This window comes from Pinus tabuliformis, chromosome 8, assembly GCF_031772625.1.
Source record: "Pinus tabuliformis cultivar Carrire ecotype Pingquan chromosome 8, CPIR1, whole genome shotgun sequence".
In the NCBI taxonomy this organism is placed as follows: Eukaryota; Viridiplantae; Streptophyta; class Pinopsida; order Pinales; family Pinaceae; genus Pinus; species Pinus tabuliformis.
In genome coordinates, this window is record NC_142294.1 from 1520672825 (window position 1) to 1520744913 (window position 72089).

General features: G+C 34.8%; 2 protein-coding genes and 1 pseudogene across 2 annotated transcripts; all 3 read left to right on the top strand.

Moving 5' to 3' along the window:
- Nucleotides 1-25525: 25525 nt before the first annotated feature.
- LOC149241677 (cysteine-rich receptor-like protein kinase 2) lies at nt 25526-27347 on the top strand. The gene is made up of 4 exons (XM_089370619.1): nt 25526-26363; nt 26544-26645; nt 26795-26934; nt 27057-27347. The coding sequence occupies exons 1-4, from the start codon at nt 25526-25528 to the stop codon at nt 27345-27347; spliced, it is 1371 nt and encodes a 456-aa protein (XP_089226745.1).
- Nucleotides 27132-28618, top strand: LOC149241678 (cold-responsive protein kinase 1-like). Its single transcript, XM_089370620.1, has 4 exons — nt 27132-27680; nt 27817-27997; nt 28083-28307; nt 28466-28618. The coding sequence occupies exons 1-4, from the start codon at nt 27400-27402 to the stop codon at nt 28616-28618; spliced, it is 840 nt and encodes a 279-aa protein (XP_089226746.1). The 5' UTR covers nt 27132-27399.
- A 7134-nt stretch (nt 28619-35752) lies between these two features.
- LOC149241679 (dynamin-related protein 5A-like) lies at nt 35753-48750 on the top strand (annotated as a pseudogene).
- Nucleotides 48751-72089: the final 23339 nt, after the last annotated feature.

Consider the following 72089-nt stretch of genomic DNA (forward strand, 5'->3'; position numbering starts at 1 on the left):
CAGAAACTTCTCCTATGACACTTGCCTCTCTGAATTCGACCAAGGATGAGTAAGAGATCATCAATATCCAAGTGGAAGCAAGAACTATCAGAGGGAAGACACTAATCAAATCACAAGCTGACTCATCTCCCTTACAGATATCTATATATGGATCCCTCATCCTAGAGATCCAGAGGCTGGAATTTTGCATATTGTAAGGAATTGTTGTTGGTTTCTTGAGACAAACATCAGATTGTTGGGTGATCTAAGCTTTGTATGAGGTGAAGAGGGGCTTCCTTGCTGAGAGGTTGATGCTGGGTCAGAACAACTAGTTGTAACTCCTCTTGGCTCTTTCTTGTTTATCAATAAAAGCTATTCAAGTTTTCCTCCATACTCTTGTGTCATTTATGTTTGCTGCATTTGTATGGTCAATTTACATTTGATCCTAGATTGTTTATAATTATAGATCCATGTTCTTGTATATTGCTATGCTACTGTGATCTTACAGGTACTCTATGAAGCTGGGCATGCAAGGGAACAAGTAGCGAAAGACTATCAAGGAAGAGAGGAATCGAACCAGGAGATTAGCGCTAGACAGAGGTTGGTCTTCTTTGTTCCTCTCTATCTATACTTCATAAAGGAAAAACGAAAGTAGCTTTACTTTGTTTGTTTCTAAGGCAGCTATCACACCTTAGTGGGATAAGCAGTTCTGAGTAGACACTTTTCCCTGTAACAGTTACACACAAAACTAGCTCAGATCCGAACAAGTCACAGGTTCAAATCTCCTCCGCTGCTTTGCCTGCCTCCACTGCACAACCCTGCAAGAGAATGAATGAGAATGGCTGATCCAAACTCCTATTTACCTTGGCTGATCCAAAATCACGTGAGCACAAGTTATAATTCCTTGGTATTGGCCCACACTGCGCATTCCTCATTGGCATAACCCAATCCATGCATGTGCAAAATCCCATGCACAACTGATAGTCACAACTCACCCTTTCACTTACCTCTAACACCTGTCTCTGCTGAACTGTCCATGCACTGAGTTAACTGATGTATTCTTTAGTTTCTTTATGATTTAATAATTAGTGAATTAATTAATATTTAATTCACACAACTCATCACTAGTGTATTCTTTAGTTAGACTAAATACAACTAGTTCAACTAAGTCAAACTAAACACAACTCTATCAACTCCACATCCAACTCCACAGAACTCACATGCATGAGTTCTAACTGAAGTCCTCCACACAATAGCTCAAATAACACATAAGAAACCACGTGATTCCTTTTTTCAGCTGCATGTGCCACATCCGTAGCTCGAACTGAAGTGCTCCAAGAGAATAAGATAATGTTTAGAGTCCAAATATTACTAAGGGCTAATAATATTTGACTGTTTCTATTTTTAGCCTGGAAGTCTAAAATTAGACTATGATCACTCCGCTGTGAACCAAAAATAGAAGTCCATCTATTTTTTCCCAACATGGCCAATCATCCACAAACAACATCCTGCAACTCATAGACCATGATCCATATGTCTAAAAATAGACATAGTCTAAAAATAGACTTTGCGCCAAAAATACCCTTTGGGCCCACTTAGTGAAGGCGACTCCTTTCCACTAAGCTCCATCATCTTGTTGCATTTTCAACACTCCCTCTCAACAAGATATGGATTATCTGCAACCCCTATCCTGCAACTCTGGAATGTTCTACATGCAACACATTTGCCCGGTCCACTTGCTCCAACAACACTTGGAACAAAAACACTCCCAACTAACCACTCTATTGGGCTAGGAACATACTCTGATGTTGAAGCTCTACCTGTTTCTGAAAAGTGCTCCCTCTCTGACATCTACGCTATTGCAATATCTCCATGCATATCGCACCATTGCACACTTCTCTGTGCCACCTAGCACTGTGCAAAACACTTGTGCCTCTCGCATTGCTACAGCCTGCTAGCTATGCGCCGTCCTGGGATTCCCTGCACTGTCGCTCACTTTGCCGCTCCATCCGCATCTATCTCTACCCAATCTGCCAGTTCCTGCTACTCCACATCGGGGCTCCTGTAGCAAGGTCTCATCCAAGAGGTTGGGTACCTCAAGGATCCTGCCCCTCCTCCTTGGGACGATCAATCCACATCACCCCACCTCCTACCTAGAGGTATGGCTGCATGTGATCCCTCAGCCCACCTGTCTCGAAGTTTCCCCTACTATAGGTCTTTGCATGAGTAGATGTCTCTACTCGATCTCGTCTCAGCTTCCCTTGTTGTGGCTGCTCCACAACCTCCTGAAGCTGCTGCACCAATCGTGGCTCCTCCACAATTGTATGAGACTTCTTCTAGCTTTGCATATTGAGAGGTAATATACGGTCCCTCTCAACCACCAAGTCTCCATCAGTTGCCTCGCTTCTCAAGGCTTTGCATGCATCTTGAACCTCAAGAGCATACAGGTTCTTGACTCGTGAACCAATCTGCTTCACCTGTCTAGTGATGATGTGTCTAAGGAAAACCTTTCCCTTACTGAAGACTACATCGTAGCCTTTGTCTTCTAGCATCGCGATTGACACCAAGTTTCTCTTCAGTCCTGGTACATACTTGAGATCGGTCAAGGTAAGGCGAGCTCCATGCTCCCTCTGAAAAATAATCGTGCCTACACCTGAGACACTATACTTCTCATCATTACCCATCCCTATGAGTATCTGGAGATCTTTCTCCTCCAAAGTACTGAACACACTCTTGTCACCAGTCATGTGGAAAGAAGCTCCACTGTCAAGAAACCAACCACTTCCCACCATGGATGAAACCATGTATGCGAAGAGTGTGAAGTCCAACTCAAACTATGAAGTAAGTGAGGCTGCCTCACCTTCAGATCCTTCCCTGGATCCCTTCTTGGACTTCTTCTTTGGGCAATTAGTAGCATAATGGCCCAACTCATGACAACGAAAGCATTGCACCTTCGACTTGTCAACCTTCTTCCCATCATTGGAAGAACTGGATTCGGAAAGAGAAACATTTCCCTTCCCCTTCTTCGCCTTACTCGCTAAGGCACAGTTCTCCTCATCATGCATAGATGAAGAACTGTCTCTGGTGCACCGTCTAATCTCCTCTTGCACAAGATATGACCAAAGTCTCTCCCATCCTAGCAATTTCTCCCTTCCAATCACCGAGTCCTGGTAGCTATGCCAACTCTTAGGAAGGCCAAGGAGTGCTAGACTCACCATATCCTCATCCTCAACAGTTACCCCCACACTTCCTAGCTCATCCCGGCATTGGGTGAACTTCGTGAGATACTGGGGCATACTGTCTCCATTCTCACACTTAGATGTTTCTGAGTTTATCCTTGAGCGCCATTGCACCAGCTCAAAACTCAACCACTTCTGATCTAAAATTCGTGAGAACAAAGTATTTCTTGTACAGAGATCGACTGTATGGGCATTCACCGGATATCTCACCTTCCAAAAGAAGGATGAATCCAGAAGCTACCTGGCCCAATTACAGACTCTGCCTGAAGAAAAAAAATGTAACACTTTCTGAATAATAGATCTGATGATCAATCCTGCTTTGATATCCTATAGAACTTTTTCTACAAATCAACCAGCTCTGATACCATGTAGAAATTTCCTACAAATTATCTACAAATCTAGCTCCGATACCATATAGAAATTTTGAATAATATGACACTTATTCACAGAGATTATCCTGATTATACACTATTGTGGAATACATACATAATACATAACCTCCTCTACGTTGATCATCAATTTTGCGGAATTAAAAACAATGAAACATCAATCGCATGTGCACATTAACACAGTATGTAACCCGGGGAAAGCTTACAGCTGAAAACCCCACACTATCTGTATATTAATCATTGAGAACATGTAACAATACATAGTACAATACTCCTCACAAATACTCAGTACTATCTCCACCTGTTACACACAAAACTAGCTCAGATCCGAACAAGTCACAGGTTCAAATCTCCTCTGCTGTTTTGCCTGCTTCCACTGCACAACCCTGCAAGAAAATGAATGAGAATGGCTAATCCAAACTCCTATTTACCTTGGCTGATTCAAAATCACGTGAGCACAAGTTATAATTCCTTGGTATTGGCCCACACTACGCAGTCCTCATTGGCATAACCCAATCCATGCATGTGCAAAATCCCATGCACAACTGATAGTCACAACTCACCCTTTCACTTACCTCTAACACCTATCTCTGTTGAACTATCCATGCACTGAGTTAACTGATATATTCTTTAGTTTCTTTATGATTTAATAATTAGTGAATTAATTAATATTTAATTCACACAACTCATCACTAGTGTATTCTTTAGTTAGACTAAATACAACTAGTTCAACTAAGTCAAACTCAACACAACTCCATCAACTCCACATCCAACTCCACAGAACTCACATGCATGAGTTCTAACTGAAGTCCTCCACGCAATAGCTCAACTAACACATAAGAAACCACGTGATTCCTTTTGTCAGCTGCATGTGCCACATCCATAGCTCGAACTGAAGTGCTCCAAGAGAATAAGATAATGTTTAGAGTCCAAATATTACTAAGGGCTAATAATATTTGATTGTTTCTATTTTTAGCCTGGCAGCCTAAAAATAGATTCTAATCACTTCGCTGTGAACCAAAAATAGAAGTCCATCTATTTTTCCCAACATGACCAATCATCCATAAACAACATCCTGCAACTCATAGACCATGATCCATATGTCTAAAAATAGACATAGTCTAAAAATAGACTTTGCGCCAAAAATACCCTACGGGCCCACTTAGTGAAGGCGACTCCTTTCCACTAAGCTCCATCATCTTGTTGCATTTTCAACAACATTTTCACTAAGCCCCTTGGAAAGGTAAAATTTCAAATGTGTAATGTTGATGAACAATGTAGAGCGTTCTGCAGAGCCAGACTCTCCTCGTTTAGACTCTCCTTCGTAGAGATGAATGGGTTTTATTTTCATTAATACAAACATTTCGATTTTTATCAAAAACGAAGCTCTTTATTTGGTGATGGAAGTTGCATATATCTAGGGATGGCATAAAATTAGGCTAAAAGACCATTATTTAATTATGCTTTTGAAAGGTGGAAATGAGATCTTCACAATATGAATTAAGAAAACGATTAAATATTATTTTTTTTAATAATGTTAAAATTTATATAAAATTGAATATTAGAGAATGTATTAGTTAAAATTTAACTAATAAATAATTAAAAGTAAATTTGTGTCAAATTTAAAACATTATCAATGGCAAAAAGTCACTTTATTATTGATAAAAAATATTAGAAATTTAAAATATGTGTACTTTTTGTAGAAATAAAATGATATAGTAAATACAAAAGGTAGATTAACATTATGTAGTGAAAGTTTCATATCTTCAGTCCAGTATTCCAACAAGTGTATTTTATGCATTCAATGTGTTTTAGAATCAATGAAATGTATTGCAAACATTTTTTGGTTGAACCCAAACTATATAGTGGAAAATGAGCTTTGACAATTTAAAATGGTAGTGTTAGATAACTTCTCTTCTTTCAAGTTTTATCAATGACTCATGTTGATCTGTGTTTTCCTTTTGACCTCTTAGAAAATTAGGGATATATTTAGTGACATTGAATTAAGGATGATGTTTGGCTTGAAATTCTTAATAAGAAATCTCCCTCATGTTGATCTGTGTTTTCCTTTTGAACCCTTCGCAAATTAGGGATATATTTAGTGGCATTGTATTAAGGATGACATTGGCTTGAAATTCTTAATAATAAATCTCTTCCCCAAGGCCTCTACTTTTTATTAGTGTATTTTTTCAATCAATTTCTTTTCCAATTCCATTTCTTACCCATATATCAAAATGTCAAAAGCATATTTTTCAATGGAAGTTCATTAATCATAGTGTATATCATTGTATCCTAGCTTGAATGTATAAGGAATATGGATTTTTATTATAATTTTTTTTTTATTTTTTTTACGATATTATTGGTTTATTATGATTGAAGATGATTTTTTTATTTTGAATAAATTATTATATTATTTATTTTCTAATATTTCAGAAGGTGCTAACTAAAATGGAAGAACACTTGCCTTATAAGCATGATGCAATTGGTTTGATTTTTTTCCCTAATAATATTAGTTACTATGCCAACAATTAAAAATGTAAAAATAACTAACGCAATTTTATATATGATGTTAAATAAGTTTATAGCTCACTCCTAGATAGTATAGTAAATACAAACTCCTAATAATTTAGTAACTCTTAAGAGTTAAAATGACTCTTAATATGGATAATAATAAATATTGGACACAATATTAACATTATCATTAAACATATAGGTAGGTAAAAAATTTATTGCACATTGAGTTATTGGTCATAAATTAAACATTTGTAACACCCCTCCATTGTATGTAACATTTTGTTGCTATCATGTTGGACCTAAGCTAAGACTGAGTTGTCACAGAAAAGCTAGGTCTGAGGTGTAACAATGAAAGTAAATATTTTATTATAAATAAATAAAAATAAATTAATCACTTGCAAAATGAGACACCAAGAGATGACATTCTTGCCAAATGAAACCCCATTTGTGAATGAGAATGGATAATTCTTTCATGATAAGACTTTTAGATCAAATTCTAAATAAGCTTAATGGAATGTGAGAGAAATATCCATTAAGTTTATTAGTTGGAGAAAGATTCTAAGTTTAAGAAAAAAATAAAAGGCTTACATGAGAGAAAGACAAACTTTTATGGGAAAATCCTCGTGGGAGAGAAAGGTGAGAAAAAAAACGTAAAAGCCTTGCGGGAGAGAAGAACAAGATTTTATGGGAAAAGCCTCTCGGGAGAGAAAGATGAGCTTCTCTGGGAAAATCCTAGGAAAATAGATAAAAAGATCGATAAAAGCAAGATTCCGCTAAAGGAAACCATATCGTGAAAGAGGGTATTGAATACCCATTGAGGAGATCAACAAGAGGCAATTGATCCATGGCAAGAACTCTTGACAAGGGGTTGATCTAGAGGAAGTGAGTTCTAGGTTGGGTGGCGATGCTCGATTTTCTAAGTGACATTCTTTCATCTACTCTTGTCTCATTCAATTGCATGGGATTTTTTGTATCTTGGCTCCTTACTCATTATTTTGGCGAATCTCTAAGCATATGAGTATAATTTCATGTCTTATCTTTGTTTATGAGATGATTGAATATGATGCAAGTGACAGCTATTGAATAGGAATTTAATTGAAGTTAAATTTAGAGATGGGAGCATAGTAGGTGGTTATTAACATTGGGTTAAAGAGGTATGTGAAAAATGGTATCAAATCTCTAAGTTCAAATATTGCAGCCTATGGGCCAACCCACCTCTGTAAAATATGAATAGGTTCTAGGTCCTACACACATAAGAGGTTTCAATGAAGGGTTCAGTGAAGTCTCATATATTTCTTGACAATCATGTAACTATTTGTGTTTCCAATTGCATAAAGGAATCAACTAAAAATACAAGTAGTTCGAAACCCTGATTCAGATCACTAGATATTGAAGGAAGAACAATAGAATCAGTTTCGAAGTTTACACACCTATATTGAGGCTTTTGAAGCAATATTTATATATATTCTGATGACAATTTATTCTTATAATTGCTAAATATTTTGGTAGTTGTAGATAAGGATTATGGCTTATTTGAATGATGTCTACAAGATCATGTCATTGGTGCAATTGTATTCACTTCGAATAAATAGTAAATTCTAAGAATTCCTTCACTCAGATCATAGTCATTTCCTTATGATGCCCATGAAGAAGAATGATGAAGAAACTATCACTAGCAGTAATTCATTATTGACAAAACTAAGAAATAAGGTAGAAATCCAAGCTAACACTAGAGAGACCATATGGTGTATTTTTGGATAAATATGCCTTATGAATAAAGTAGTTATGTTCGTGCTTCAAAGTAATCGAGGGTTCGTGGACCCAAGTTGAAATATGAATAAAATAAAATTAGGAGCAACGCCCAAGGGATTAATGTTGGTTGCAAGGGTTATTGTGGAAGAATTCAATATCTCTTTCTCACGCATAGTGGTTAGCTGAGTGGTGGAACCTTCATAGATTGTTTCCATGTGAAAAATACAGCTCCTGATAAAATGCATGCAAGCTTATGGCCACAAAATTTCGCAACGTACATTCATCCATCGTTCGGTGGAAGTTAATATATTTCTCTGCTCATATCAATAAATGTAATGAACATTGAACTTTCCCTAGGTAGGTACCTTACCCAACACTTTTCATCTTAGGTTTTGTTTTAATGCCAATATTTCCATTGGGTAATGCATTCTACGTCTAGAACCGCCACGACAACCTAGCTATGAAACCCCTACAATTTTTTGTATTAAATATGAAATACATAAGCAGTTACCTCTTGGGCTCCTCCCTTCGCTTGTCTCATGCTCTGTTGGCACAAAACATATAGCTTGGTTTGACCATCGATGGAATGAGGTAATGAGGTATAAAGTGTGGTTAAGATTTTAAATTAAACTTGGGTTGACCATTAATGGAATATGGCGTAAATATGAGAAGTTGTGATGCTTCATGAACTCATTGAGAGAGTAACGCCTTTTTCAATTACCTTAAAATTGAATTCTTTCTTATGCAGCTTACAAGCTTTGGAAAAATAAAACCCACACCTTTGAGCTTTAAGGCACACCTAGTTATGGCAACTTTAGAAGCATGTTTTATGGGTATATTTAAAGAAACAACACCTTCCCAATTTGGATTGATGGAGAAAATCCCATTGAGGACCACTAATTTCCTTTTCTATCTGTAGTGTCGATATTTCTGCTTATCTGCTGATCTAGAGGAATTTGATTGCAAATTCAATTACAAAAATGACCATACCCATTCCAGAAACAACTAAATTGTTGTGGAATCTTCTATGGATGTATTCAGTTGGATAAGGATTATCCTTGTTGTCATGCCATAAATGCATTCAATTTGGATAATGGTTATCCAATTTTTCCAGCAAACCAAATATTGCGAAATCTATCTTACCTTTGCATTGTAGATAGAGGCTATGCATAATTAGCTCAGTGAGATCATTTTAAAGAGTTCCTATATCCATTACATTATTGGGTCTGAGTTTATCGACATTGGGTTTTACCTTCTTTGGTAAGGAAACTGTGTAGAATATATGTTCTATTAAACAACCCATTCGAGTCTTCTATAGTAAGGGAGTATAAAGAAAGGGATTTCTTTGCCGGGTATTCAAAGATCAGTGACGGTGAAGAGGCCAAGAAAATTGATGGACCTCCATCTGGGTATTCTGTGAGCAATAATTTTATAGCCAGCAAACTCAACACAAAGGCTCCATAATTCATTCTGAAAGGACCCTGGTCTTCATTCCAAGCACACAAAACATCCCCTTTGCTGCAACCTCAGCAGAATAACCCGTTGTTTCTCATCCCTTATGCTGCATTGTAATTTGGGAAATCAGAGGCTGCATGGATTGAGGGTTAGTTTTCTCTTGGAATGAGGACGGGATTTTGATCAAAATCCAAATGTTGTAAAGAGGTAGGCCTAAATCCACATATCTATGTACAAGTAATGTGTTGGAACATTCTCGGTACAAAGGAACTCGATAATGAAACTAGGAGGGACGGTGTTGAGCGTATCTCCCTCATGGATGGTTAATCCAGTAAAGACAGGTCCACCATGATCATGTGTACGTAGGAAGGCCAACATAACTCATAGCCTTGGTTGGTTAGCCAATAGTAAGATTCTGAGAGACCTCAGTTGACGAGAAAGGCCCGACCATTCTATTAGCTTGAAATTGGAAGAGTGATATAGTGTCAAGGAGTTTCCTTCTGACAAAAGACATTATTTTCACTTTGTTTTGAGATAGTTGAAACACATTTTTCAAGTTTAATTTTTTTGTTAAAATTGATAAAATTCATTTTTGTAGACTGAAGTGCCAAAAAGGGGGCTAGTTTTGTTTATTTACAATGAAAATCTGTTATTGAATCTAAGTAAGATAACGTGGAAGTAATGTGAGCCACTGGTTTTGAATTCCCATAGTTTTGAGCTCCCAGGCTTCCTATTCTTATATTACCAACAATGCGCATGTAAGAATATTATCAATCCCAAATTTTTACTACAAATAATACGCCAAGTTGTTGCGTCAACAAGCTAGAATTTGTTCGACTCTGACATACGGGGTATTTTTTTATGGTAAGACTCTCTCAGAGGTCATTCATGTCCAGGTTCATGGTTATTTCGTTGCATGTTTTATTATAAATACTATGATATATATATATATATATATATATATATATATATATATATATATATATATATATATATATATATGCCACCATTAATGGAAAATACGTATTCGTAGTTTTAGATGCACAGTTATTCAATTATTGTATGTATTGATGAGGACTGTGCTGCACATATTTTATTTTGTACACATTAATGTGTGGGAAACATCAAAACATGTATAATCTCGTTGACATATATGCCACTTTTTGTTGCAATACTTAGTTGCAATTTCCTTGATGGCAACAACACTAGTTTCAGATTATTCTGCAAAATTATTTCAAGTAGTCATTACATAAAACAAGATTAAATGACGTGTGGGAAATTTGTGTATAAATGAACTACAGAGAAATGTGTGTACAATTTTATAGGAGTTATTTTTTATCCATAAAATATCCCATATGAATACCTTCTGCTATTTTACATTGTTCTAGGAAGGATGTGTTTTCATCCTTCTTGTTTGCGTATGATGAGTATTGTGGATGAATGAGGTCATTCTCATACAATGAGTGTTATGGAGGAATGATAATAATGTATGGCTCACTTGTGTGGAGCTGCATTGTGTTCTTTCATTCATGGATGGCTCAAATTCTCACTATTTATCATGGTTTAAATTTGATTTAAGATACTTTACAATGGGTATAGTCGAGCTTCATAAATGAACCAGGATGGATTTAATCCTTGCACTTATATTGAATTTCTCAAGTCTAAGTATTGGGTAGCTATAGTAGCATTGTGGGGAGAGGGAACCCTAAAAGGTTATATGGAAAAAAATAAATCTGCAATGTGTTATATAACATAGAACCCTGTAGTGTTGTAGTGGAATAGAGAGTAATGCAAAGAAATGACAAGAATTAACACATTGATTATTTCAATAAGTATAAATGGTCAAGCATAAATTGGTTACTATTTTATTGTGTTACTTATTGAGTGTTATAATTTACATGCAATTAAGTGGGATGTTATGCCGAGAGTGTTAATGAGATATCCAATTAGATAACATGTAGTACATACATAAGAAGAATATATATCATTGAAATTGAGGTAAGAGAAGGCTCAAATACTAAATGCCTCAATATAAGAGGAGTAAAGCATATAACCAACTTTAGGAAGCAAAACTGATATATTATGTAATGAAAGCTATCAATAAATAATGGTGGTGAATAAGTGAATTTTAAAGTATGGTTATGGTATTAAAAATCTCATGGATTTTAGTGATATGGTCATCATATTATTCTACTCATATTAAAATTAAATTATGAGTTGTATGATTGCTATGCAAGGACATAGCTTAATAAAATACAAACTAATGTAGTAAAGATAGTCCAGTCAAGGACATAACTTAATCGAATAAAGTTTATACTCCTAGAGATCTTAAGAAATGATGAAAGATGAAGGGAAGAAATGTTGAACTCTTATGAGGTAACTGGCAAACAAAAAAGATAAAATAGACAAGTGTTTTTTCCATGGATCATGGCCAACATGAGGAAAAATAAAAAAATAAAATTATATAGATGGAATCTATATAATTCATAGGAAATAAGTTCCTCACATTCTATCAAAAGTATCTGAAATTGATGGTTAATTAATTAGTTTCCAACCTAGAACAAATTATGAAGGTTTATCTTCATGACATTTCCATGAGATATCATTAAGCTCATGAAAGACAGGTCCTTGTACGTGGTATGAGACTATATATTTTTATTATCTAAGATTCTCTTTCGATTTAATATTGTTGTGTTTATTGGTGCATGTACATGTAATTATGCCATTCATTTTTGAATATGGTTGTGCCACTGGTTGAACCGTTTAATTCACATTTATTGGGAAAATGCTCCAAATATACATTTTTTTAAAGGGAATTAAACCTTACTAGGTCATTATTCAAATATTCAGTAGCAACATGCAAACTTAATATGATATGCATAGTTTAAAAGTTACAGGTTTCTTTTTGCAAAATGCAATATCCTGATAATTGTAACTAGGATATGCAAGAGGCACAAGTTATATTTCTAATATAGACTGAGCTAGGGTTAGATTTCTAAAAGGTAGGCACACATGTAATACAACTCATTGTTTACATGTTGAAGAAGACATTATACAGTAATAATTTCATCACCTTCATAAGTAGGACAATGGGACTGGCACCCAAAAGAACATTTAGTGTAAATACATAATACGAGTGTAAAAGCAACTCCTAGTGCTTCTCGATTATTAGAAGAAATACAATATTAAGATTAAGGGAACATTCTCAAAGTTCACTCAAATTCTAGTGTGTCAATTTTTGCAACTTAAAGTAAGCAACCTCAAGCTCCACAACCTTGATGTGCCTATCAATCCATATATAGATGGGTTTTCGTTAATATCTCACAACTAGGAGCCTTTCAAATCGACAACAAGAAGAAGATTCTTCCAGTAGAATGATTGTAGATCTTATAAATGTACTCATTTTGGGGAGTGATAAGATTAAAATTATTTGTGTTCTTATATTTAATAAAAACAAAGTATACTTGCAGACTAGATATGGTGATGCTTGATGCATTTGAAGTAGTCCGAATTGGTTAACAAAATTTTGGTAAACCAAAAGGTTTCGCATTAATGTACCTTATGGTGATCTAAGGATCTTATGTCAGCAGTCAAATAATACATGCATCAAGTAAGATAAGGGAGGATATGAGAAACCATGCAACAACTCGTCACTAGATTAATAGGATGGCTTCACCATATTGATGGCTACGTGGTATTAGTAATAGAGATTATTGTGTACAAGGATATTTGGTTCGATAAAATCTTATCTAGTAATCTATTCAAATAAATGGACAATCATAAAATCTGAAATGCATATTTTGTACCACTATTTATTATCAAGCAATATGGGAGAAGTCTACCTGTCATATTGCATTGATAGTGTTGTCTATTTTTGAATATGACAACATAACAATTATTTCATAAACAAATTATTTTAAGGAATTTAATAATTGATTAATTATATTCTACGAGGTCATGATCTAGTGTTAAAGTGGGGTATCAACATGCTAATGACCTAGGTTCACACCCTGGTGCACATAGTGCCTAAAAACTTAGTGGGTGTGGAATTGAGAACATTGTAACCTTAAGTTATGACTCATGTATGGGAGGTGTATGTACTTGCATACCGATTGTTCAATTGGTTTTGGATATACAATGAATTATTCATGGGAAACAAAGTGTTGGAAGTAGTGCTAAAAAGAGAAAACATGAAATCATATGACATAACCAGTTTATGTGTGGAGTACTTTTGAGTACCAAACAATTATTTTCTTGGCTAAAGACAAAGTTAAGGTTGTTATTAGACTACAAATATAACATTGAAGTCCATATTGGACTAACTATCTAGTCAATAGTTTGCTTTGTGATTAAGCAGTGGTCATATTTCGTTGTTATTAAAACCTTGTCTAAGGGACAGATTCAATCTTGATACTATAAGTTATTGGGATTGTAAATTTTTATTATTCATAACTACATCTATAATTGTTTGCAGATTGCTGTGGTGTGGTTTTTGAGATTCTGGGCTCAGATATTCCACAGTATTCATTTTTATGTTGTCTACATTTCGAGTCTAGAACAAGACTCATCCTCATGACTGAATCTACAAAGAAGAGAAAGGGCATTATAAATATGAAATGGAGTGTTGTCAATGTGGGGCGTTGAATAGCTTATGGTAAATAATCACTTATTTTATAGAATCTTTATTATTTTTATGTCATATAATTAATAATAAAAAATTATTTATATGCTTTTTATTCTATTCAATTTTTTAATTTAGCCCTTTAATTTTTGCTAATATTTATTTTAATCTGAGTTATATTATACTCATTTAGTATGACCCTTATTCAATTTATTACAAAATTTTAATTAAATTTTATGCTTTTAATGCATTGTAATAAAAAAATTATTTTTATCAATGTATGTAATAAAATTATTTTTAGGCTTCTTAAATGAATTTCGCTTATTTTCATTTCTAATGGAATTTTATTGTTTTTATTATTATTTGTTGAAGAATAATATTAATAATACTTTACTCATAATTTGAATAGTAATATATGTTTTCAATGTATAGTAATAAATTATTCTTTTCATTTTTATTTATTATTATTTGTTGAAGAGTAGTATTAATATTATTATTTTGCTAATAATTTGATTTTTGATATTTTAGGCCTATTTTGTTAGCTTATTGATATTATGTTTTAATCTGAATCTTAATTATACTTAAAATCAATCATGTTATGAGATTGTATAAGTAATATTGCTTAGCATTATCAATTATTAGGGGTGAGAGAGAGGAAGAGTTGGGTTAACATCTATGTTATCATTTTGCTGAAATTTCCTATAGCCAAAAGATACATGAAAAGGATTAGCTAAATAAAAGTACTTGAATACTTTTGAGATAAAACAGGTCCATGAATTCCTTATTCTCCAATCGACAAAATGAGCATGGTTTGACTTTCCTAAAGGTATTGTGAATAAATAAAGGAAATTTTGACATTGACCTAATGTTATGATAATAACACTAACATTGTTGAAAAAATGTGGATCATGTATATGTCGTGTATATGAGGCTATGGGAAATGAGTATTATGTACACGTTGTATAGGTAGTACTGTGTACATGTGGTACAGATGGCACTGGTGTGGATGTAGGTATTCCATGATGTTGGATGACATGTATAGTTGTACGTGTGTGTTACACACTATGTGTGTGATGTACACATGGTTGAGGAGAATGCATGGGTTATTTCCTGGTGTGGCAACCAATCTAGAGTGCATACAGAGGCAAGACAAAGGCGGAAACTAAGGATTGATTAAAGGATAAGTATTAGTATTTTGTTTCATTTCTAGTATACATGTGATTTACAATTCTAATCTATAATGATTGCATGTGATCTATGATTTGGGTTATGATGGTTACATATGATTTATGATTTTTATGGTTATGTTTTGAGTTAACTTGATGTGATATTTTATACAGGTTGATTGGTCAAATGTGCTAGTTTGACTTGTTGTGACAAATGCAGGGAAACTGTAGGAAGAAAGTGTTCAGAAAGAACACAGATGCATTGGAAGAACATGCATTTCATCCTATTACTTAAATACAATGAAAATGAAAATGAGGAATCACAGTTAAATGGAAGGAAACAATAACCCATAGTTACTCAAATAGTAATACCGTTATATCATGTTATGACATTAACGATGGTAAACAAAATTGAGTTTCTTCATTTGAAGTCTCTCACAAAATTGATTGAAACAAATGTTACAAGTAGAAATGGAAGAATATTTGTTGGTAGAACTCCTTTGTAACATATGTATCGGAAGATCTAATTTATGTGGCAAGGCCATGGGAACATGTAAATTCAGAAACAACTACCTATGAGCAAGGAAATAGATTGTAAGATGCAGTAATACACTGAGGATAGTGTAAATTTAAGGTGGGGAGTATGTAACGCCCCTCCGTTGTATACAACATTATGTTGCTAGCATGTCGGACCTAAGCTCAGACTGAGTTGTAACAAAAAATTTAGTTCTGAGGTGTAACAATGAAAGTAAATACTTTATTATTAAATAAATAAAGATAAATTAATCACTTGGAAAACGAGAAACCAAGAGATTAGATTCTTGCCAAATGAAACCCCATTGGTTAATGGGAATGGATAATTCTCTCATGATAAGGCTTCTAGATCAAATTCTAGATAAGCTTAATGGAATGGGAGATAAATATCCATTAGATTTCTTAGTTGGAGAAGGATTTTAATTTTAAGAAAAACATAAAAGCCTTGCAGGAGAGAAAGACAAGATTATATGGGAAAAGCCTCACGAGAGAGAAAGGCGAGCAAGAAAAACATAAAAGCATTGCGGGAGAGAAAGTAAATCTTTTATGGGAAAAGCCTCGTGGGAGAGAAAGGTGAGCTTTTCTAAGAAAAGCCTAGGAAAATGGATAAAAAGATTCATAAGAGCAGGACACTACTAAAGGAAACCATATCATAATAGAGGGTATTAAATACCCGTTGAGGAGATCAACAAGAGGCAGTTGATCAATGGCAAGAACTCTCGGCTTGGGGGAGAATTGGATGAAGTCAGTTCTAGGTTGGGAGGCGATGCTCGATTTTCCAAGTGACATTCTTTCAGCTACTTTAGTCTGATTCAATTGGCTCCTTACTTTTTATGTTTTCGAATATCTAAGGATATGAGTATAATTGCATGTGTTATCTTTGTTTATGAGATGATTGAAAATTGATGCATGTGACAACTACTAAATATAAATTTAATCAAAGTTAAATTTAGAGATGGGAGCATATTAGGTGGTTATTAACACTCGGTCAAAGAGGTATGTGAAAACATGATTTTGTATAGTTGTACATGTGTGATGCAAACTATGTGTGTGATGTACACATGGTTGAGGAGAAGGCATGGGTTATTTCCTGGTGTGGCAACCAATCTAGAGTGCATACAGAGGCAAGACAAAGGTGGAAACTAAGGATTGATTAAAGGATAAGTATTTATATTTTGTTTCATTTCTAGTATACATATGATTTACAATTCTAATATATAATGATTGCATGTGATATATGATTGGGGTTATGATGGTTACATATGGTTTATGATTTTGATGGTTATGTTTTGAGTTAACGTGATGTGATATTTTATACAGGTTGATTGGTCAAATGTGCTAGTTTGACTTGTCGTGACAAATGTAGGGAAACTATAGGAAGAAAGTGTGTGGAAATAACACAAATGCATTGGAAGAACATGCACTTCTTCCTATTACTTAAATACAATGAAAATGAAAATGAGGAATCATAGTTAAATGGGAGGAAACAATAACCCATAGTTACTCAAAGAGTAATACCGTTATATCAAGTTATGACATTAACGATGGTAAAAAAAAAATTAAGTTTCTTCATGTGAAGTCTCTCACAAAATTGATTGAAACAAATGTCACAGGTAGCAATGGAAGAAGATTTGTTGGTAGAACTCCTTTGTAACCTATGTATCGGAAGATCTGATTCAGGTGGCAAGGCCATGGGAACTTGTAAATTCAAAAACAACTACCTGTGAACGAGGAAATAAATTGTAACATGAAGTAATACACTAAGGACAATGTAAATATAAGGGTTTCTAGCATGTTGGACCTAAGCTAAGACTGAGTTGTAACAAAAAATCTAGTTCTGAGGTGTAACAATGAAAGTAAATACTTTATTATTAAATAAATAAAGATAAATTAATCGCTTGGAAAACGAGACACCAAGAGATGAGATTCTTGCCAAATGAAACCCCATTGGTGAATAGGAATGGATAATTATTTCATGATAAGGCTTCTAGATCAAATTCTAGATAAACTTAATGGAATGGGAGATAAATATCCATTAGGTTTCTTAGCTAGAGAAAGATGCTAATTTTAAGAAAAACGTAAAAGCCTTGCAAGAGAGAAAGACAAGATTCTATGGGAAAAGCCTCATGAGAGAGAAAGGCGAGCAAGAAAAACATAAAAGCATTCTGGGAGAGAAAGGAAATCTTTTATGGGAAAAGCCTCGCAGGAGAGAAAGGTGAGCTTTTCTAGGAAAAGCCTAGGCAAATGGATAAAAAGATTCATAAGAGTAGGACACCACTAAAGGAAACCATATCATGAAAGAGGGTATTAAATACCCATTGAGGAGATCAACAAGAGGCAGTTGATCAATGGCAAGAACTCTCGGCTTAGGGGTGAATTGGAGGAAGTCAGTTCTAGGTTGGGTGGCGATGCTCGATTTTCCAAGCGACATTCTTTCAGCTACCCTAGTCTCATTCAACTTGCTCCTTACTTTTTATGTTGTACAATCTCTAAGGATATGAGTATAACTGCATGTGTTATCTTTGTTTATGAGATGATTGAATATTGATGCATGTGACAACTATTAAATATAAATTTAATCGAAGTTAAATGTAGATATGGGAGCATAGTAGGTGGTTATTAACACTCGGTCAAAGAGGTATGTGACAATGTTGATCAACTTAGATTTTAATACAAAATGTAAATAATAATAAAAGAAATAAATAATCTTTTTATCTTAATTCATAATTTATTTTAATGGTTAGAAAGGTAAGTCTAGACTTATAAAATAATTTCTCTTTTCTTCCAACTTTCTCTCATAAAATATATGCTCAATATAGAAAATGATAGTTATCGTGAAACATTTTTTTTTTTTTATAGAAACAACATCATTGGTATTATGCATAGCTATTATTAGGAATAAAAATAATGCATTATCAATAATCATAACAATCAAATACACAACAACAACACTACATATAAACCATGAACACCACAATTTACTCTGGAAAACCTTATGTGGAAAAAAACCAACCTAATAAGAAATATATTATTATCATATGGCTTAAGTGCAACCATGTCTTGACTTAAAACCAACCAAGCCAACCAACATCCTAGCAAGGCCAAGTGAACCAACTGAATGTAGGCACATTACAATGGGGAATCTCCAAGACATTTAAACACTTCATCACATGTAACTCATGGGCTCTAATACCACAAGCCACCAAAACCATGTACTCAAAACCACTACTATGGACCTAACAACTTTTACTCTTTCACATAGTCAAATTTACCCCACCTTAACATTCCGCCCTTTAAGATTGATTGAGGAAACCCCCATGCTCTCCTTCCATTTCACTTAGGACTACTCCAAGGCTCTATTAGTATGGGTATGCATGCCTAACCAAGTATTACAGTCATATGCCCATATATATGTAGTTTATAATTTAGTTATTGCTATCTGGCATTCTCACACATATGCACACTTTCTCACACCATTGTTGTAAATTGTAATTACCCTAGTGTGCATGGGATGCATGAAGTGAGTGGTTGAGTTAAGTCAAATCCAATATTAGAATTTCAAGTTCATTCTATATTTGGAAAAGATAAATTTAGTGAGTGTTTGCATGTATACTTTCTCACACCATTGTTGGAAATTGCAATTACCCTAGTGTGCATGGGATGCATGAAGTGAGCACTTGAGTTAAGTTGATTCCAATATTAGAAGTTCAAGTTCATTATATATTTAGAAAGGTTAAATTTAGTGAGTGTTTGCATGTTGAAGTCAACGCCAGTTGAGTCGTGACTTAAAAAGTTAAAAACCCCACTTTGGGTTCATTGTAATGAATTCAAGTTTATGTGAGTTTAATAGAAGAGAAGAATCTCATATTCTTTTTGTGTGTGTCAATTTTTGACTTCCTCCTCTACCTTTCCAAAAACCATGTGCTATTCTCACTCATACCAAGTTCTCTCCTCACTAAATCTCGCTTTTATGGTTAAGTCTCACCTTGTTTAACCTCTAGTTCCTCTCCAAAAAATCTTCACGTATGCAACCATCACCTCCTTCTATAGGCCATTTCCCCTTATCTCTGATACCACTTTCAGGAATGAAAATGAATATGAGAGAAATAATCATTAAAATCACATACACAACAAAAATATGACATATAAAGCATCCATGCCATCATCTACCTTGAAAACCCCCAGCCAAGGAAAGATTTATTATTATCATGTAGCTTAAATGCAACCATGGATGACATTAAAGTAGAGAAGTCAACCAAAATTTTGGCTTCTCCAAGTAAGCCTCTGCTCTACTCAAGCACATTACAATGGAGAGTCTCAAAGCCTTTTAAAGTCTTCATCACATGTAATGCATGGGTTTTAATCTCGAAATCATTTAAATTATACATCACATGTAACCCATGGACTCTAATATCCAAGTGTTTCAATATCTTTATCACGTGTAACTCGTGTGTTCTAATACCAAGTGACGAGAATGAAACATCTACAATTTATGTTGATAATGGTTTTAGGAACTTAAAAACTATTAAAAAGCTTCAACTTTAAGAAAATTGGAACTTAGGATCAAGTTTACAAAATCACAAGATTTAAATTTAAATTTTATTTTTAATATTAATATCATTAAATTAATAAGAAAATGTGTTTATTTAATTATTACAAAAACTATTTTATTACAAATATTTTTATTATATTTATTCAATCTATGTATATATATACAAAATCAAAAGTTTAAATTTAAATTTTATTTTTGATATTAATAATATCATTATATGAAAATATGTATATTTAATTATTACAAAAATCTATTTTATTATAAATATTTTTATTATATTTATTCAATATATAAATAAAATAAAGATTAAATCACAAGTAAATTTTATTTCAAAAATTATTTAAATAAAAAATCTTAATAATAATAATCACTTTATAGTTGTCAATATGAATAGCATGCATATTTATGTGTATGTGAGTAAACATAAAAGTCCAATAAATTAATGTTATAGTTAGTTATTGCCATTATCTAATCACATCATTGTTTTTTACTGTATTTTCATTAATAGTACCATTAAACTTTTGTTTCAATGAGAACCACAATAACGGTTCAATTTACAAAGATGTGTGAAGTTTAATTTTACAAAGTACTTAAATTTTTGCATAGGTGGTTTAATTTTCATTTTCTAAATGGCTCTTTTTGGATATTAAAATTTTAGCATTTTGTTAAATATGTTAATGTAATTATTAAGATAGAGTAATAAGATTTTAATTTTGGCACATTTTTACACAATTTTAAATTAATTCTTTATTAATTTATTAATATTCAAATTAAAAATTAATATATTAAAGTAATAAAGTTTTATATAGTAATTTCATCACATTAACCTTTAATTTATTTGAAAGAGTATTTAAAATATATCATTTCATAAAAATAGTGCAACAATGATGTTTAACTATTAGTTTTTTTTGGTTAAAAAGAAATTAAGTCAAATCTTGATGTTTAACTATTAGTTTTTTTATATATCAAAAAAAGTTAATATATAATTAAACAATATTTTATTTATATAGATTCTTTTTGATTTTAGTATGGGAATTTTTAATTTGCAAATAGTTTTTGTTATAATACCATGATTTATCAATACAACATACAAATATGACATTTTTTTTAATTAATTAATTTTGGATAAATTTCTTCTTTTTTTCTTTTCTTTTTTTTTTCTTTAGTACGAAAAAAGCTTGATATATTATATTTTATAATCAATATTCAGGATATACACAATTCTTGTCAAGTATTCCATCATATAGATCATATGATTATGCATATTTAGCATCCCATCCAAATAGTGTCACAACAAACATATTACAAAAATATCAAAGAGTCCATAGGCCCACATCTGTTCCAGAATAAACATAAAAGGACATAGATAATTACAACAAAATCGACCAAAATAAAAATATGAACATGGCATATCTGCTACTCCACCATACCATCTGTTCGAGCGATAGATAAAATAGCATGACCTTCCATCCAAGTGAGTGAAACTAACAGGCATTAAGACTAGTAGACATACAAAAATATACAAAAAAAGAGGGGATATAGAATTTACCCAGGAAATGGAAAATCTCTAACATCTAAAACATTTTGATTCAGAATTATTTCCATATACATATTACCAAATTTACCTAGTAGTCCCTTCTTTGAAAGTTCATCAGCTTCCTTGTTCTGTTCTCTGCCAATATGCATAATAGTAGAATTGTTGAGTTGATTCCATAGAAGACCAATTCTCCCCAGCCAACCAAGTAGCAAAGGATTGTTGATGTTTTCCCTACCTATGATTTGATCTATGATAATCTTGGAATCCCCATAGATATGTATAATAGGGATACCAAGGAAGTTGGTGAACCATAGGAGGCCCCATAAAGCCATTGCTTTAGCCCTGGTGTTAGTGCCACTTCCCCCATACTAGTGAGTCATGTATGCCAATTCATTTGAAATGGAAATCCAAAAACCACAACCACATGTGTTCCGTTGTGCAACACCATAAAAAAAAAATATTAAAAAAAAAAAAAAAAAAAAAGACCGATTAGGTATTCCATCCGAAGCCCTGTCCACTTGTGTTGTGGTATTTTGGAGCATGATTCTATAGAAGTGTGCATAGAAAGATTAGATAAAGTACTTTCAAAAACCTTATAGAAATCTCCTATGGAATTCTGAAATATGCATTTATTTCTCCATTTCCATATATCCCAGAAAAGTATAAGTGGAATGGATCTCCAAATTGTCTTCTGAGTACTCCACCACATCAAACAATCCACAATACAGTCATGTTGAATATAAGGAAAACCGATATGTGATGATAGCCTTTTCCATAGCTGAACCATATGTTGACACTTGAGGAACATGTGATTGTTGTTTTTTGCTTCCACTTTGCAAGTAGAACAAACACTGGGACCATGCCACTACCTCTTTTGCAAATTTTCCCATGTGATATTTTTGTTATGGAAAACCAACCATGAAAAAATAATGATTTTGGTTGGGATTTTGTTCTTCCAAAAGGCATATAAAACATGTTTCTCCCCCTCCTCGATACAGAGAGAAAGATATGTATCAGCAACAATGATGTTTCCAGACATCATCGATACAGAGAGAAAGATATGTATCAACAACAATGATGTTTCTAGACATCATCTTCCCTATCCAAACTAGTTTGTCTTTAAATCCTGCATGACAAATCCCAAGATGCTTCATACCAGCAACAATCTAGTTCCATTCCTGGTCCCATTTCCCAAATAGACCCAACTCCTGTGCATTTTTCCAAACTGGGCAGGGACCCCTCCATTGTGTAATGGCTTGACTCCAGAAATATATGCCTTATCTTTTTAAGAACTATATGAGCCCTACAGAGATGTTACATTTGTTGCCAGCCCCCAGAATATGGTCAATACCAATAAGGATTCTGTGATCCGATCCCATGGTCCATGTGAGATGTTGTAGAAATATATTAGCAACTTTGAGAAAGTTAAGCCAGATTGTTGATCCATGAATGGATCCAATAGTGCATTTTCGGTACCAAAATAAGAAATCATGGTCCTTAAGATATTTATGTCTGATAACACGACTCCAAGACCCAGACCTAAATATACCCCTCCATAGAGATTTGATCAGTAGCGACCTTCCAAAGCGACGTAGATCCAGTACCCCCCAACCACCCATGACCTTTGGCAATGTAATGTTGGACAGCTTTTCCAAATGATATTTCTTACGCCCATGACTCCCCCCCCCCATATAAAGTTAGCCATAATATGGTTAAGACTATGAATAATGGTGACAGGGATATGATAAAGATGAGCCCAGTAAAGCCCTAGTTGGTTAAGGACAGCATGGGTAAGGATGACCCGAACCCCAGTGACGGACATCTAAATTCCCACCTAGATATCCTCTTAAAAAATCTATCCACAAGTCATTGCTAATCAACATTCCTCTAATTACAAGGTTTGATATGGTACCCCAGGTACTTCATACCATTATCCTTCATCTCTGCCTCAATACCAAACAATTTTTTTATATATGCAATGATTTCCAGATCACAATCTCCATGAAAGATAATAGACTTATGAACATTCATATGCAAGCCAGTGGCATTAGCAAATTTCCTAAAAATATGAAAAAGGCACAACCATGCAAATCGATTTAACATACCCATGATGAGCACGTCATCTACAAAGAAACCATGTGATGTTGTTACCCATCTGCAGAGCCTGGAATTGGTCGAGCTCCAACGCTTCTTTAATATGCAAGCTCAGATTGTCCATTGCCAAAATGAATAAAAGCGAAGAGAGTGAGCAACCCTGTCGAAGTCCTCGTCCATCTCGAAAGAATTGTGTTGGGTGTCCGTTTATAATCACAGAAAAATTAACATTAATAACACACACCATAATCCAATCAACGCATCTAGGTTGAATTCCTATTTTGTAAAGGACCATTCTGAGTTATCCCCAATCTAGGCAATCATATGCCTTCTACATATTCACTTGCAAAATGGCAGCATTGAGATGCTTTGTATGAATCGAATGCATACATTCTTGGGCATTTGCAACAGCGTCATGTAGTTGTCTGTCTTAAAGGAACACATGTTACTCCGGAGATATATGGCGCGATAAAATAACCCACATACGCCAAGCAATGGTTTTTGAGATGACTTTATAAATGAGGTTACACAATGAAATGGGCCTAAAATCCGTGAAACAGGTTGTTGGGCAGTGCTTTGGAATTAAAGCAATATATGTGGAATTAATAAGATGGTGAATATTCTGAGTCATCCCCGACTACTCCACCATGTCCAGCAGTACAATTTTGAACAGATCAAAGAAATGTGTGAACATTTCCACCATCCACCCATCACCATTGAAAGATTTAAGGACCACAAGTAACTCACAGATCAAAGAAATCTGTGAACATTTCCACCGTCCACCCATCACCATTAAAAGATTTAAGGACCACAAGTAACTCCTCCTCTGTGACGCATTTGAACAGTTCATCATTTGATTCCTGATCATACATTGTCGGGTAATGTTCAATCCACCATATGAGATCTTCGACAAGAATGTCCTCGTTACACCCATAAGCTAGTTGGAAATGTGAGGTCATGGCTTTAAATAATAATTATGCTTTTAATAAGATTCCATGTGATCCATTTAATAATCCTTAATAGAGACAGAAAAGGCTCATTCTACAACTATTTAAATAATATCTATTCATAAAAAAATTTAAGCTTCAAAAAATTCAATCCCTTTAAACTCATATTAAATCATTGTTTAAATCAATATTTAAAATAAATCTTAATTAAAATAATTCTCGAAAAGCTATTCTCCAATACGTATGCTTATAAAAATCATTATTAACACGATTATTCGTGTAAGAGAATCGTACCCGGACCCTTGATCGCGACTAAGCGGTTGCAGACTCAGTGATGGAGGTTTCCGGATTGTAAAAAAGTTTCCGGAACGAGTGCGATGAACGGTTCAATGCAAACGGGGGGTCCTCAAACGAATCTGAACAGCCGGCATAACAAGTCAAACTCAAACATAGTTTTCGCGTGTTCCCTGCCTTACAAAGCCAATAGGGACGACCCTGTTAAATGAATGAACGGCATATGGAAAGTTTAATATAACATAAGAAATTTCATTAAATTAATGTGAAGTTAAATTTATTTTTAATTGAAGACTGACTCGGGATCCATAAGTGAGAGCATTGGAACTTCACACTTTACCGACTTACGTCAGCGACTTTTTTCTAACTCATCTTTAAAATACTACAGGAGCACCTTCCCTCATCAAATTAAAAAGAGATGGAGAAGAGCGTTCAGCTCCTATTGCCCTGCAATGGCGATGAAGGCGAAAACACTAATCAATTGTATGTTGGTTATGGTCAGTGTGTGGACGCCTCTGCACCTCTTAGCGGCTGAGGATTTTAATCATTCTTATTGGGGTGAATGCTGGCCTAACCAATATACTTACGGTAGCGATTTCCAGCACAATCTAAACCAGGTTATTCAATCATTGGTGGAGAACGTTTCAACGAGCGGATTCAACACTAGTGTTGAGGGGCAAAGCAGCAATAATGTTGTTTATGGGCTAGCCCAATGCAGGGGGGATATAAATTCCTCGGACTGCAAACAGTGCGAATCGGAGGCGGCAGCATTGGTTGTTAAGGAATGTCAAAACAGCACCTCTGGATTCGTTTGGCTAAACGACTGCTTCTTACGTTACGGCGATCGTAACTTTTACAACGACTATAATGAGAGCGAGTCTACGGATGTTGTTTGCAACCCCCAGAAAACTTATGCTCCAGCGCAGTTTGGAAATATTACTGAGCAAGTCCTCTCAAATACCATCGAAAAAGCTCTGCAAAGTCCTCAACTTTTCGCTACAGTTAAAGTCGACACCATTTTTTCGGATTCCAGGGAAATGTACAGCTTAGCCCAGTGTTGGAGAGATCTGTCCCCAACAAACTGCCGCTCCTGCTTATCTGTAGGTCGGTCAAAGATATCCGGTGCGGGTAGATTGAATAATATCAATGGCACGGCATGCGCAACTGGAGCTAATGGAGCACGCTACAGAAGTCCTCACTGTGCTCTGCGTTACGAGATTTACAACTTTTTCAATACGTTCATCATTTCGCCAACGCCCGCTACTCCAGGCGAGGGTCCTCCGAGATCAGGTATGTTATGATCAAAAGGCGAATTGTGGTTTTGTTCACTTCGTAAAATAAAAGATTTCCCAATTTACTAAAATATTCATAGAGATTACAACGATTAGGAACATACTGGTTTTATAGAGACAAATCATTCAGTGAAATAAACATAGCTAATTTAAGAAGGCTTTATGTGCAAATTTGTAGGAGGGAAAAGCTCTAAGGTGCTTCCCATAGCTCTAGGCGTAGTAGGCGCTACGGCTGGATTAATTGCATCCATAGGCCTTTCCATGTGGATTCGACGGAAAGGTTGGAAACGGATTCCCATAACCAGAGATCCCGAATTTTATTTTTTCAAAAAGAAAAACCCGTCTTACTTTAACCAGAGATCCCGAAATTGTGCCTCTTATTAGAAGGTACTTATGAGCTGCTTACCTATTGATTAATTGTTTTTGCAGGTGAGCAAAGAGAAATCAGCTTATCGCTTTCCGAGCTGAATCCGGAACTCATTTTTCAGTACCATATTCTGAGAGAGGCTACTTCCAATTTTAGCGCAGAGAACAAACTTGGCGAGGGAAGTTTTGGGTCCGTCTATAAAGTGAGTGTTACATAATTGCTTTCAATTGAATTAGCGATTTATATCCAGGAACAAAAGCTCAAGTAATTAAAAGCTGATTTAATGTAAGCGTTAAATAATTGTTCTCATTTCATTTGGGATAGAGTTATAGCCAGCAACAACTCCATGTCATAATGGAGAATATAAAGAATTTAAACCTGATTGATGTACAGGGCGTTCTACCTGACGACCAAGAGGTTGCAGTTAAACGGCTGAAAAGAGGATCAAGGCAAGGAGAGGCTGAATTCTTGAATGAAGCAAATCTCATCAGTCGTGTTCAACACAGAAATCTAGTGAAATTGCTTGGTTGCTGTGTTGAAAGCTCAGAAAGGCTCCTGGTTTACGAATACCTCGAGAACAGTAGTCTTGACAGAATTCTATTCGGTTTCTTCTAGCTCTTTAACTGCTTAATGGCCGCATGGATCTTTGATATGTTCTAGTTTGTGTATGTACCTTCTTAATGTTTTTACTTCCGGATATGCATTGATTACAGATGCGACAAAAAAGCATTCACTTAAATGGAGAGAGCGATATGAAATCATAGTTGGAACTGCGCGTGGGCTGGCCTATCTTCACGAGGAGTCTGAAAATCGGATCATCCACAGAGATATTAAAGCAACCAATATTTTACTGGATAATAAACACAGACCCAAAATAACAGACTTCGGCTTGGCCAAACTCCTTGCAGAAGATCAGAGCCACGTTAGCACTAGAGTTGTCGGAACTTTGTAAGAATTATCTGTCCAGTTCAATCTTTTGTTGTCCCCTGTTGATATCAATATACTACAATTTTTATACCTAAAAGGCACGTATGTTTTTAACATGGTTTAAGATATGGAGTTCATTGTAAATGACATTATGCAGAGGCTACATGGCGCCTGAGTACGCTTTACGCGGGCAGCTGACAGAGAAAGCAGATGTATTCAGCTTTGGAGTTCTTCTACTTGAGATTGTGAGCGGAAGAAAGAATCAGGGTTCGGTTCAAGCCACAGAGTTTCTTATCGACTCAGTATGTCTCATATGGATTTCGTCATATCTTTCAAGTGCAAATTTTCTAAAATCTCCAAATATAGCGTTGTGATGCCTTGCTAACTAAAGCCTTATGTTATTTTGTTGTATTGGGCAACCAGACATGGAGACTGTATAAAGCGGAAAGAACTTTAGAAATTATTGAATCTACATTGGAGGGCACTTATTCGTGGGATGAAGGGTTTAGAGTGATTAAAATCGGTCTGCTGTGCACGCAAGCAGCTTCATTTTCGCGGCCTTCAATGTCCGAGGTGGTGTCAATGCTGACAAGTGAGCAAGATAATCTTCCATCGCCCACAACGCCTGCTTTAGTAGATGTGGATGGTGTATTGGTTGACCCCGATACAGCTGCTGATCCTTCATCCGGCCCCCTGGAGCCGAGATGATTGGATGTCGTCACACCGCTCACGCCATAATGTACGTCCAGCAGTTACGCGCGTAAACGGTGTGTTTAAACACTTTGGGGCCCACCATCTCGATCCAGCGGGAAACGGGGGCTGATGCAGTGATACTAAATTCAAAGATCAGAGACAAAGCAGTGTGCAAAGACCAAATTGTCCAGTTGCACGAGATCAGCGATAAAGACCAAATTGTCCAGTTTCACGAGATCAGCGATAACGCAATATGCTACGAGTAGACTTCCACTTTAAATTTAAATAAAGTAGATGATGTTTTTAGATGCATTCCCATTGTCCGGTTGAAATTCCCTGTACTGTAAATGCTCTTTTCCAAGATTACTCCCCTGAACTTTTCTTCATGTGGTTGCTTTGCTTTTTCAATATTATTTTCCCTCAGTTATCAGAAGTTTGTTTGTGTACACTTTATTAACTAAAATTGGTCAGTGTCTGGCTATTTTCTTCATGGTTGTTACTTTTTCCGATATGTTGTTTCCTCCCCAAACTTCATCAATTAAAAATGGTCAGGCTATAGTTTTATAACTTCAATTTATATCTCTTTTTCAAATATGTTAAAATATGGAAACAAGATTGCCACAGAAAACAGACAAGACGAAATCGTTATGTTCTTTTTCGATTGCTCATCAGAGTCAACCAGATTTCGCGCAAGTAAGCAGAGAAGGGGTGGTGTGTGAAAACAAAGAAATGTAAGAGTACCTGCACCTCCGGCTGTTTACCGCGTTTAACTTTCTTTGATGATGGGACCAGTGCTCAAATTTGAAGTGTGATGGGACAAGGGATTAAATTTGAAGTCTTGATGTTAATTTTTATTCGAAGGGTTTTATGCCCATTTTTCATGATGGAGAAGTTAAAAGGAAAAAATATTTGAATTTACTGGAGTATACCATTTTACATTTTATTTTAAATTAAATTTATTTTTATTAAGTAAATTAATTTTTTACAACTAAATGGGCAATACAAATAATATATTGTGACAACATTAAATAAATAATAGAGTGAAATGTGAAAATGCATATTGAGATAGTAACAAATTTTATAAATTGTATTAATTATTTTCAAAATGAAAAAGTGTATTCAGTCTCCAAAACAAAAGTGTATCTAAGTGTTTTTTTCCTATCATGTTCTACAAATTATACAGATTTAATAACTCAAATTATACAAGTAAAAGAACTCAAATTATACAAAACTTATTTAATATCTAAATAGCAGAAATACAAGACTTTCACCATTAGACTTCTGCATTTTCTATTTTTAATTTTTTGGTAGTATTTTATCTCTAATAAGTGGAAATTGAAGGCTACCATAAATGGAAATTGAAGGCTCCCATTTATCATAATCCTGCATTTCTCTATTTAACAGAATGACAATTTGCAGCAACCTTATGGATCTATAATTTAGAGCAACAAGAAAAGATCTACAAAAAATACAAGAATAAAAGATAACCTAGCGAAAATGTAAATGGAATTGAACCAATATTTTCTAAACATATGGGAAGTGAAATATAGATGAATGCCAATAGGGTACTTGTTCATCATTAGATTTATGGAGTGTTAGGTCATCCACCAAGGTTTCAATCTGTATATCGTAAGCCCCACCTAGATGCCATGACTTTCAAAGGGATATCACAATGTGTCGATTTTAATTATCTTTTGAGGTGGACAATGATCCATCATTGAGGTTGAGTTCTACTATGTTAAGCCATCCATAATGGTTTCATTCTAGCTATGGTCTACCCCAACGCATGGAATAGATTTCAATGGAAAGATAGTTGGTGCAAGTCATTCGTTGCTTTTGATTTCACTTGTGAGGTCAACAGAGTGAAATAATCGTGAACTATCAACAAGGGTTTCATTAGTGGCATTCTGTGTCATATTAGGATGACATGAGTTTCAAAGGGATGAGACTGAGTGCTAGTCCCAACCTATAGTTTCTTAGGGTTTATTTTAACCAAAACAAATGAAATATATATGAATGAATAAATGATGTGAGAGGTAAGGGTAAAAGCACCAAGTGTAATCTTGAATTCTTGTCATGGCTAAACTCACTACTGAAAAATGGTTAATGAATATTGTCTTAAATCTATAGGACCTGCGAATTGCACTTGAGCTTGTGGTCAAACTAGAAAAAAACCTAGGGTTGGGCTCTGCCCAATCGTTCAAATGAATTTCAAGACCCACTTTCGAATCTCGAACCAAGTTTTTCCCAATAGTCACCTACCCATTATGGAACATGACTAGCCTTTCATGGGCTCCCTCTAGGTCCATAAGAACTGAAAATTTACTCAACACCTTTCCCAAGTTCATATCATAGTTCAAACCCTAGCATTCCTTGTAAATGGTAATATCTAGTTGCAAATTCGAAACCTTGAGGAAGGAATTCTTTGAAAGCTTTGCCAACTCAGAATGTTCCAGATGAAAGTTTGCCACCAAGTTTAAGGCATTAAGGACAAGAGCATCGAGAGAAATGAGAGTAACTACCACAATCTAGACTAGGAAATTATTGAATTTAACCTCACAAAAACAACGAAATCTTGATGAATGAAACCCTGCACTGGTGTGTTTGGAGGCCATGATAATTCTTAGCACCAAACCTCTTGCCAAAACCTTCACGAACAAGCACAAATCCATTTGTACCAAAAAATAATAATCTCACAATGTCATCAAAGGAATCCTATTGAACACACATTGTCTTGAGGCTTCACGGAATTGACTCTCATAGAGATCTATGATTATTTTTATCCACATATATACATGCCAAAATAGTTTTCCAAGCCAACCTATTTGAGTGACTAGATATTTGGTTGTCACAAAGGCTGGGGACCATCTCAATAATAACTTTGTATGCCAACACTTCCAAATGTAAATGTGTACACAAATTACCTACAAATTGTGCCCATTGGGACATCACCTCATCACCTCACACATTGATATATCGTCATCCTCCCTCCTCCTCCCATTAAATATCAGTTATCACACACTTAACTGCTTGGGCAATCTTTTGTCCCTCAACTCTGTACCAAATCATTTTGAGTGCCACTAGTTCATTCAATTAAATCCTTTCTCCAATTGCCATAACATTTTGTAACCAGTTGCATAAAGAATATGGCAAAAATTTGGTACTTATGTAAAGGAATACTTTGGATTTTGTATGTCACTAAAAAAAATAGAAAAGAGAATAAGGAAATGAGGGGATATTTGATAATTTATCTGACAACCGTGAGCATTTTGTTTTATTATTTAATTTTTTTAGAAAATAAGTATAAATAAAAATTAGCATTTTTTTATGCCTAATTTTCACTTTGCACTTCTAGGACATACTGGACCCCTCTTGAAGAGATGTGACGTGTTCAATTTTTACCCTTGGATGGGATGATGACTCACAGTCGTTCACTATGTTACTCATTATGACATGCTTTTATGAGCTTTCTCTATATATTTTTTGAATTTGTAGTTAAGAGGTGGATGGTTTAGAATTATATGAATTGACTTGGTTACTATTTGAAAAATATATGAAATAGAGATTGGGATGTACTCTAGACATGGTCCAAGCTTAATGAATACAAAGTTAACTTGTAATAAGTGAGCAGGGATATATAATCAAATTTTGCATCTTAGTTTCATGTATAGAATTTGAATATTATTAAAAGATTAAAAATATTAAAAAAATGCTTGGGTTTCATCAGAAGAATCCAATGACGCACCAATGATTTCCTTGATTAGTTGGATGGGTCTCTAGCTCACATGGAGTTTCCTGTTCATGGAGACCCTTTCCCTTCGGATGCATCAAGCGCAGGTCATACTCCAGACTTCCCTCATGTTCCTTGATGGATATTGATTGTCTTCTCATCCTATCTATGTTTTGGGCCTTATGGTCTTGTGTCTTTTGGCTACTCAACAACGTTTGGCGGACTGCTCTTACGTTTTTTCTACTTTCCTGGCAAAAACATTTGGTTGGAGTGAGGCGAGGAGAGCTAGGGTTAGCATTTCTATCCTCTGTATGAAAATTTTGACGAATTAATAGTATGTTTTTTATCGACAAAAGAAAATAAAAATAATGTATTTCTTTTAAATAGAGATTAGGATTAAAATTGAAATTTATTTTATTTTATTTTAAAGTTATTATCATTATTTTTTTTATTTTTTGCCCGAGGAAAAATCGTAATTTTCATTAATAAGTGGATGAAAATTACATGTTGTATATTTCAGTGTCATCAAAGACAAAATTTGTTGATTTTTCTATCAACTGCAAAAGTTGTTGAATTTACTATATCCATCGCTATTGTTTGTGTCATCCATGATCATATATACATTTGTAAATAAAATCTTCAAATCCAAAAGTACATAGTCTCAAAGATATATATATATATAGGAGTGTTTTCTCTGTTTGTGGGAATCTCTTAATAATCCATAATCATTCTTGTGTAATCACGAGGACCTGTATATCCTTAATAAAATATCAGTGGTAGTATTGAAAATGGTCCGCTGCAGTCACCTCTATCACATGCCAAGTGCCAAACACTTGTTGCACGCCTTCTTTGGATAGTTGGTCTGTTGTATGGTTCCTTTCCCTGTAAATGTGTTGACAATACATGGAGTCAAAACGAGCTTTGATCAATAATACTTGATCCAGAAGACTTCTGAGAATGTGTTTGTGACAAGAATATATTTGTGTGAACCAGTCTATCACCACTCTTGAATCACCAAAGACTTGTAGTTGTCTGCAATATTTCTCAAGTTCAAAAAGGTGAAATAGTTTAAGGTTGTGCAGTTCAACAAATTTGTTTTTTCCTTTTCCCAGTCCGCCCTTGGTATGAAAATGGTGGGATTGATTTCGGTGGAGAACATCACCACCGCCATCGGCCAAGCTGTGAGGAGCCATCAAAATATGCCCAGGGGGAAGAGTGATCGATGTTTTCCAAGGTGACATAATGAGTAGAAGGAGAGTTATCATCGTCATGAAGGAGCACATATATGGAAATACATTGAACAGAAGTATGATCTGGAGAGAAAGGTTGTTCGTGAAAGATTTGTCTAATCCTGCCCATCCAAAGGCCCCTACAGGTGAGTAAGGGGATGTTTCACATCTTGTGAGGTTGGAAATTATTCCATCGGGATTCCCAGACCTATGAGATATTATCACCCTGCTAGTTAATGGAAATGGAAATCCCCTGTATGATGGATCTCCAAACCTGTCGGGCATCCTGACAAGATAAGAAGAGATTCTTAGTTGTTTCCTTAGATTGATGACACAAGGAACACCATGAGGGGCCATAGAAGGAGCGATTTTTCATATTTTCTCCCATTGGCACTTTTTTTTCAATATACAACAAAAAAACAATCGAGATTTGGCTGGCCCTTTTAGTTTCCAAAGATGTTGCCACCACCAACTGAGAGAGTTTGGTTCCTTTGAGGTTATCGTGTGAAGATAACCATATTTTGGGGAGTAGGATCCCTGTTTAGAGGGGGCTCATAGTAGCTCACCCTCACGATCATTTAACCGGATCTGTGTTGAGGTCAGCACCTTGACATAGTTTTTTTTTTTAAACTTGGTGATGCTTCCTGTATTTATATTAGCTATTCAAAATCAGAACTTCCATTTGCTCCAGGTGGCTTACCTTCCCGAAGGAAACCAGATAGCCACCTGTTTGCATTAAACCCTATCCGAAATTTGGAAAGGTCTTTCTCTATCCATTTAGAAACATTGTCTTTACTGTCTATACTACTGTTCAAATTAAACAAGTAAGAGTTGTTCATCAAAATTTTATCAGAAATGCACTGGACCTCTGCTTCAATCCTCGTCCAAGAATATTACTGGGGTTGGTGCTTTGGCACTGGAGCCAAGCATCTCGCTCATGTTCATGTCTTGTAGTGTTTGCTCAATTCTTCCCAAAGCCAAGTTGTTTCTATAAGTTTGTATCTGGACTGTTGCAATTTCCCTGAGGAGTTCTGCCCTCACAGGATCCTTTTCCTTGGCGTCCTCCTTTACCTCTGGTTATTTGCTAGCTTCTTGTTCCCGATTAAGGGTCATGGCCTGTGCCACCACGTTCTTCATGACCCAATACTATTGTATTGTCTGTCTGAATAGGAAGTGTCATCCTCGAGAGTTCACTGGATCTGGAATCATACTCTCCCACTCCTCCATGGGGATGTCTTAGTTCCTTATATTGTCATTTAGTTCTCGCTCCCATCCAGCAATTTGGGCTCTGATTTCCAGCAGGCTCCCTGCCATGTAGGCATCAATGAGGGTTTTCATATGTTCACAACCTGACTTTCTCCCTTTTCTCCTTTTCTCTTTGCTTGAGCCGCTCGCTCCCTCTGCCATATTTTTGTCTCTCTTGCCCTTCTTGGTCTCCATGTTGTCTGTGTGCATGCTGCTGGTTGCTTCTTTTTGTTCATTGTCTTCCTCATTGTGCTGGTCGTGGTGTGAGGTGAGACCTATCACATAACCATTACGATTATCAGTTTGATAATAATAAAACAAAACGATTTCCCTTTTACCTGTGTCCCTTTTGTTATCCCTTTTAGTGCCAGAACCTGTGCTCTTCGAGATTTCTTTTAGAATTTCCCCAATCCTCTCATAGATATGGGTTCTTTCCATTCTTACTGCTCTTGAAGTTTTTTCCTCACGGCAAAAAACATCGCGCAAACAACCTTTCCGAGGCATCCGCTTAGGTTCGCCTCCAGGGTAGGTTGGTTTGTTGTTTCTCGCATCGCAGGGAGTCTTGGTCATGGATAGGTTTTCCCTCAGAATGATGACCCTATGTTTTTCCACCCCTAGAGGTCTTTTGTTTCCCTGTTTGCCTCTTTTCTCGGTTCTACTTGCTCTCCGAGCTTTTTCCTTTTCTTCTTCTGGTTTTCTCTCAAAGTTCCCAACAGGGATCATTATAGTCTCGCTCTTCCTTGTTTTGTTTCGACAATTTTCCGTGGTGGAAACCCTTCCCTTCCTAGAATCTATTCCCTCCCTTCCTAGCTTACTCCACAGGATTTTCATTGCCCATTCCATAGTTTTCGGCCAACCAGGATCCCAGGAGTTCCTGGGTGCCTCCCTACCAAACTCATACCTTCTCCTAAACAAATTTCCTAGATTAATGCAGAAATTCATCCTATGCCTTACAAAGCTAGGGGCTAGAGGATAAACATACCAACTTATAGGACTGGCTCCGCTTCTGTCCGCAGGCTGCAATGCCGTTCTTCAGCCACCTTTCCTCCCTCTGGTTCTCATCTCCTTCCTGTGCATGCGTCTGTCTATGGCCTGTTTTCCCTTATGATTTATTCCCCTCCCCTTTTTGTCTTTTTCGTTTGTTGCCACCTGTTTTTCATCATTCCCTACACTAATCCCTATGCTGTCACCTTAGAATGGTGACCCTTCATCTTGACTTCCACCTCCTCGCATTAACCCTCACTTTCTCCTGGCTGCTCTTGCCATATGATCGTGTTCCTCGCCCTGCCACTTACTGGCGTCCTTCTGCCCACCCTCCTACTGACACCCCTGTCATCTTCGTTGTCCTCCTTATCCGTCTCCACCCTCCTCTCGGGGGCTATTCGTTCTCTGCCTTGCCCGTCCACTTGACTTCACCCCTATCCTCTTACTTCATTTCCCTCGACTATCCTTTCGCACGCTTGGATGCTTCCTCCCCCTTCATGGTCCCATCTCCCCCATCCCTCTTCCTCCCTTGTGTTACACCCCGATCGGGGGACCCCCTCCCCTTCCAGCACCTTGATATAGTGATCCCAAGATACATGCCATTGATTTGGGAGTTGTAATTCTAACATTGAAAGCCAGTGTAGACCGCATATGTCTGACTGGTCCGAGTTCCCAATTTTGTTCAAGAATTTGATGTTGTGAGAAGAATGGAAAATGATTACGCCAGGAGGGGTAATGTGGTTGTTTCCACAACTCGGCCATGGATTGATTGTAATTCAGACCCTGGTTCTTGATCCTATATGCCAAGCCAATCCAAATGCAATAATTAGAAAATACTTAAGGACCGATTTCCATATGGTAGAGATATTCGACCTTGATTTGTTTGGGAGTCGAATCTAATCCTCAATCAATAAAGGGTTTATATATTTGTGTTGAACCACATCGGTCCATAAGTTGTGGGTGGAAATTAGTCTCCAGTTCACCTTGGCGGCCAAAGCTTGTGAGAAGCAGTTAATTTCCTTTAATCCCCATCCTCCCCACAATTTCGGAAGGGCAAGCTTGTCCCATATGACACATGGAAATGTGCTTCCTTCCTTTGCCCATTGCCAGAGAAATCCACAATAGAGCTTCTGTATAAGGTTAAGTGTGCCTTTAGGAATCCAGGATAGAGATATCTAGAATACCGCGGTGGCCTCAATGACAGAGTTGATAAGTACCAACTTACCGGCTCTAAACAACCACTTGTGACACCATGACTTAATTTTCCTTTCCAGTTTGGCTACCATACACATCCAGTCTTCCTTGGTAAAGTCATTCGGGTTCACATGAAATCCCAAATATTTTATCCCCTCCCCGAGATTCAGAGATTGAAAGGGAAGTAAATTACGAGCATGTGTTATTTCTAACTCAGCAAATTCACAACATGTAATGGTAGATGTTCTATGATTATGAAACATTTTTTAAATATATAATACGATTTTATTTAATAATTAATAAAATTGAATATTTATTTAAAATTTAAAGTAAAGAAAAAATTATATATCAATTTTTAAACTAGTATTAATAAAAATCATACATAGGCACACACATATATAGGTGTAGTCTAACTTATAGATGAACTAGTATTTTTCACTAGAATTCGGTGATCCAATTTCAAGTGAGAATATCTTTAAAATACATTTTTGAATACATAAATAGATACAACACTCTTAAAACCCCCTCAAGTACACTAAAATTCTACAAATTAAATAACTTAAACTCGAGTTTTAAAAATTTTCTACCGAATTTCAGTTAAAATTAAGCATAAAAAGATCATGAAAAAAGTCATTTAATTTATAAGTTAGTCTCTCTCTATATATAAATAATTTTAAACAAATTAGAAAATTCAAAAATATAAAATTGTTAAATTTATTGTTAAGTTGAGATGTCAATATCATTTTTAATTCAAGATGTTAAAGAAGAATATGAAATAAAAGATGAAATGAGTAGAAAAAAAAATCATTTAATTATAAGTTGACTATATATATATATAATTTTCATTATTTAAAACCTATTAAAAAATTCAAAAATATAAAATTGTTAAATTAAAATATAACATAAAAAATTAAATGAATAGAAAAATGTTTCTTAAAATATTAATTTTTTTTTTAATTTTAAATAGTCATATATAATTAAATTTCATTATTATACTGTTTATAATAATAAAATATGCTTTACACACTTTTATGCCATATACTCATGTCATGTCATATTATATGATAACTCCACGCCTAGTACTATGTAATTGTAGTTGGGAAGGAAGATTAATCCTTCTCTATATTTATAAAATGTGCGGTTGAATTATTCCATTATCCTTCCCCGTGTTATTAAAAATTTCATGAAAGCTTTTTTAATTATTAAAAGTTTCGTGAAAGCGTTTGTGTTGTTTTTTGTTTTCGTTTTAATGAACCTTCTATATATATCCTATAAGTTTTATCATAGATTGATCATGGGTTTTGGAAAATTTTATAAAATTTTATATATATTATAAATTAATAATTAAAGAAAAGATCAACGAATCTAAAATAATATTATAACATTGATATTTAAAATAATATTAAATATAAAATATGGAAGTATATTTTTTTAATTTTAAAAGTTTTATATAAATTAAAGGCTATATAATAATATTAAATATAAAATATGGAAGTATATTTTTTTAATTTTAAAAGTTCTATATAAATTAAAGGCTATATATAACTTTTTATAACATAAACGTTGATATTGAACGGACCCCATCTATGTTTTATGAACTTGTATGTTTCAATTTTAGAATCTCTTATATGCAAAAGAATTTTGTTGTTTTAAAATTTAGGTGGTAAAAATTTATCAATATAATTTCATTCCCCAACTCAAAAAATTATGAACTTAGAATGTATGAATTTTAAAATCTCTCATATTAAAAAAAATATATGGTTCAAAAATTTAGAATATAAAAGTTTATTGATGTAATTTCATTTTCCAGCTCAAAAAAAAATGGAAAAGAAATTTATTGTTCTATAATTTAAGTTATAAAAGTTTATCAATGTCATTTTATTTTCTAGTTAAATTATAAAAGTTTATCAATGTCATTTTATTTTCTAACTAAAAAAAATAGTAATAAAAAGTGTTCACTTGTTCGATAAAGTGAATATATTATTCACAAAGTGTTCACTTTGTTGGATAAGGTGAATAAAAATATTTTTGGGATGATTTAAATTTGAAAATGGTTGAATTCATGGTTAAAATGACAATTTTTTTAGTTTTTTTGGAAATAAGTTTATTAATATGAGATGGAAATGTTTTTATTTATGTATTTGTAATTTTTTGATTAAATATTATTAAATTTTTTTTAATTAATTTTAGACATATAAGAATGGTTATATAAATCTAAGTAAATATATATATCTATTTTTCAATTTTTAATAGAGATAATATAATTTCTATTATATAATAGATGATCATGTACTTTCTTGCCAAGGTAATGATGTATGTAATTGTTGTAACATTTTCAACATCATATTTTCTTGATGGACATGAGAGTAGATTTGTTTTATTTAAATATAATAGTGTCCATAGTCAAATTCTATACGAGTTTTCTTTAGTGAGACTTTCTTGAAGTTTTTCCAGTGGCTTTTTCTGGTCTAATTTCTCTAAAATATAGCAGGAATTTATTGAAATCACAAGCTTGATGGGTAACCCCTACACAATCGAAGTGCCCTAAGGGTTTTTTAAGGTGTTGAATCCATATATACAATCAAAAAGCCAGTTTAAATAACACAAATCAAGACTTCACCTTAAATTTTTCTAACACCGAAAAGTCCAAAAAATTGCACTTGATAAGTAAGTTTATGAATTTCTAAGAAGCAGAAACGATACCCCTTTCTTAGGCTTGATTAAGACTTTATTTTCATAGTTATTTTGTGAAATTTATGATAAAAGTTTAATATAATTTTGTTTTTATTAATGATAATGTAATTGTATTATGCTATGTATTATAGTTGACCAAATTCTTTGGACTTATCCTTTAAAATAATAATAAAAAACTCAAAATTTGATTTAAAAATGTATTTGTATATGTTTATTATTATTTTTAATATTAAATTAAGTATTTATATTTCAATTTATTTATTTAGTTTATCTATTACAAACATTTTTTTTTAACTGTAACGGTTATGGATTTTATTTATATGCGAAAAGGAGAATGGGTCTTTGCCGTAGCGACCCCTATTACATGGCTGTTATCCTTCTTATGCTGCCTTTGAGATATAACAATTTCACGGATTTTGGAAGGAACTTTCCCCATTTACAATTAAAATCCCTTTCATGAGAGTGCATCCTTTGTTCGCCATCCGATCTGCTTCACTGTTGGAGTTTCCGAGGATATGATAAAACTTGTACGAGTCGAAGTCTAGTAAGACTCTCTTCAATCTTCCCATGATTTTATTGAGACCAGCGTTACTGAAGAGATCCTCCTTGATTAATTTTTTGATTAAAATTTATGTGTCTCCGAAGACTTGGAGATCTTTGGCACCTCTCCCTCTATCAATAAGACAAGCTTTGAGCAGCCCAAGAATTTCAGCTTGATTGTTAGTTTTCAGACCTAGGCCCTAGGCAAAAGAATCTCTAAAATACCCATCTGTGGAGTAGATGACCCCACTAGCACCTGCGGCTTCGGGGTTCCCTTTGGATGCCCCGTCAAAGAATATAGTAGTTAATTTTTGAGCCCTCCACCAATTTTGGAAGATGTCGTCTGGCTCTCTTTTTCACCAGTCCGGATTAGCTTTCTAGGGGGTAAAGAGGTACTTTCGGGGATGTGGCTCTAGGGCCAGCCACCTCTTTTCTTCAGGCGTGAGCAGAGGGTCATCTTTGTAATACTGTTGTTGAGCCGCTTCCAAGAGAAGAGACTTAGCTTTTACAACAACTTGAGTCGGAGAATGCTGCATATCTTTGAAGATCTGTTGGTTACGTGCCAGCCAAAGCTGCCAACAAACAAATTTGGGAAGCGCTATCCATACTTTGCGCCAGAAAGACTTGGGAGGGATACGTTGAGGGTAGCAGGTACTCCATGAAGCAAAGAGATCCGGGACAGAGATCTGTGAAGGGAAAGAGATCTGAAAATCTTGAAGTATAAGACCCCACACCTCTTTGGCGAAGAGGCAGTCCAAAAAAAGGTGCTGGGCAGTTTCTAGATTACATCTGCAAAGCACGCATTTATGAGGCCCTTCGATCTTCCTTTTAAACAATTTTAAATTTCTAAATAATTGATTTAAAAATGTATTTATATATGTTTATAATTTTTATATTTATATTTCAATTTATTGATTTAATCTATTTATTATAAGAAAATTATGCTTGGAAAGGCAACAAAAGTCCAATATTTGAGAGGTTAAGACGAGCTTCTCTCGCAAAGAACACTTCAAGACAAGTCTGAATGGTCTTTTGAAATTATAATAGTTAGAAATAAAAAATTCAAATAAACATTATTTAATCTTAGATATGAATATCAAATACTAAAAAATATTACCTCATTTAACTAACATGCATACAATAACTCCACATTATTAAACTTTTCTTTATTCAAATTTCATTTAAGTTTTTCGAGCTTGGTTTTTTCGAGCTTGAAATTGCAGGTTGGGAAGATACCTACTCGTTGCTAGCCATTTATTTGTCAACAACGACACTTAGCGCAAAGAACACTTTGGAAAACTCTAGCAAGTATCTATATCGACTATTAGATCTGAGATCTGCAAGAAAATTTCTCAATAATATGAAAGAAACGGTAGATAGGAATGCCATTAATGACCTTACCTTGGAAGCTGAACTAATGGATGCACGACAACCGAATTGATGAATGGATGACATTAGAAACTATACAATAGTCGTCATCCCTTGCGCTTTGGCCTATGCATGTGGTGGTGTTGTGATGTCTGTTAAGAAATATATGCAGAAACCAAAGTTGACTTTAGGAAAAGGGAAAATTTTCACATGTAAAATCAAATTAATGTATCCAACCCATCCCTATATGACATGCAACGACATAATAAATTTAATATTAATTATATACTAACATATTACATCATGAAAACAAATCAATCAAATACACACAAATACTAAATAAAATATTATGTAAAAAATAAGAAATGCAAACAAAATGTAATTCAACCAAAATAAGATAATAATAAATTTAATATTAATTAGATACTAATCATTAACCAATATTTAAAAATTTAAAAATAGCATTATTTATATTGAGTAATATCCTTCACACATTGTTTTATATAATGAAATTACATTATAAAAATAAAAAAATATATCAATTAAGGAAAAACAAATTTATTTCACTCTTTTGTTTAATATTAAATTAAATAAACAAATTTATATATAAATAAACTTATTTAATAATTTTTTATTATATTTTAAGATATATGTCAAAATTGAATCATATGATACCAAAGTTTATGTACATACAACACAACAAGACAAAATTGTATATGAAATAAATCCTTTAATCTAATATAAAATTAAAATGAATCTAATTTACTTGACATTTAATTATCCTTTCTTACATTACTTTAAAAGAGATTCAACACAACTCAATCCCATATTTTAAATATATGTTTATGTGTTTTTTCCTTCTTATATAAAAATTATATATATAAAATAAATATTTATAAGAAATCAAAGATTGACAACATTTTTTCATTAAATTTTAATATATAGACGACACATTTTCATTTCCACAATTCCACAGTCTCTTTTTTATCTTCCATAAATGCACCTAAAGGGCTTCACTTCCTACATTTTCTAGTAGGAATGGAATCTCTTCTTTCGTCAATTTTTTTATTTCAATCCCACGGTGATTTTCTAGTTTTTGAATTTTTACATCTCAATGCAAGTTAATTTACTCATTTCTAACATAATTAATAGATATAATTGGTAGGGTTGTTCTAGTAAACTTGACTCGGTGAAGATATTGGTGGTATTCTGGCTTTGGGTATATGGGAATCCATGGTTTTTTTCCATGGTATTCATCTCCAATGAAGCATATTTAAAGTATAGAAATATCACAAGTAAATTGTCTCAGTGGCCACTAAGTGTTGAAAATGCAGCATGAAAATCCCAGTTTGACCTTGCCTTGGTCAAACTAGACAAAATTTCAATTTCCACATCAGCAAAAATCTTGGAGGTAGTTAACTGAGGTGGCATGTCACTTGTCACTCAGTTAACTTAGTTAATTCGAGTTGGGGAAGCTTGAGTTCAATTTAGTAAGATTGATTGCTAATTTGTATAAATCTAATTCGGTTAAATTTAGTTATGGTTAGTGAAACTAGTTCTAACTATTGGAGGAACTACTGGAAGGTCAAGTTGTGGAAGTGTGATTTCAACTATACTCAGTGATCAACAAGTTAACTAATCAGTCAACTCAAAATAATTGATGCATGCATAGAATTCAAGTTACCCAATTGAGGTGGAGATTCCAAGGTAGTGTACTATCAATTGCAGGCTATTCTAATGTGTATATGTGGTGCACGTAGTCATAGGATCGGCCTAAAGGAATTGTGCAATTTAATTGATGGAAATTCCTAATTAATAGGGGCCTAATTCCTCAAGGAACAACACAAGGAAATAGGAGCTTGGAGGGCTTGAAAATTGGCTAAGTGTTGGCCAGATTCTATTAGTCAGGTAGAGGGATAGACTATACACCTGGAGGTTGCACTCAGGCTTGAGAAACATGTGTATTACATCTCTATTATTTGATTGATGCAATACAGATAGGAAGTGGTTTTGAGCAGTTCTTTTCCCCATCTCTATGTATGTTTGATGTTTCTTCTTGCATGTTTATGATTTGTGTTCTCTATCATGAATTGAATTCCACAGAGAAATAAAGTAGATTTGACTCTTATGTTTTAGTAAATTCCATGAGAAGTATCATATCTACACCATAATTTGTACATGGTATAGCAGTATTCACAATAGAGCATAGATTTCGAAGTTGTTCAGCAGGAGGATCAAATTTGCAGGATCAATTCTTCAAAGCTAGAAAGATGTTTTTCTATGTACTAAGACTCGAGTATGCCCTTTAGGGAAGATCGAATTATGTTTCTTGGAAGGACCACATGGAGGCAGTGCTGGAAGAAAATGGATGGAAATAATTTGTTGATAATGACATCCCAAAACCAGGATTTGTTGATACTCAAAATCTAGCAAAATGGAAGAGGTGTGTAGCTAAGGTGAGGAGAATTATATTAGAGGGAGTACAAGACCACATTGTCTCAAATATCCACAGGAAAGAGACTCCTTATGCAATGTGGAAAGCACTGACATATTTGTTCCAGAACAATAGTGACCATAGGAAGTTGGCACTCAAGGATAAACTTCAAAATGTCAAGAGGAAAAAGGATGACACTATTTCATAGTATCTGATCAGGTTCACACAATGTGTTGATGAACTTGGTGGAGTTGGTGTTATTGTTGTAGAAGATGATTTGGTAAGCCCAACCCTTCTAGGCCTTCCCAAGATCTGGCATAGCTACCAAGATTTGGTCAATGGGAGGGAAAAACTACCAAATTGGTAACACTTATGGTCGAATTTGGTACATGAGGAAATAAGGAGAAAAACCAAAGATGGGACTTCATCCAAGGGAGAGGATGAAGAAAATTATGCTTTGGATGGAAAGGAAAAGAAGGGAAAAGGAAAGAAATCCCAATCCAAACCAAAATCTAGTCAAGGGGCCAAGAAGAAGGACTTGTCAAAAATTAATTGTTTCAATTGTCATGAACTCGAGCACAATGCCACGAAGTGTCCACATAAGAAGGAAAGAAATAAGACCTCGGGAGGAGTAGAAGGTGAACGTTTGGCTTCACAATTCAAGCTTGACTTCACTCTTATCGCATGCATGGTGAGCATAGTTATGGGGAGTGTGTGGTACTTGGATAGTGGTGCCTTGTTCCATATGACGGGGAATAGAGAATTTTTTAGTGACTTGGAGGAGAAAAATCTTGTGATGCACATCGAGATGGGAGATGATATAAGGTATAATACAACTGGGATTGGTACAGTCACATTTCAGAGGGAGTCAGACTCCCCTCTTAGACTCAAGGATGTGATGTTTGTTCCGGGTCTAAAATAAATCTCATCTCCTTTATTGTTTTGGAAGACCATGGTTATGATGTGATCTTCAGCAAAGAGAAAGCATGTTTGAGACACATAGCGACAAGACAAGTGATGTAGATCGAGGTTTATGTGTAGAATATTTATAGATTATTTCTCACGGAAGTAATGGATCTTCTTCATGTAGAAGAAAGATGATACATTCTCCAAGTTATTGGAATTGAAGGCACTAGTTGAGAAAGAAACCGACAAGAAGGTGAAGGATCTCAGGAGCAATAATGCAGGTGAGTACGTGTCAAATGAGTTTAAAACTTTCAATGAAAAAGAATTCATTTGACGAGAGTTGAAAACACTCCACAACCCACAACAGAATCAGGTCGTTTTGATGATGTTGGACCCACCAACATGTCAGGGAATCTCCCTAGTAAGAAGTCCCAACTAGACCTCAGACCATTTGGTGTACGAGTCCTAGTAGTGGGTCGTACGGTATCACCTTAACTGTGGGTGCATGTAGAGGAAAGTAAGATGTCCCAGTTGGTAGCAAGGGTGTGACATGCGCAACAAGCCAAGGAAGGTGTATGAACGGTTCTATCACGTTGAGAGTGAGGTGAGTGCACCCCTTGGAAACTTGTGAAATCACGTGGTTAAGAAGGGAACACACGAGCACAAATGCATCACAAACTGGAAGGAAAGTAAGCTGACAATCTAAAGTGATGGTTAAACCAACATCAAATTTTAGTAAGATTCTTACATACATATACAAAAAGAGTCTATACACACATGCATAAGCAAACATATACATATATCATTTAGAGTAAACAAGATAGATGAAATACAATACGACATATGCATGAAATATGCTAGCTCTGTTATATTAAGAAGTGAAATTTCCAATCATATAGTACAACCATGACTGACCACTAGTCCCAATAGCGGAACGTTACAGTCACTATTGCTTGCTCCTCCAAAGAGATGTACTAGCTCTGCACTATGGAGAATCCAAGGCTCATTACAATACTCTCCAAGATTTCTCTATGATACTCCTATCAAAATCTTGGTTGACCAAAAGCCTATACAATGAGGTATGAGGTACTATATATAGAAAAGGGTGGAGTGACCCTTGACATTCCCCTTCGTTGATTGTTCATCTACCCTCATGACTCTTCAACTACTCTATGATTGTTACATTCAACTATTGACACTTGAACTTCCACTTGACAAGACGTTACATATAATCTGCAAATGTAACCATGTGAGACAAAAATAGGCTTGAGCAAACCATGCAAGACATCACTAAGACTCGAACAGTTATGGGAAGACCAAATCTTCAACATCGTTGCGATAATCTATGGTGGTGGACTGATGCCAAGCTTGGTCATCCATGATGGTGTGTATGTGCTCAAAGGTGATATCCTGTTGAAAGCAAACTCTTGCCTCCATTGCATCCAGGTACACTGATATAGCTCCTCTGTCCAACTCGTCTGATAACATGCACATCATCATCTTGAGTTCAGCTAGACTAGCAACATACTCATGCATAGTGTCTGCGCTGATCTTTGAATGTGTGCTGGTGACCATGCACATGAACTTGTCAAAATACATGTTCATCTCCATTCGGACTTGCTTCGTGTCTTCGCCTCAGTGAGTGTGTCAAATGGGTGGGATAGCATGCGTGAGCACAATGATATCCATGCTCCTGTACACCCTTGCATGCGGTCAACAACACTTCTCATCCTGTCTGCTCCATGCCAGCTGTTGGATGGGTCCATAACCTATATGGGCATAGTTTCATCAGTCTATGCATGTTGCACCTCCTGCTGTGCATGTTCCTGCTGCAACTCCTTTTTTTTTCTGTGCAACTCCTGTTCTTCCTTGAGTTGTTGCTTCAACACATGTAACTCGTTCTCTATTTCTCTCTCTGCCTTCGCACGATCATAAATTATATTCCTAGATTAAAGAGTTATAGATGTGGTATATTTACAGTGAAAGGCATTTTCTTTGCGGGCTTGGGGTCAGCTAACACTGTTCACCCCAGCCAATAATAAGCTTTCGTTTTCGTCGTTCAAGCTAATTAAAATATGAAACCTCTCCAATTTATATCTAACATCTAAATTTGGCTCTTTCAACATGTTTTTTTGCACTACATAGGCTCATTTTCAGAGAGAAGGTATCCCCTAGTACCATGGTTATTTTAGTGTTGTTGAGCTTGAAGAACACCTTAACCTTCACCTTCAACTAGTGCATTATTCATCCTAGCCTTTATCTAGCACCACCTTGTTTCTGGAATCATCACCTGGTCGAGGACAGTTCAACATTAAAGTCCCTGGAGCTACAGGAGTTTCCAGTTGAATATCTCTTGGCGAAAGAGCTTTGATCCCCTCACATTTTTTTAGTTGAGTTGAGGGATTCAATTCATTAGCAGAGCACGCTCGGACAAAGGAATCCATGATGACCCCCAACACAAGCTAGAGGCAAGAATCTCACTCTCAATATCAACAGAGTAGATATGTTGACAACTTCTATGCACCGTGGGATGTTTGATCTCAATTCAAGGCCTACAATTAGCTGCAAGCTAGCACTATGGAATTTTGTGAGAAGCCCCCAATTCTCTAGATCGTTTTTCTAAGTGGCGAGTCTAGTGGAAAAATTTCTCTGCTAAAAGCTCTACTAGGCTTTAGATTCAATGTTAGAGAAGACGAAATGGGAACGCGAAGGTCGTTGAAGCTGCAAATGGTGCACGACCTTTCGGTTGTAGAAACCTGCTGCCAATTTTAGGATGATGATTCTGATGACTATGAAGCTCCAATTGTAGTGTCGTCTACTATTTCTAATTCCATCAGAACCAGAACATAGGAGCATTTGAAGAAAATCTAAGTTGCAGTCTCTGTGAAGCCTATTTTGATGTGGGCGGAGTATTCCTACTACCCAAATTTGACAATCATTGATACCCCTGGATCCATTCTCAAGGCAAAGAAGGGTGAACCAAAAAGTACACCGGATGATATTTTAGCTATGGTAAAGGAATTGGCAGCACCCACCCACCATTTACTTCTATTCCTTCAACAGAGTAGTGTGGAGTGGTTCTCTTCACTTTGGTTGGACACAATTCATGCAGTTGATCGTACTTTGAGGTATACAATTGTTGTTGTTTTTAAATTTGAACTTGCAATTGAGTGCACAAGAATTGAATACTCTTATGATTGTGAGAGAAGCACCATTGCTAGGGTTGGAGGTTATATTTATTTTCATGCTGCTTTGAGGTGGGCCTATGACCATTTCATCCAAAATTTGACAAAGAAATGCAAGGAGCTTGTGAGGCATCATTTGGACTCGGTGACAAGTCCTTATTCTCAGGTTTATAGGCCAGAATACAACATGGGAAATGGATTTTTTGGATTTGGATCATCAACCACAGGTTCAATCTCCTGCTCTAATTTTTATGCACCTTTCTAAAGATCTAGGATGTCCCCAAGATAAGGGATTGGATGGGGGACATGAGAATGTTGCTCTACCAAGAAACCTACAAGTAACATCAAACATAGGGTCTGATTCAAGGGGTCCACTTAAAGAAAGTCAAATGACTATCCATGAGACACCTTCACTAGATCAACCAAGTCGTGAGATCGGTTCAGCAAAGAAAAAGGAATATGGAATTTCCAGTGGGCGTATTGGCGCTAAATTGGGATGGCTGAAGAGGAAAATTCCATTGGTATCTAATTCTTGTGTAGGTAAAAGCAAGGAACATAAACATTCCAACTTGAATGTGTTATTTTGGAACAACAGGTCTTCATCAACCTACAATGAAGTTTTTTCTTTAGCTGCCCAACATTTTGGGAGTATCCGTGAAGCCCTCATAGAACATGTGTGCTATCCAATTTGAATGTTGGCTTCCTGACGCATCGAGAAAAATTAGTAGTGGCACTGGGAGTGGAGCTATGTATTCAAACATTTATGGATATGTTTGTTTCACCTCGTGTTTTGGACCTCCTTAGGAATGAACGCCAAGCCACACAAGAGATTCTAAAGACTTTGCAATCTTTCTTGAATGAATTTAGGAATCTTTCTCGTGCACTTTGAGTTGGAAGGTTGTTGGAACTTGGGATTGAGAAAGGGAGGACACATTGTTCAGATAAACAGTAGGTGGAACCTGGTTGTAATCAAATATTATATCCATTAGTAGTGAGGATCATGGTATTTGATAAAGAAATTGGAAAAGATTTGATATTTAATGGAAGTGAGGATCAGGACTAAAATTGATAAAGAAATGGGCAAGACTTGGTATCCAATGGAAGTCAGAATTAGGGCTAAGTAGATAAAGATATGAGCAATACTAGACAAGGGATCACAGTGACAGAATAGAAATATCATGTTGCCCCCCCTCACAGTTTCAATTTATTTAATGCATCACATGGGAGACAAGGCATATTGTTGTTATTTGATAGCGGTGAGTTATTTAGTAATTTATAAAACATATGGAATTTGGCATGGATTAACAAATGAATTTACATTAAATTTACATTAAAAAAGGAATTGCAAACAAAAGTTCTAGGTGGGTTTGGTGCGAACGAGACAATGATTATAGATGTTGTGATGGATCTTGTTCAGTTCATTGTCCCACTGGCGAAAAACGTTGCAATATACATTATTGATTCTACAAGAGAGAGAGAATATAATATTTGTTTGTGAGCTCTCCACCACATGGGATATTGTACAAAATAGGATGAACTCATCAGCAAAGTCATATATTTCTAGCTATATATTTGAAATTAAGCAAAAATAGTAGGACCATCTCATGATACAACGATATATCAATTATGAAACATCAGGTCTATATATATATAAACTATGAGTAAAAAGAAATTAGGAAATTATGACTTGGTATAATTTGGAAACCAATGAGAACTTTAATATATGATCCATCCAATTTCTGTCCAATTTCACACTACATATCATATATACCATGTGTTGGAAATAATAATGAGAGGGGGGGTGAATCATTATTATCAGATCAATAATTTTATTTCCAAAATTGATTTATATATGACACTTATGTGAGGTGAACTAGCATGTACACACAACTGTGATTAGAGAAACTAGCGTATACCCAGAGAACTTGTGATTTTAGACAATTTATCATGTGTTGATCTTTAACCAGTGCATCAGTAACTTATTAAACAGTGTAGTAAAACAGAATAAAGCATCACACATAAGCAACACACATGAACTCCAAGATTTAAGGTGGAAACCCAATGTGGTTGAAAACCACCTGTTGTTGTCGTCTTTGTCTTATTTTAATAATAAGAAAATGTGTTTACAATCTTGTAATAGTGCAGACTCATACCAGTACGCAGGCACCCACCCGCAGAAGGCTACAACCTTCTCTCATTTTCCAGCTTCTACTGGAAGGGTGCTGCAACCCCCTAGCTCTTGTACTAGCCAATGTGATTACTAGTATGTACGCGCCAGCCTACAGAAGGCTACGACCTTCTCTCTTCCTCTAAGGACCATGTTTCATAAATTTTCAGACTGGATGTTCCTGGTACACAATAATACATATGAAGGCCTCATTTCATCAAATTTTCATACTAGACCCATCAGAAACTTTGAAACTTAAACTGCATCAACCAACATTCAGTTAATCTGAACAATCAGATCACTAACACCAGAACACTTTGTTGAACCCAGAAACCTGCATCATCAGTCAGAACCAGCTGTAACCTCAAAAACCATGCATCAGAATGTACACGCTACTTTACTAAACCCAACCTGCATGTATATGCTACTTCCTGTAATCAAACCTGCGTATACCTTCAAAACTACTGAAACATTGAACTTCTGAATCAAGTCTGTAGAAACCAACAATATACTGACCATCTATTGTCTATTTACAGAGTGTTACATAGGCAATATTAGAGATTCAAACAGTCAATCAGATATCAAACTCATTATTCATTTGGTTTTATATTCATATCTAAGACGACTACACTGACAGAAAACAATAAAACAATAGCACTGATCTGATAGATCATTTATCCTTGAACATCAAGCTTTTATTTTGAATATGCTACTTGGAAGAGCCGAACTAGCATGTATATGCACGTTCACCACAGTGAACCAGTGTACAGATTTGCAAATACTTATGACTTCGATGCACTTCCAGACTTTAGACAAACCTAGATCACAACATTTAAAGAATAAGACAGGTGTAGATAATCATATATCACCCAACCAATATCAGATCATTCAATAATATGTCATTTTATGTCTCATGAACCTGATCCAACATTGAATTCAAGGTGCTTAAAGTATTTCAGATCTAATCACAAACATAGCCCCTGCAACATAAAATATACTTTAGATAGAAGTATTCCTTAGAAATCCATACACTTGCACACTTGGCCTTATGATCTTCTCCTCCTTATATAGGTTTAGGCCCTTTGTCAATACCTTGGACCAAAACCACTTAGGACCAATACCTTGGACCAAATACCTAGGGTCAATACTTCAGACCAAATACCTCGGACCAAATACCTTGGACCAATACCTTGGACCCAAAATACCTTGAACCAAATACCTCGTACCAAAACCTTGGTTTTCCAACATGTACACTCTTTTCCTTTTGTGGGAGTGCACATATACGTATACGCTCCTTTTGTCCTGTGGGCCAACGTCTATATGTTGTTTTGACTAAGTGGACCTATGTATACTTCTTAAACTTATTTACATCATCCTTTCTCTTTACCTTCTTATTCTGATCAGTAGACCTTAGTACCATCTTCATGTTCTTCTGTACCACTGCCCCGTTACCTCTGAATATACTTGTTGTATTGTGAGCTTCCTTTTACCAAAACTGAATTGACCTGTGAGTGAGTTCCCATCAAGGACATAACTTGTATCATAATGCCAACACCATGTCAAAAGAATGTCTAGGCCATTCTCACATCTTAATTTTTTCCTCTGCAATTAATCTTATTGTTGTCATTTTTTCTATTCCTAGAATGTCAGCGCCTTCTTTGTGGCTTAGACAATGTTTTCAACAAAACAAATTGCTAATATGGAATACTCACTGTCGGATGTTCACTGACTCTTGCAAGAGGTTACATATCATGAAGGGTTCTGAAGCAATTGGCCTAGGTATTTGAGCAAATCTTTCTTTTGATAAATTTCATCCATGCAGTGAACTTATAGTTCTGGATCTAAAAACTTCAAGCTTACTTACTTTAAAGGCTTGCAGCTTCCAGGGCCATGGAGAAATGTAAAAACGGGAACTAGATGTGGCGCATGACCTACTCCCAAGTCACTATGGGGGTTGACATAGGTCCATATGGAGGGACATGGAGTAGCCAGCGAATGAAGTAGATTATGTTTCTTTTTCTGGTATTAGACTTCCTTATTTATCTTGGGCATCAAGGCTTTTCGAGACAGTCAGCAACAATGTTGCTCAACTTATCATACATCTGCTTAAGTGGGCTTCGAAATTCACTGTTGGTACTAAGTATTTGGTGGAATGACGGGAGAGGGAATTGGATTTTATGACATTGGTATGCACAGGTCAAGAAGCAGGTCATGTACTAGAACGAAATTAACAGGGAGATAATTAAAATTGTAACAATGTCTGTTGTGTTGTTTTATTAGGAGTTGAAATGCTTCGAACCAAAAATAGGCTTATGGTTTGATGAGACATTATGTAGACTGAAATCTATCACTGAACATCTCTGGAGCATATATATCTAGCTCTTTTAGTAAGGGAAATGGACTTATTGAAGGTGAAAATCATCGAAATTCCAGTTGAGAAATTCAAGAGCTATTTAATTTTGAAATCCGGAGGGATGAAGTGTAAAATCATTTTTAAGTTTACGATAGATACATTTTCTATCAATGTCTTTGCAGTTATTATATTGGCTACTCTATTATTATGGTTTGGAATGAATCTATTTTCATCCACCAAACGACATATGTCATGTTTTGTGGAATTTGTTGCTACATTTTCGTTTAGGCTGGGTGAACTCTAAAGAGTTTGGTAGTTTTATTTGACTAAACTATGAGTTTGATAAAACTCAATATGTCAATATGCATCTTGAAGTGTGGTTTTATATATTATTATATAGCTTTCAAGGTTTCTATATAACCAATGTTGGCTTCTGAAGAGAGGTGTTTAGATGTTATTTGTGTCTATAATTTGTGTTGCAAACATGTGAATTGTGTTCATTGAAATTGTTTGGTAGTATAATGTTTCTTGTGTAGGGATGATGGCATGATGGCCCTACGAATTAGAGTAATATAATCTTTATGGGAAAGATTATTATTGTCAGGAATTTGTGCGCTTTATTAAGTGTTACATCCCACTTGAATGGGAATGATTCTATGAAGATTTATTTAGTTAGATTACAAAGATATCATGGGCGAGGGCTTGACATCGTTCAATGATAGGGTATTTATTGTAAATACCATAGATAACTAGTTATATATTGTGTGCTTTGTTAGATGCAAGCCTTGGAGTTCTTCAAACTGTGTTGTTATGTTTGGACTAATTTATAATTATAGTGTGTGCAACAATTTTTTTTAAAAGAAAAGGCTAATCAATGAGATAGATTTGGATTGCAAATTTTAGCTTTGTTTTTCCGGGTTAATTCAAGTTCAGTTGATGCATTGCAACTAGGAGAGTATACTATCTATATTTCTGGAATGGAATGGTTAAGTAATGAATTGATTGTTATCACTTGGTATGCTTCTTTTGATTAAGAATAAGGTAGAATTATGTGATTTTAACTCTACTGCATCCTCTCCCCCTTTTGGTCAGTAAATCCTTTCAAGATCAATGTTGGTTTGATGGTCTTTTGTTGTTTTCTAAGATTGATTATTGTTTGTTGTAATAGTTGTCTATGATGGGATGTAGGGGCAAGGAATTAGATGAAGTGATAAACGAGTAATTAATATGTTGCTTTCGCTTGCTAATTCTTGTTGGTGTGGGCTACATGTATGACTGAATGTGAAGTTGATGAATTAAGTGGGATGGAGCCTGTTGTTTTCCTTTGTTCCTTCTTGCTATTGTGAATTGCATCTATGATGGAAATGGAAATTGTGTATATAACTAGTTGTTTTCCACCGTTAATGTTATGATTGCATGTAAAGTTGGGGAGTTGTTCATGGAAAAATGTCAAGAAATGAAAGGTAATAATTGTAGCCTTGTTTTTCTATTTATTTCTCATCTTTCTTTCAAGTGGAGGTGGCACTATGTGAGTGGTACCATAGAGTAGAGAAAAAAAAAGTTAAATTTAAAATTGATTTTATAAACTATGAATATGATTTGATAATCAACAAAATCTTAACATTATGTTACAAAATGAGAATCATAATTTAAAGGTAATTTTGGAAATTATAATTCAAAATTAATTCTATAATCAATTTTAAAAGTGATTTTATAATCAATGAAATGTTAATATTATCTTCTCATATGGAAGTCATAACAATTGAGTAGTTTAATATATTTTTTTTATAATTAAATAGATTAGTTGATTTTTTTAAATAATTAAATAAATTTAAGTTTAAAAATTATTCTTTGATGTAGTTTTTCTAGATCAATCATAATGGGTAATTTTGGGTGGACTTTTTAAACCAATAATGTGGTTCATCATCGATACATAATGAAATTATAAACAATTTTTAAATGTTAGTGTTATGGTTTCAATATGGAAATCATAACATTAAACGTATTAATTAAAAAAAACAAGTATGTTTTCTGGATATATGCTCTCTGCAGCTTAGAGTTGCCCCACATTTCAAGTGGCCTCACCACCTATCAATGGAGACTCAACCAAAGTATATTATATCTAGAAAAGAGTTTTGGGATGGTTATAAAGTAAGATATAATGAAGTGATGTTAATGTGATTATTAAGAAATTTTAATGAAAAAAAGAAAAAAATGTATATTGTTAGGAGATTTTATACCTAAAATTATTGATGAGGGAATAAAATTATTAACCTTTGACCACACATTAGAATGAAAAAACAACCAAAAGAGAAACAAGATTAAAATAATATTTATAAGTTAGACTAGATTAATAAGAGAATATTAATAAAAATATTTTTTTGTTATTAATTAGAAATATTTGGTTAGAAGAATAATAATAAGCTTTTCTACAATAATATAATACAATTTAAAATGTTAATATTATGATTCAGTATAAAAATCATAATCATTAAGTAGTTAGTTAAAAAAAAAATGGTTTGTTTTTTTTAATAATTAAATAGGTTAGTTGAAGTTTTTAAAATATATTTATTAATTAAATTTAGTTTTGATAACCGAAATTTAAATAATAGAAGAAACAACATTAATATTTCTATCTAAATTTTCCCTAAAAACATTATACAAAATTTAAGTTTAAAATTTGTTAATTTCATGTGCATTTTGCTAGGAATATTATGCTTCCATGAACAAGGAACACTAGACAACATAAATGACATAAGGAGCTATGCCACAAAATTGTTCCTTCAAACTAAGAGTACAAAATATAATAGTGTGCACCATAATGTTTGGAATTAGATTTAATTGAGTAAGTGCCTCATTTCTTACTTGTTAAATATAATGAACTATTTTTGGATTCCAGGAGAGCCATCTCAATGAATATTTCAAACATTCAGCAAAGGAATATTGTATATAAATGACATATGCATCCAACAACCTTTTCACATGGATGCTAAAGTAAACTTTAGTAGAAAATCACACCTTTGTCCCAATCATAAATATTTTCGCAAGTGCTTTCACAAACGTCGTTGTCCCGAATATACATATTTTCACAAGTGCTTTCACAACATTCACCAATACAACGATTCTATCTATAGTCTGATTTTTTCTCATATTAACAACAACTTGCTAATAAAAGTCGTTTCTCCCAAGTGCCAGCGATATCTTTAATTGATAGATACCTCATAATTTCCATGTTCAAATTTCATTTCATGCTGTTTCAAAAAATCCCAAAGAAATTGAACGTATTTTCTATGTACCTTATTTTTGCAAGGATTGCTATTGTCCTCGGACGTTTATGTTAGTGTTGGTGTCCAAGTGTGAATGTTGTGATTCAACCTTTACCATATTAATATGTCAATCCGGGTGCGTACACTTTTCAAGGTAACATGCAAGGTATATGCAAGAGCAAGGTTACAATCTTACATTCACCAAGGGTTTGTGACTAAGAAATTAAAGAATCACTGTAATAGTAATGGAAATTAAAATGCAGAAAGAAAAGCATTCACAACAATCTATGGAAATATGTAACAACAATAAAGAAAATACATCAAATAAAAAATATACATGAAAGGGACACATGCACAGCACCTGATCAGAAGAGTGGGCCCAAATCCCTGGTCAGGGTTGTGCTTAACTCACATATTGAGAAAAATATCAGAAGGCCAGAAATTTCATTAACAAGAGTTCCACTATTACAAGGTTCAATTCTTATATCAGCTAGCTCCCCTCTCTCTTTGAATTGTGTCTTTTAAATATACAAACATCCAAAGGAAACTTGCAACAAACTGATTTCAATATTCAAGATGAGATCTGAGAGATCTGTCCATCATGATTCAGCTGGAACAAGTCGAATTTGGTTATTACAATTGGGAAATTCTGGAAAACGACCGCAATAGCAAATCTGCAAATATGTCCTTCGAAGAACCTTGATTTTCTCCCAATACAAACTGAATTTCTGAAAACTTCTCATTGGGAAACTGATTTGGTCCGTTCTGAACAAAACCCATGTCTCGGATTTTCTAGATTCACTTTCATTTGCCCAAAACGTCCAACGCAAAACTGTCACTTCTTATGCTAGTGAATTCCTAAGTTGGAATATCTAATTATCTGTTGAAGACCAAATCTGCAATCTGGAAGAGATCTTGGAGGCTAAAATCATGAGTGAGGTTATAACAAATGAATAAACCAAAATCATGCATAATAATCATTAATTATTAAAAATAAATGAGATCAGATATTATTTTTCCACAAGGGCATAAATGATTATGAAATGGAATTATATAATAAATTATGGTAAATAATGTGATAAAAGGATAGTGGAAATAGATGAAATGAATGTTAAGAAGCGGTAATAATAATGACAGATTAAGAGCCCAACATTCCCCCAAACTGAATATGCTTCATGCCCACATGCAACCCAATTCCTCTGTATAAAGTAGGGGAAATAATGGTTTGAAAAATATTAATGAATAATGCTCAGTGGTTTTTTCATTTTATTTTTTTATGACATTCTCCTAAACTTTTAATAAATCAAACACTCATGTTATTTCACCTCAATTGTTACTTTCAACAAAATAACGTGGAATGATATCTATGGATTAACATTTGTTGAAGCTAATGTAGGTTGAGCTTGTGTAAGTGATGCGGAAGGTGGAAGCCATGCAATCTCAAAAAAAGTAATCAAAAAGTGTAACAGGATTTCCTTCCCCCAAACTGGTTAGTTTCCCTGTCATCAAGATTTCTATAGCACATCTCATGAGTGTTCCCAATCAGTAATTCATTAGGATTCAAAATCAGAATTAGGCCTCTTCATCCTTCCCAAAAATAATAGTAGTGTTGTTAAGCTAGGATTAAATAGAGATTGATTGGGTAAAGCAACTATCTTTGGTTAAAGATATGAAACTTGTAGAATAAAGGAATGATAGATTAGATGATACAAAATGTCAAATATCAAATATCCTAAAAGTTTCATCCCTAACATGTAAAGTAAATATTTATAACTCAATAATAGATATAAACCATAACCACCATTATCTAAGAACTGATTAAATATTACCCCATGAACCATGAGTTCTAGCAAACCTTATATATGCAACAGTGACTTTATCGGCAGTTAGTTTTGAGAAAACAAGGTAACCAAGTAGATCATAGTATTGAATTAACTTCTATACCATAGGCATGGCCACTGCTGTCAGTAGGCATCCATAGCCTCGATAGGGATGCATTTTTAACCCATTGAGATGCTAGTGTCCCATATATTAGAAATAAATACATAGTTACAAAAGCATTTCAATTTACTTATATGTCTACTGAAGATCATTGTTATGGCTTGGTAACTAGTTAATAACAATGTCATTCATGGGAACTAACAAAAGTGAACAAGTCCGCTCGTGATGAGACCTCTTGTCCTTCAGTTTTATGACTGAAGGCCATTAACCCGACTTGGTGACCAGTAGTGGTAATGTCACTCTATTAGGACCTTTGATCATGGTAGGTCGGCTCGTGATGAGACCTCTTATCCTCCCATTGACTATTTATGTTTAAAATTTAACTATGGTTATTGTTAATCAACAAAAGATCACTTAATAGATGGGGTGGCAGGCCAACTCCTTAAGAGTTAGGGATGGCGTAAAACATTTTGTAGTAACTATTTTCAACTCAAGTAATTTTCCTTCTCAAATTCTAATAACCTTCAAATGACTATTGATAAATATATTTTTCTTTGTTAAGGTTAGGGTTTGAGGAATAATTCATTAGATAATGATGAAAATATTTAAGTACAATTTTGTGGTCATCATCATAAATTTTAAAAGATCAGGGACTTGACAAATTAGGAAACTTGAAAGTTTCCATGATGAAATCATCTTTTCATAATTATTCCTTAAAAAATAAAATTATGTTGATAGATAAACAAAGATAAATTGACTACCTAATCATTATTTCAAAGAGGACCTATACAATTAAATGTGTTTCCCCATTCACCAAGTTAATGTCGTCGTGCATTATTCAAGTTCCGATGTGTGTGGATAAGTGGGGGTTATGAATTGTTATGGATTATGGTGGTAATAATCGTGAGATGTATGAGTTGACGTGAAATTTTAATAACAATGATGACATGACATCATTGATATAAAATTTAACACATTTTCTATCAAATGCAACACCTCCCCCAAACTAAGATATGACCGTCCTCGGTCATAATTGAAACATCAATCAAATACATGGAGTTGATTAGGAACATACCTGAAGACTTACCTTGGTGGAGTGTTGACCACTACGTGTCAACGACCCATAGTAGTACACCCCCTTTTTTTGCAAAAGGGATAGCGCCGGATGGATGTGTTCCTGCCATCTAACTATTATCATCAACCTGAGGATCATCTTATAATGTAAACCTAGTCTGCATGTGTATAATGTAAATAATCTCAGCAGATCCATGTCGTGTATGTAATCACTTAGGTAAACCTACTTTTCTGGTGACGATCTACATTTCGGGAGGTTTTTTGTCTCACCGATCCATTCTTGGATGGTTGGTAGAGTTTTCCTTCAGCCTTACCCCAAAGTCGGAATGGATTTTGTCACTGAGATCTTAGGGGAGTCCTAGTGTTCTAGATCGAGTCTATGTAAAAGTGATTTGGGGATAATCCTAACTATGTGGTTAGGATATTTTATTGCAAATTGCTTGATCTACTAGATTATATTTGTGTCACAAAACTGTGTAGTCTATGAGGGTCTTTTACAAATGGGTTTTCCCCCTTGAGATGTAAAAAATATGAAAATCATGATGTAAAGTGTCTTGAGGGTTAGAAAAATAATTTATCCCCTCATAAGTTAATTAATTAAATTTTCTGGCCAAAAATTAATTAAAATCCTAAGCCAGAAATTTAATTAATTATAGGTCCTAGGCAAATTTAAATTTTCCAAAGGAAAAATTCGTGGGTCCTTAAAATTCAAATTTTAAAAGGTCCCAAGACTGAGGTAAAATAATTATTTTGCTAAATTTTAAGCCATTGGTCCATGGGGTTTAAGTCAAAGTCAATTTTTTGAGGAGATTAACTCAAAATTTTTATTTTTGAGTCAATTAAAATGCATTTAATTGAAAAAATCGAATCTCCTCAAGAATTTAAAATTTCGACGAATGAGATTAAAATAAATTTTAATCCTCATCAACGGTCGAGATTGCTTTGACGACGATCACTCGAACTAGCCATTGGAGAATTTATCTTTAAACAGGAGGTCATTTATCAGTGAGTTCTGTTGAAGCCCCGAAAATCGGGTCTACAACAAGGGGGATACCGGCCCGGTCCGGACCTTGGTTGGCAACTCCTTTTCCGTTTGGTATAGCGGGTCTAACTGGGGATATGGGACCAGTTTCCCAATTTAAGTGTGTGTGTGGAAGATTGATGTTTCTGGTCTAACAGTTCCCTATTAAGATGCTCTAATTCCTACTTTAATCTAATGACATGCAATTGTATTCTAATAAAATAGAAACATCTAAGTCTATACTAACCCGGGGTGTAATCCTTCTGTTATGTGATCTAAAATGATTTCAAATAACAACTGGTAATAAAGATCATTCAGCTGCTATGAGAAAGAATTCAATAAGGATGAACCACTTCATATAAAAAGTTAGATGAAACAGTTGTGAGAAACATATCGCATAATAAGCTATTCATACATTAAGCATAAATAAATAGCTATCATCGTACAAAAGTGCCAAATGATAACTCAAGCATTCATACATTAATACATAAACAAATGAACATGAATATCACTTTAACATAGAGGCAAAAATAGTTAAGAGATAAAAGTACCAGTTATAACTAGTCCTACTCATGAGCTTCAAGCGATAATGATTTATCTCTCCTTAATCCAACATCCATTAAGAGTACAGAAGTGCAACATCAGTAACAGATATTAGATGAAAAAATCAATAAATCCTGTTCCATTCATTCATCAAAACCTCCTCGGAGGGTGCAAAAGTGCATGTTCTGAGGACAAGTTTTTGACAAATTTCTGGACCCTTCTCTAAATGCATGAGAAGGGTTTAAATACTACTAAAATAACTTATTACAAAAAAGTAGGATGCAGTTTAAATGATCATCCCCAATTTAGGAAAAAATAATATTAAAACTAAAATTAAAAATTAAAACTACTTCTGTATCTATTCCTTGAAATCACACGCATTCAGCGTCTGTTTGAGAAGAGTTGGCTGGCCGACTTCCGATTTTAGCTGTGCTGAGAAAACAGAATCTGTGAGAGATGGCGCCATCTTTTCAGCAAAATTGATGATGCACTTGAGAGTCATCCACTGACTATGTGGCTTTACCAAGTATGCCCAGTAATGATCTCAATTCAACTTGGTTAACCCTTGGATTGCTTCTGCCTTTTCCCGAGCCTTCTGCTTCCAGTCTGTCTCTATCGTTGCTTTCTTGCAATTTTCTGGGCTTGCAGATGACTGAGCAATTAGAAAATATTTCCTTCTTGAGAAGTTTTCCTCAGCTAGGCACTAATCGTGCATCAGAAATTGCCTCCGTTTCTTGATCCGGGCTTCCTTGATGCGTTTTTCGCCTTTTGCGCTTCTTTCTTTTAGCGGGTATAAAGCTCAAAATTTGTAAAAATAATGATTTCGTGAGCTCTTGACCCTGAGCCTTAAACTGTCTGTTTCTGCTATCAGCATCATCCAGTACCCATTTAACCATGGCTGTATATGAGAGAATTTTGGGCCTTGCAACTATCCGGTGTAGGAATGAACAAGCTAGCTCTGTGATAAATGCCTCAGAAGAACTCTGTGAGCCTGCAGTAGCTTCGACCTCCATTACTCCGGGATTTTCCTCCTCAAATAGATTGTACATGCCTTCCCACGTGGAAATATCTGCATCTCTGTTGCATGAGGTGTCTGTGTACAAGGGCGCCATTTCTTTATCTTCAGACATCGGAGCCTTGCCTTTCTTCCCCATAGTTTCCTGTATACTGCTTTGTATAACCTTTTGTTCTTCGTTCCTGCAGTTTACAAGTGAGGTGAGAGTAATGATAAGGAATAATGTTGGGAAAGCTTTAAATGCTGAAGACATACAAAATGTACCACCTTACGTGAACTGGCTCTTCGATAAACACAACATCATATTTCATTAACAACTGGAAACTACCTCATTCATTAGCATTAAAGCGCATAACCAGGTGTTGATTTATGGAAACTACGTTTTTTGAACCACGAGCCCGCAAGATCTGCAATGAAGCGATTTTGTGATTTGCTTCGCAATATCGCAGATCGCAACATCGTAGAATCATGACAGCTTGCTATATCGCATTATCGCATAGTCGTGCCACTTTATCGCAAAATCGTGATATCGCAATATCGCATGGTCGCAATATCGCATAATCGCAAGATCGTAATATATGACAATCTTCGTTAATCTGTTTTCTGCGAAATGCGATTTGCGATATGCACTATCGCATATCAGCAGTTTTAAAGTTTTTTACCGTAAGTAGTGTTTGATGTATGCGATGCGATATATGTTTGTCATCGCGTATCACGATATCGCATTTTTAGAGTTCGTCTTACAAAGAAGGTATCCCGTTATCCTTTTGCGATGCGATGTTTCCTAAGGAACTTCTACCTTATCATAAAACTTAGGCTTTTTTAGATTTTTCAAGAGATTTCGCTAAGTTTATGATGGTAAGTTTTATCAAAAGGAAATATAAGCACTAATTGATTTTTTAAATTTTTGACAAAGGGTCCCGACCTATTTAGTATTAGTAATAACACTAAATAAGAAGGGGGGTTGTTGGTGGCCACAAAAAGTTCATCTGATCTCTGGATCGTGTACTAAACTCTCAAGCTCTCTTGTATACGTTTTTTGAATTAATGCAAAAGTCTTTGGGGTTTCAAAAAAAAAATATTATTGTTAGATAAATCCTGAGGCTTATATGAAGTAGGCTCTTTAGAAAATATGTGTTGAGAGTTGGCTGGTCCAACCGAAGACTATCCCCAAATGCTTAATGAGAACCTGAGAGATCTTTTGCAAACACTAGATCAACCCCCTTAGCCTGCTGTAGAGAGACAGCTTAAACGGAGAGATTGGGGATCAGGGTGACAACCCCCGATCTAAGCCGTTGTCGCGGTGCCTAGACATTCTATGCGACAACATTTTTGGCGCCATTTCTAGGATATTTTATTCTCGGCGTTTCAATGACTTTTCATTTGGGCCGGCAACGACAACATTTTTGGTGCCGTTGCCGGGGATATTTTATTCTCGGCCCTTCAATGATATTTTATCTTCATTCTCATATCATCTTTATCATTTTTACTGGCAACGCCAACATTTTAAGCACCACTACTGGGGACATTTTATTCTCGGTGTTTCAATGACATTTCTTCATCTTTCATCTTTCTCATCTCTCATTCGAGCTGGCAAAGCGAACACTTCTTGGCATTGCCATCGAGGACCGATTTATTGGGCCTTGGCTTTACGACATTCATCATTTCAATCATCTCATCTCTTCCACCATTCTTAACATGTCAAATGGCACAACATTTCCTGGCATCATTTGATCTTTTCAACGCCTTATCTTTCATCATCTCATTAATCGTTTCATCTGCACTTTTAGCACCTGGACATTTCGGTTCATTTCTCGTTTGGTTGGCGACTCCACTTATTCATCCATTATTTCTCAAACAAGAAACCCTCCCTTATATATAATTGTTTTCCTTTTGGATCTTAGAGCTAGATTCATGTTCAAGTGGCAACTCCACTTCTTTCATTTTACAAGAATTTCTACTAGAAGCTCACTTCTTGTGGATCTCTTGATTTTCTTGAGCAGGGGTCTCTCTCTATCATCCATTTGGTCTCTCATTATTCCTTCAAGCAAGTCATCATGGATGATTCGTTTACCCCGTGTCATTTTACTGATTTTCTCCATGATATTCTGGAAGTGGCCATTCATAAATTGTCTTTGTTCTCGGGTGGTGATTCAGTCGCTGTTAGAAAGCATCTATGCAGGTTTACTCATACAATGCTCATATATTGTAGTTCTCCCCAGTATGATCATGAAGATGTCAAAATGCGTCTATTTGCCTTTTCTTTAGAGGGTGATGCTTTGAATTGGTTTAATAATTGTCCTGAAGATTCTTTCGCTTCTTTACAAGACATCGTCAATGCTTTTAAAGATAGATATGGTTATCAAGGTAGCTCGCCTTGTGCCCCTAAAATTATGCAATAGAATGAAAGTGATCTTGTGAAGGATCCAACTTTCGATGAAAGATTTCAAGACAATTCTCCATATCAGAATGTTCCATCCACTTGTACTATTGCAGATCAAATCCATGACAGTGGGAAAACATGGACAAGTTGTCAAATCAGTGTAGACAATGAAAGGGAAAATTATAAGAAAATTATAGAAGAACTAATGCGACTGGTAAAAAATATGGAGCTTAATAAAAAAAATTGTAACTGATTACGTCAAGGATATGAAAACTTTATACACCCACCTGGAAAAATGTGATAAGTTGATGGAAATCATGAAAATTAAACACTTTGATCACGTAACCGACATGAAAATTCAGTATACTAAGGAAATGGAAACCATGAAAGCTAATCATGACAAGGAAATTAATTCTATGCAAAACAAGTTATTAGCCCTAGAGGAAAATATGACGATCATGGAATTCAATCATTCAAATCAAGTGACTACCATGGAAGCAAGTTATCAGGAAGAAATAAGTGTGATTCAGAACAAGTTGTCAACTATGGATGAAGAAATGACCATCATGAGATTCGATTATAATAATCAGCAGGGAAATCATAAGAAAGAGATAAACTATATGCAAAACTGTTTCATGGGCATGAAAGCAAAAAATGATAAAATTATAAAGGACATGGAAGTTGGTCAAATATCTCTTCAGAATAGATGATTGGCCATAGAAGAAAAGTAGGTACCATGTGTCATAAATATAGATGGAATACATATCATCAAGAATAGATTAAAAATAATGGAAGTTAATCATTCTAATCAGATGTCCATTATTCAGAATCAAATAAAGGCTATGCAAGCTAATCATGTCACTCTACAAGAAATATTCGTAAAAACTAAACTCAATCAAGCGAAGTTTAGTAAGACATGCTAGAGAAATGGGTTCATTACATAAAAGGCTAGAAGAGAGGAAATCACAGGTCCCGTCTTGTTGTGAATATCCCGAGAAAGAGGCTAACTTCATTAACGAAGATTTGACTAAGAATGACATGATCGAAGAAGAAATAAAAAAGGGTCAAGTTATAAATCATGATACCTGTGCAACTGATCCATCATCCTTGACAGAGCAGATGCAGAATGAAGAAATACATGTCATGCATATCTTACATACTTCATTTGAGAGTTTTGAAGCAGAATGTTCCACATCATCAGTGATACAGCTTGCCACAAAGAAAAAGCACAAGAGAAAGAGAATGAGAAAGTGATTTGATGCATCAGATGGTTGCGAACAACTTGATTTTCGGATAGGAAAAATTCCTACCGTATGCAGAATTGGACATGGCACATCTGAGAAACAATCGACAGATTTGCCTGAAAGCAGGCAAATGCTCAGTATGCACTATATTGAACGCATCTGATGCCATGGGCATCTTTGTATTGTATTTCTAACCTTATGCCCTGTTATTTCAATACTTCATTTTGTAGTTATATTTTTGTTTTTCATGTTATTAGACTAGTTAATAAATGAAGAGATTATATATTTCCTGTGCTTAACATTATATGATGATTTCTTGGATGGACGCTACTTATGTTATATTGTGTGTTGCGTGGATGCAGATTCTGGATTCTCACATTCCTCCATTGTAGCAACGTGACCCCAAGTAGACTCAGATGTTGACCACTACGTGTCAACGACCCATAGCAGTACACCCCCTTTTTCTGCAAAAGGGATAGCGCCTGATCAATGTGTTCCTACCATCCAACTATCATCATCAGCCTGAGGATCATCTTATAATATAAACCTAGTCTGCTTGTGTATAATGTAAATAATCTCAGAAGATCCATGTCGTGTATGTAATCACCTAGGTGAACCTACTTTTCTGGTGACGATCTACATTCTGGGAGGTTTTTTGTCTCACTGGTCCATTCTTGGATGGTCAGCAGAGTTTCCCTTCAGCCTCATCCCAAAGCCGGAATGGATTTTGCCACTGGGATCTTAGGGGAGTACTACTGTCCTAGATCGAGTCTATGTAAAAGTGATTTGGGGATAACCCTAACTATTTTGTTAGGTTATGTTATTATAAATTGCTTGATCTACTAGATTATATTTGTGTCACAGAACTGGGTAGTCTGTGAGGGTCTTTTGCAAATGGGTGTTCCCCCTTGAGATGCAAAAAATATGAAAATCATGATGTAAAGTGCCTTGAGGGTTAGAAAAATAATGTATCCCCTCATAGGTTAATTAATTAAATTTTTTGGCAAAAAATTAATTAAAATCCTAAGCCAAAAATTTAATTAATTATAGGTCCTAGGCAAATTTAAATTTTCTAAAGGCAAAATTCATGGGTCCTTAAAATTCAAATTTTAAAAGGTCCCAAGACTGAGGTAAATTAATTATTTTGCTAAATTTTAAGCCTTTGGTCCATGGGGTTTAAGTCAAAATCAATTTTTTGAGGAAATTAACTCAAAATTATTATTTTTGAGTTAATTAAAATGCATTTAATTTAAAAAGTCGAATTTCCTCAAGAATTTAAAATTTCGATGGATGAGATTAAAATAAATTTTAATCCTCATCAACAATGGAGATTGCTTTGACAAGGATCACTTGAGCTAGCCATTGGAGGATTTATCTTTAAATAGGAGGTCATTTGTCAGTCAGTTCATCCAATCTCTGGATCGTGTACTAAGCTCTCAAGCTCTCTTATATATATTCTTTTGAATTAATGCAAAAGTCTTTGGAGTTTCAACGTGCTGTAGTGTTCCTCTTCATGAATTTATGGTAACATTGTTTTAATTTCTACTTAATATTATATGAAAACTATCAATCGATAGCTCTCTTAGAATAATCTGAATACATGTATCTTATTCAGTTTGTTAGATCTAGGGTAACATTTTTAATTTTGATTGAATTAGCAGGTATCTCTATTTCTTCATAATTTTATTGTTGTTCTATTAATCTACCTGATTTGATGGTTGATCTAGTGTTTGCAGAAGATATCTGAGGTTTTCATTGAGCGTCTCGGGATAGTCTTCGGTTGGACTAGCCAACTCTCAACACATATTTTTTGAAGAGCCTACTTCATATAAGCCTCAAGATTTATCTAACGATAATATTTTTTTTTTGCAAGGTGTTTTTGGGCTAGTACCTCTCTAAAATTTCAAACTCTTATAAATATTTTATGGAAACTTTGATAGATCTGGCTATTAAGAGCCTTAGATTATCAGATCTGGGAGAGGAGTTGGACTCATACTCCTCAGATCTGATAGATCTATAAATTATTTGTATAGATCTATAAATTATTTATGTAGATCTATTATTTACTTGTATAGATTTGAAATTTTGTAACATAATTTTGAATTTTAACACTTGGGTTTTTTGGATTTTCTTTATTTTTGTATGTATTGGGTATTGGGTTTTTCTCTTTTCACTTGTGTAGAAATAGATCTGAGAAATCAGCCAAGAAAATCTTCATATCTGAGTTAGATCTAGACCCTGGAGGGCAAGATCTGGGCTCAAAGATTGTTTGCAAGAATAAGTCTGAGAAATCAGCCAAGTAAATCTTCAGATCTGAGCTAGATCTAGACCCTAGAGGGCAAGATCCGGGCTCAAAGATTGTTTGCAGGGATAGATCTGAGAAATCAGCCAAGTAAATCTTCATATCTGAGATTTTTCAAGCAGATCAGGGTTTTGAGATCGATCTAGGCCCCGAAGGGAAATATCTTATCCCAAATATTTTTACAAGGCCATCCATTAAATATTTTGCAATAAATTTGAAGATCTGAAGCAAAATAATTTTTTTCAGAACAAGGGTTTTAAGTTTTGGGGCTCCTAAGCCCAGATCTTCCTTCTCCTAGCCCAACGCTAGTTTTATTGGGCCTAGTGCTAGCTCTCATTGGCCCTAGATTACCTTGCTCCATTTCTGATTTGAATATTTTATTTTCTAAAGCTAATCATTGGTGGGTTTTTGGAGAAAATTTGGTAAAAATTTGTGTTTCAAATATTGAATTTTTTTGGGCAACTTGGGCAAGTGATCTTCAAGGCCTAGGGCCTAAGGGTTTGATCTCTAAACCATCTTTTTCCTCACTGTTTGCTACAACAGTCATATACCTTTCTAATAGTGGTGAAAAACACATCTAAGTGGTTTGAAATTAACTAAAAAATTGTTAAATACATTAATAAGTCATTTATGTTTGATGTGTATCAAGAATTTGGCCTAGATCTACATTTTGGGTCACTATTATCTCTAAATAATTATGTTTCTGAAGTCTGAAATATAACAGTGGAAAAATTTCATGTGGGTTAGCCTAAAATCAGTTCCTAAGTTGTCTAATACATTAAAGAATCAATTTTTTGAGTTGGTCATTCATCATTAGGCTTATTTCATATTTTAATTGTTGGTTGTAATAAGTATATCAAATCTGATATAATTCTGGAAATCACATCACAACAGGCTGAATTCTTTTTATAATTCATGTGGGCAAGTTTGGAAAATTTTCGGTAAATTTTTGGCATAAAGATATCATTGATAGCTTATTGTTTTCATTGTCATATTGTTGTTTTCATAAAGTTTTTCTTACTACTATCCTCAAAATTAATTTCTGAAAATTAAGTACTCTGTCATGGAATTGTGATAAAATTCATATCCTTTGTTTCATAAACTGAGTATTTTTTTAGCATCTGTTGACATTGATATCGAATTGCAAAGTTGTTTTTGTTCTCTTTGAGCTAAATTGTATCAATAAGATTTGAAATAAGCTGGTGTTTTAACTATAGTATATTCAAGAGTTTATTTTTTAAGTCTTCATCTAAAAAAAGGCAAGCATTTCATTTGGATAATTGAGGGATTTTGTGGCATAAGCGTTTTCCCATTCTTGAGTCTAACTTCATCTCATCTTCCGGTGCATTTGCATATAAGTTAATTTTGCATAGATAAAATTTACTTCCAAGCATAAGCTTGGTCAATAGAGAGATAGATCTCCATTCGTCTTTTCTTGAGAAGCATGTTTTAATAGTACTTAAAACGGTGACCTTGCAGTCATCAAAGCCACAGTTCTCTGCAACGGCGGAGGCACCGGGTATGTCAGAATTTCAGGGGAGGTATCGTTAATCACACCTTAGTGTGCTTCTCCTGATCTTCTCTCTGCCAATTACTACAAAATCAAGCTCAACACAGAAAGGATTGAAGGGTTCACATTTAAATAGGCATTTAACTAAAATTAACCAAGATTCTTGCATCTCACATTAGTTTTAGGATCTACATTTCATATAAAATGGTTATTCATCTAAGCAGTAGTTGCTAATTGATAACTTGGTCTTAATTTCCCTAGCAAGATCATTGACTCCATAAGGCACTGGTATCAATCGTTTAAAATCTAATCAAATGCTATAAGTCTTGGTAAATCTTAATCAAGTACTTGATCAATTCACTATGTCTCCCGAATTGGCTGGTTCCCAACTAGTTCTTCTTCATTCCACTTTTCCATAGGGTCTACCCCTTAGCCTGCTGTAGGGAGATAACTTAAATGGAGAGATTGGGGATTAGGGTGACAACCTCCGATCTGAGCTGTTGTCGCGGTGCCTAGACATTCTGTGCGACAACACGGAGTATCAACATGTGTAGAGTAACAACACTGGGTACTTAGAAAGAATTTCACCACGGAGTAGTAGCATCAAAGGAGTAACATCATTGAAAGATTAACAATACCGAAGGAATAACAACACCAGGTACTCAGAAAAATTTCAGGAGTAACAACATCGGCGGAGTATCAGCAGCGGTGGAGTAACAACACTGGATGAGTAACAACACCAGTGGAGTAGCAGCACTGATTGAGTAACAACACCGACGAAGTAACAATGTTGGCTGAGTAACAACACCGGCGGAGTAACAACAGCGGCAGAGTAACAGCAGTGACGAAGTAATAGCACCGACGAAATAACAGCACCGACGAAGTATCAACAGTGATCGAGTAACAACACCGACGGAGTAACAGCACCAACGGAGTAATAGCATCATCGGAGTAACAATATCCGACACTCATAAAATTTTCGGGAGTAATAGTAGCAGCGGAGTAACAATGCCCAAGGAGTAACAACATCGGCGGAGTAACATCATCCAAGGAGAAAGAACATCCGACACTTAGAAAATTTTCGGGAGTAATAGCAATGGTAGAGTATTAGCACCCAAGGAGTAACACCATCCAAGGAGTAACAACATCTGACACTTAGAAAAATTTTGGGAGTAACAACAGTGGCAGAGTAACAACACCCAATGGATCTAAGGAAACCATATACTGATAAGACTCTGGATTAAATGGATAAATATGGAGCAACATCATGAAACTTGAGAAATTCCTTTTATTTTGAGGAAGAAACAAAATTTTTGACTTTGAACACATGAGAAAAAAACATAAGAGGAATCAGAAAAGAAACAACAATTTTATTGAAAAACAATAAATAAATAAATAACTTAAGTTGCAACGGCTATGATTTTGACTGCAACAATGTTGTTTCCTAAGGGAATATCAATCTGTTTCCAGAAACAACAATCTATCAATGGTAAATCAATGGAAAAATGTTTGGACGGAAATGATTTGGATCTTCAAATGGAAATCAATTCTCCATTTCTCCTATTATGAATCCATTAGGTAATGAAAATGTCTTCATGTTGTTGGTGAGAAATAACAGGAATATTTTTGTAACAAACACTTATGATCAATTTCCATGGCACCTTGAAAGAATCAAAATTGCATGATATTAGATTTATTAATAGATGCTTGGGTGAAAATCTATTATTTCATTATCATTGCCTTCAATAATAACTCGTTCAAAAATAAATTGACCTCCTTTATTCTCCTCGGACTTGTAAAAAAAAAATAGCGTCTACCTATAATAAAACATATAATCATGGAAGAAGAGAGGTGATCGGGCTCTCTAAATCCAATAAATATGAAAAAAATAACAATTAATTACTCTATAAAACAAATTCATAGAAAGATAAACAAAGAAAATTTTATTTGTCACCTACGGGAGAGCAGTGGTCGACCATACTAACCAGCAGTGTTTTAATCATAACTCTTTTGTTTTTCATCCGATTTGAGTGATTCCAAAGCCAAATGAGAGATACTTTAAATTTATATCACCAATAGAAACAGGTTTTGAAAATTCCATGGTATGATATGTCAAATTTACTTAGAACAATTTGCATAAAAGAGTCATTTTTTATTTCCCAACTTAGACCAACAGTTGATATTTTAAGCATAACTTTTTCGTTTCATGATGGATTGAACCGATTCAAATTGGATATTAAAGTATATTCATTTAAAAATATCCAATAGAAACAGTTTTTAAAAGCATGAAGAATTGATGGGTCAAATGTGCGAAGGAACAGTCATAAAAACAGAGTCTTAAAGGTGTTGATTTACGATAGACAGTCAGTATTTTTGTCATAACTTTCTCATACGATATCAAAATTGAGTGTTTCAAATTGCATTATAAACTAGATTAATAGGTTTATATACCATAGAAACAATTTTCCAAAATCTAATCATTTACACCTCCAAAAGTTGGTTGTCCCAACTCTGTTCCTGAGCTGCCTACTAGGCATACTGTCAACTTTTTAGTCATAAATCTTTCGTTTCAAATCCAAATTGAGTGATTGAAATTGGATTAGAAAGTAGAAATAAAGGGATACTTAGGATAGAAATAGGTTTTGAAAATATGCCCATTGGTTCCTCAAAACATGATTGTACCGACTGTGATTTCAGTGGTTTTATCAAGCCCACATGCCATAAGATATGGTAATCAAGCAAATTTATTTCTCAAAATGATGATGAGTGTTTGTAGAAATCTAATTTTGAATATAATACATCTACATACACAATTAAATTCAAACGTTTACCATTGATATTGATATATTCAACAAGTTGCAGCAAACACAACTCTTTCTACATATAAAGAAATTTATTTATTTATGTACTTATTTATTCTATTTTCTACACTAACCTATCCTACCTTGAAAAATAAAATATAATTATGTATAAGAATACTTCCAATGTAGTCATTTTAGAAATAAGGCATCAAGTGTATACACGCCCGAATTTGAGAAATATCTATCAATAAGTACTAGGGTATGAGAGACCAACTTCCCTTGAAAACACGGTGTCAAAAATTGCTGAAGTATGGAGTGATGTTGCAAATAACTGATGGAGTGAAACCAATCTTCAATATATCCTTTACTTTCTTGATTTCCCATAGTTGTCATATCATGAAGTTCTTGAGTTTCTAAAACAACTTGTTGACATAGACTAGAAGAAACTTCCCTTTCTTCTACAATTTGTGGATTTGAATCATTTCCAATATCGATATAAGTTTTCTGCAATTGTGTATGCGAAATAGATTGGGTGGGAAGGGTAGGTAGATTTCGCAATTCAACACTGTAAGCATGTTGTACTGGTTTATTATGGTGAGGGTGTGGAA

Coding starts and splice junctions, on each gene's coding strand:
- LOC149241678 (XM_089370620.1), top strand. CDS start 27,400: ATGTACCTTCTTAATGTTTTTACTTCCGGATATGCATTGATTACAGAT. Junction 27,681..27,816: donor ACTAGAGTTGTCGGAACTTT/GTAAGAATTATC, acceptor GACATTATGCAG/AGGCTACATGGCGCCTGAGT. Junction 28,308..28,465: donor CTTTAGTAGATGTGGATGGT/GTATTGGTTGAC, acceptor ATCTCGATCCAG/CGGGAAACGGGGGCTGATGC.
- LOC149241677 (XM_089370619.1), top strand. CDS start 25,526: ATGGCGATGAAGGCGAAAACACTAATCAATTGTATGTTGGTTATGGTC. Junction 26,646..26,794: donor CATGTGGATTCGACGGAAAG/GTTGGAAACGGA, acceptor TTGTTTTTGCAG/GTGAGCAAAGAGAAATCAGC. Junction 26,935..27,056: donor GTTTTGGGTCCGTCTATAAA/GTGAGTGTTACA, acceptor CATTTGGGATAG/AGTTATAGCCAGCAACAACT.